Here is a 72089-nt window from a genome sequence, read left to right on the forward strand (position 1 = left end):
TGACCAGAATTATGATGCAGCTATCAATAGTGACTCGTTCCTATGCATATCGGCAATGGACAACCTGATGCATTGGTCCAGTTTTCTCTCGCCCCACTGGACTTCATTTGAGTGGCTATCTCTCAAAAACCAATCCTTCCATCCCACGGTAGGACTGGGCCAGGAACGAAAGGTATCCTTCCATAGATCTAGAGAAAAGTTCTCGGCTCTAAAGGGATTCTGTTTGTTTCTGCGTTGATTAAATCGGTGGGATCTGGGTTCCCTAACGGACCAAGACATTGAAGATGTGGTTGATCGGTGGGGATGACAATTTTATTGGACAAATCCTAATGGTTTTGAAGGTAAAAGAAGAACAAAGAAAGAAAAAGAAAAATGTTTAGTAAAGTAAATTGCGGATGAACAAGGATACGATAAAAGCACAGGAGGTGGAAAGAGGAACTAACCTCAGGAACGATGAAGTTGATGGCCATCTCCTCAAAAAAGGATGATCGAAGGCTTCGAGGTTGGTGAAGAAGGGGCTTTGTTGGAGTTCTTGGAGATCTCGAACAGCGCCGCCGCTAGGAATGTGGAGTTGGAACTGTGGAATGATGCGATGGAGGAGGATTACCTGAGAAGGAACTATTTATAGGACAAAATGGGCAAGGGTAAATCTGACTTATCACTTCGCCGTATCCATGAAATCCGAGGATACTCAGGAAGATATGGTAACTGTTCGCACGGTAATCAAGGGATTGCGCAGGTGATTTGACAGGAAGCGGTCGTAATTCGGAGATATTTTACTCTGCGAGATTTCCTGGTCGGTCCATCAGCAGCGCCTTGCAACGGTAATATTGCCGATGGGCGGATAAAGTGGAGATATCCGTTGGGGAGGATAAGACATATCACTGTACAGGGCATCCTGGTCAGTCCATCGGCAGCTCTCTGTATCGGTGACATTGCCGATGGGCGATTTAAGTGGAGATGTCCGTTTAGGAGGTTGAGGATTTCAAGGAATTTGCGGAAGGATTAGATCAGGATTGTTCAGATTGAGGTTGTCGGTTACCAAATTGGGAGAATTAATTGCGGAAAGGTATCATTTTTGCAGAGAATTTTGGAGCATTAATAATTTCATACTCCAAAATTGGGGGGCATGTGTTGACACCGTTTTTGGACACGTATCTAGGATCGGTAGAGTGTGGATCGGCAAGACAGAGTAATGGTTACTGGTCTGCAGAAGGGTTGCCGATGAGGACGGTTGCTGACGAGAAAACAGCTGAATATGGCTAAGTCCGTGGATGGTGATGTGTTTATGCCGATGGCCAGTATTAATCGTTGCCGATGGGGAGTCTGCCGATGACGTGGAAGGAAGACTTGGAGGTCGCCAATTGATCCGTGGTGGTGTCTCAGCCTGTCGCGGCAGGATAGGTTTGTGTTTTTCTTAGTTATTTAAATCGTTCTGTACACGGATTCTGTTTAAATATGGAATTCGAATTCTAGTCGTGTTTGGTTGTGGCTCTTTGAGTAGGGTATAAATATAGACCTTAGGGCCTTGTAATTAAAGAATCTATTAATCAATCAAACACAAGTTTCTACTCATATTCCAGCATCTACTTTTTCGACCACTTCGTCATATGTTCCTTTTTCATTACGTGTTCTTAGGAGTTCGTCGACTTAAGCTCGGCGTATTCTCAAGTTCCGCGTGAATACCTCTTGGCCGTGGTATCCGGGCGCATCGCTGTTGTCGGGACCAAAGTATTCGAGTTATCACCTTTGCCGATAGTAAGGTCAAATCGGCTGGCACGCCTTAACGTTTAAATCGGATATTAGCCCTTTGTGTTTGCAGATCAACTTTTGCATCAACAACTATGATTGCTTCGCCAAAGTTGAGGGGCGAATGAGTTACCGATTCATCTTCAGCCAATTCATAATCCTTAGCAATATCTTGTGGAAACTACTACGCAAAGAAATCCCATTGCAGACGCTTGTGCATATGAGAATTAAGCCACATATTGATAAACAACCAGGGGCCTCCCAAATTAATGATGGGTTCGTCCAGCAAACGTTTCTTGGCCACTTGATGGAGGAGATGATTGGCAGACCCCAGGATGTATCGACCAAGGGGGAATCGTGAACCATTGGCTAGTTGCTCCGTAGCTGCTAAATAAACAGAAGTCGGCCCAACCGATTGTTGGACATTCTTAACGTCACTACCAATTGCTCTTTTCAATTGCCTCAAGAACCATGTCCAATCAGCTTTTGTCTCCTTGTAAAAAATTCCATATGCCACTGGGTACATCCAATTGTGTCCATCAATTGCTGTTGCTGCAGCTAGCTGTCCATTATATTTACCTGTGAGGTGAGTAGAATCAACCCCAAGGTATGGCCTACAACCCGCAAGAAACCCATTCACACATGCTTTGATCGCCACAAACATTCTACTGAAATAAACTCGGCCATTCTTCTTATTCTTCTTGCAGTCAATCTCTACTACGCTTCCAGGACATGTAGCCTCTAACTCAGCTTTGAAACTCCACAACATTTTAAAACTTTCCTCCCAAGTGCCATGTAGGCCTTTTAGTGCAAGTTGCCTTCCTTCCCATACCTTATTGTATGACATTTTGATTGGAAACTTAGTTTCAAGCTGAACCTGCAATTTCTTTGCTCCCAAGTCTGGGGTGGCCTTAAGTACCTCCTTGGCCATGTCAGCAACCCAAGCTTTGCTGGCCTCCTTTCCCCTCACTTGGCTGGTGCTCGCACAAGTATGGCTAGAACCAATTGACACAACCTGAAAATAAACAGAAGATATTAGATCTGAATTTAGTGTACGTTCTAAAAGTAATACAGAGAAAAATAATACATGCTGTACGTTCTAAAATTATTGGTAGAACATGGACACAACAATCAGTATACCATGAAAGTGGGGCAACCAAGAAGTTTCTTTGCATGAACTTTCCATCCACACTCTGAATCTGCACATCTTGCCCTATATCTTGATTTATCACTATGCTCAACAAATGTTTGAAACTCTCTTTTTATGGCATATTGCTTAATCATCAGTACAAAGGCTTTTTTGTCAGTAAATGTCGAACCTTCCTTTATATCAGGGTTGTCTCTGTCATATGTAGTGAGTGCAACATATGGAGCATCTTGCATCATGGTGGCTTCATCACTTGGCACAATCTCAGGATCTGTAGCTTCAGTTACATTCTTGCTGCTTTCTATCTTTTTCTTTTCTTGCTGCACTTTCTCATTGTTTCCTACTTCAGGTACCTTCCTGAAATACCTCCACTCTTCATCCACTCCAACCGGATCATCTCCCTCATGGTCAACACCCGGCTCCATATATTGGTCACCTTCCTCCTCTTCCTCTACTCTAGAAGGACCAGCAGCTGTAACACCAAGTTGAGGTTCCATGGCCCATTCTAGACCATCCAATTCTGCACTCACATGCATCTCCTTGAACTTCTCTGTGACCTGAAGTTGTAGGTCATTCTCTTCATCTGTCACTTGTCCTTCATTCTCAATCAAAGCCATATCAGCATGCTCACATCTATCTACGGTCATGATAAACTCCACTGTTTTTGAGGCTCGCAGCAAAGTTAGAAGCTCTTGGTCCGTACCAAGGCGATTTGTTAGATTATTCTGACCCACAAACCAAAAGTTTGCCTCCTGATAACTAGCCCCACTAAAGTGCTTGAACACATCTTTCTCCATATCAATGATGCAGTACTCTTCTGCATCCACCCACCAGTCCAAGCATCTGCCCTTTTTGTACACAGATCGACCATCCTCAACAGTTGAGTAGGAAGAAACATCAATCACTACTCGACATGCATTGTTTGGATCGATCCTGAAATAGTAGCAGTGCAAAAAAAATTAGCACTGCTGCCAAATGTCCTTTCTCATACCAGGTGAAATCACGCACACAAATGAACCGGATAACACAGAAACAATCACAACTCGTAACTAATTTCAGCTGTACTATGAACCATGAACAAGTAGATAGCTAGGGTTTCATTCTTACCCGTCAGGGATCTCAGATGGATGCATTGTTCCACCACATGCGCACTAGAGGAGGAGAAGTCATAGCCGGCACCGCACGTAGTCGAAGAGGAGGAAGAGGAGGCGGAGGCAGAGGTGGAGGCGGCGGCCGGCGGAGGCGCTGCAATCTCGGCACGACGGATGGCGCGAGCGGTGTAGCCTCTGCTCAAGGAGCAGCCTGCAGCGGATGGCGCGGCCTCCACGCGGGGAGAGGCCTGCGCGCGGGGAGAGGCCCACGGTGGCTGGCACAGGAGACCTTCGGAGCTTGGCGGCCGGCGGAGTCAGAGAACGGCGAGGCGTGGCCTGCTCCCGTGCGTGCGGCTCCCAGGTGCCAAGTCCCTTTCATGTATGAGGATAAGGCAAGGGTAAAAATGTCACCAAATTTTTAGAGTTTATGCTAAATTAACGCTTGTGTGTGTGAAATTAACGGAGTGGTACTTTCAGTTCACGGTGACAACTTTCAGTGCTATTTTACGGGGCCGAAATCTTTCAATGGTATTTTACGGAAGTTGCAACCTTTCGATGCTACAGAACCAATTTTCCCTTCCTGATAACCCCCTGCAGAAATAAACAAACACCAAAACTCATGGAATTCTGTTAGATAAAACCCTAAGTCTAGGTATCAGTTGCATTTGGATGCTTTTCTTTGTTTATTTGATGATCAAATTTGATACTTAAGGACCGTCAACAAACTCCCCCAAGCTTACCTCTTGCTCGTCCCTGAGCAAGGATAGTCTCAGTGATGGATAAGAAGTTGTTGAAATGTCTTTAAAAGTTGACGGTACACATGCTTTAAAATAAGGTCTCATCTCTAAGTTAGAGTAAACTGTCAAGACTTAAAACTTACTCATTTTACATTTCACAATGGGACTTGTAACCGTCACTTCTGTCTTGAGCAGTTAAAAGATAGAACGGTCTAGTCAAGTGACATGTCTCTTATTCTTGATCAGCTATAGCTCTGGAGTTTTTTGCAGATTTTCAAATAAAACTCAGAGATTCCTTGTATGACTCTCTCAGATCTCTCTTTTGTGGTATTTCTGGATCCTTACCAAGGCAGTGATGGTATATGCCTTCTCTCAAAATATGTAGTATTTGTGGTATAAGGCATAGTGACATGGCCTTCTCTCTCATCCTACTCTAATAAGGCTTTGATATCTGGAGCTCATAGGTGGGAGATAAAGTATACATACTTACAAGACATTTATTGCATAGTCAAAAAATGGATCCAAAGAAACAAGTTAATAAGTCAAATCAAGATGTGCATGTGTGGCGAATGAATGGTGTATGGTGATGATGCTGATAACAATGGTGAAAGTCTAATTCTACTTGTTGCTCTTTTGAGAGGATACATACCTTTCTTGCATTTTTGAAACTTTTGAGGAGAATGAGATGCTCTATATTTTCTTTTTCTTTCCTCTCAGGTGGGTATCTTGTACCCCTAATTCTACTGTCAGACACTTGTCCATTTTTACCTCTCGTCTCACTTTTTCTTTTCTTTCGAGGTTCCGGGCACTTGCCCCTTTTTATTTCCTCGTATCCTTTTTCTTTTTTTTCTTTTTTTAAATTACTCATCTCCTAAAATAATATAGCAAGTGGTAGTAACCAAGATAACTTGAGCATTCATTTCATAGGGAAAAATAGAAATAGGAGAATGTTTTTGGCTATTCTCTCTCGGATTAGGAGTGGAATACTTTTGAGTGGTTCTGGAGATGGTAATGAGTGGATATATGTGGATGCGTACTTTCGGAGTAGAAGCAGCATGTGTGAGTGAACGTGCAAGTGAATCTTGATTTAACCACATGACAAGCTCCTAAGGATCTACACAGCTTGACCACACTCAATGCTCGTAAGCAGTAAAAAGTAAATGTGTGGCTCAAAGTCTAGCAAGCATGTATATATGGCTGTGGTAGGAATTTAAACTCTCATCATACAGAAACTCATCATGTGATATTTTAAAGATTTTTAAAGATAAAATTCTCCAAATTTCTAGCATCTCTAGGAACAGATAAACAGCAGCTCAACCTTTCCATATCATATCCGTTAACAACTTAGACTTCACATCAAGTTCTCTTCCCACAAGTTCAGGTTTAGAGCAAGCTTTAAATTATAGCAGTTATGTCTAAACTAGAGAAAGAACTTTAAATTTGAAAATTAGGTAGAGCAACTATTCATCATATCCATGCTAGAGTTTTATTATTAAGATTCAGTTTAGCATAGCCACTTTATTTATTTATTAAACACACTAAACAAAAGACATATATTTATATAGGCACAAAATCTTTATTTGGTTTTTCATGGTTATGTATATTTTTATTTTAATATAGTATAAGTATATAGATAGATAGAAATTCTTAGCGGGATAAATGGGGGTGCTCTCCCCCAAGCTGAATTTTGACGTAATTTCTTCTCATGTAACTAGCACGTGGCAGAGGTGTATCTGAAAGTCGGCAGTACCCTGACAGCGATTAGAATGTCCTCCGTCTGCTAGTCTTCTTGATCCTTAAATTCTGTGGAGCTCAAATAGACAACAAAGCTTTGTGGAATTGATTAAGTGTTAACATAAATATCTAGCATTTATCATGTTGAGCCTCCTCAATAAATATTACTCTCTATTTTTTTATATTTTCATTTTATAGAGCAGAAAAATATTTATTTTATTTTTATGCGACCACAGTGAATGTACTTATGGGTTTTATGCCACTCGTATACTCACATGGGGCTTACTATTTTTAACATTTTTATTTTCTTTTTGGGATAGTATGAACATGATTAACTAAGTAAACTATTTGAAATAGTTGAAAGGAAAAGGATAGCTACCAAGTTTACCTCTCGGCAAGGCGTTCGGTGTTTTTAAGTGCTCCGAACGGGACTCTCCGTTTTCTCAGTTGTCCTGGGATTTGTTGGATGGCGTAGTCGGTGCTTCTGGCGGCGCCTCCTCTTCGTGTATAGTTATCTTCTCTCTCCACACCTGACTCGGTGCTACGGTCTTCTCAGGATAGTTCTGTTCAAGTTGTATGTCTTCAGACCTTACCACTTCTCCTTCGTAGTCTGCTCATCCATCCTTGATGATTTGCCTCCTCTGGTTACGGTTGTGTCGTCTTCTTCTTATCCTGACCTGCTTAGAATCTTCAACTATATAGTTAGGGTCAGTAAAATAGCGGCGTACCTTCTCTGAGGGGAAGTGCATGTGGACTTCTCTGGTTCTAATGTAGATGATTGTTTTAATGGTGCTGAGGAACGGTCTCCCAAGGATGATGGGTAGATTGTACTCATCTTCTCCCATGTCAATAACCTGAAAGTCTGTATGGACAAAATGATCGTCTATTTTGATAAGGACATCAGTTGCTATACCTTCAACCTTTCGGAATGTCTGATCTGCCATCTGGAGCTGAATGTATGTCGGTTTTAGGGGCATGGTTCCGAACAAGAGCCGATAGGTGACTGTGGCCATTATGTTGACGCCCGATCCGATGTCGCAAAGTGTCTTGTAGAAGTTGTACCCATTGATGGAGCAGTGGATGCTTGGCATACCTGGGTCGTCCTTCTTGCTCAGAAACGGTGACTTAAGCCGATGATCTTGACCTCCATGAACTGCAGAGACCATCTTAGCTGACTTGGTCCACACTTGCTCGTTCCTGTCCTCCTGTTATTCCTCTTCCTTGGTTCATGTCAGGATTGCTCTGGGATTTGTGTAGTCTTGTTCTTAAAGGAAAACGTCTCCTTTCTCCCTTTGATGTAGAAACTGATCTTGGCAGCACTAGCGTAGATGACAGCTCCTGAGGAGTTCAGAAATGGCCTCCCTAAGACAATGTTATCCTAAACGCTAAACGTTAAACAATCGGTCACCCTTCGTTTAGCGTTTAAACTGTTTAGACGGTGTTTAAACGGATTAAAACGGTCTAAACGGTTTTTACACAATATTACAAAAATATGCATATTTTTTAATGTAAAATCAATCATTCTATCATTTATACATATTTATGCAACTAAAAAACCATATATTTTATTATGTATATATATTTATGCATGTTATAAGAATCAAATATACATATTTATGCATGTAACAATCAATTTTATATATTTATAAATATAATAAATTTAAGTATACAAATTGTTGATATAAAATTCAACTAGATTCACCTAGTGTTTGCTTAAACGGCCGTTTAAACAGCCGTTTAGCACGTTTAATACCCTTTACAACCGTCCCGTTTATGCCGTTTATACCGTTTTTACCCGTTTTTTGACCGTTTAAACGGTCAACCGTTTAATTTCTTGTTTACCCCAAAACAAAACAGTTTACCACTGTTTACCGTTTAATGACCGTTTAATCGGCCGTTTAGGCCGTTTAGGCGAACACTGCCCTAAGATGACGGGTGCCCTCTCATCATTACCGGTCTCTATCACCACGAAGTCTACTAGGGCGTACAAGGTACCAACTCAGACGCAGAGGTTCTTCAATATTCCCTTTGGGAAACTTAATGCCTGATCTGGAAACTGCAAACACATGGTTGTTTCTAATAAAGGATATGTAAAGAATTTTTCATAGAGTACCCTGGGCATAATGTTGACACTAGAGCCAAAGTCACAGAGTGCTTCTGGGAAGTCCACCATGCCGATGGAGATCGGGATGACAGGGCGTCCTGGATCGCCTCTCTTGACCGGCAGAAGGTCAGTAGTTACTTCAGTGATGGGGTTACTCCAGTAGTTACATGCATCAAACATGTCTACAAGATTTACAGATTCTAATCCTTCTAGTTTTGATGGTATACCGGGGTTAGTAGCAGGAACAGCAGCAGCTATTTGATTTAACTGAGATTCAATCATTTTATTAAAGCTAATTTGATTCTTGATGGCAGTAGAGAAATTATCCATTCTATTATTTATATTTTCTAGCATTTTATCATTAGATGCCAATTTCTTAGATAGGTTATCCATTAGCTTTCCTTGATTAGACACTAACTCTCTCAGAGGTGGAAAGTTATTATTATTGTAAGAATTGTTAGCTTGATAATTACCAGAGTAGTTAGGCCTTTGTTGATTCCAACCTTGATTTTGTTGAGGACGTTTGTAGTAGTAGTAGTTGTTGTTATTGTTGATGTAGTTCACATCCTCAAGCATCTCAGGGTAGTGATTGCCTGAGTGTCCGGTATCTCCACACTCCACACAAGTCATGTGACTGTCGTAGACGTGCATGACTTCTTTCTTGTCTCTAGCTCTATCATCGAGCTTCTTCATGAGTAGGTCTAGCTTAGCAGACAACATGTCTACCTCCTTGAGCTGATGCATACCTCCACCTCTCTTGCATGCCTGGGTCCTTTCTTCATTCTAGCCTTGGTTGGACGTCATCTTCTCCACAAGAGCTGTGGCTTGTGGTATGGTGAGTGATAGGAATGCTCCTCCAGCTGCAGCGTCCATGGTCTCTCGGGCACTATTGCGGAGCCCATGATAAAATGTCTGCATCAGTAACCAGCTCTCCATTCTATGATGGGGACATTCTAGGATGTAATCTTGGAAGCGCTCCCATGCTTCTGGAACAGATTCATCATGTTGTTGCTGAAAACTTATAATTTAACCATGGAGAACTTTGGTCTTGCCCATGGGAAAGAACTTAGCCAGAAAGTTCATGGAGTAGAGTGCCCACGTAATATTCTTCTCCTTTGTAGCGTAGAACCACTGCTTTGCTCTCCCAACTGTGAGAATGGGAAAAGGCGAAGTAGTATAGCATCTCTGGGGACTCCTGATATGGTGAAGGTGCTATCTCCAGGAAGTGTTGGAGATGAGCACTAGCATCTTCGTGTGCCTTCCCACAGAACTGGTTGGATTGCACCATGTTGATAAGTCCAGGCTTTAGCTCAAAGTTGACGTCGATCTCTGCAGCAGGTCCAGTACGGATGTTGTCCGTAGTGGGAGCTGAGAACTCACGGATCGATTTGTTCGCTATGGCATCGAATTCTGAAGACAAGTTCTGGGTGAAACTTCGGTGATCTTCTTGATTGGATGAAGCTTCATACTGAAGTGCTGATGATCTCTTCTTGAGCTTGGCTCTTGTTTTTCTGAATAATGCTTCGGGATTGTCAACAAAATTTCCTGGAAGATGTCTTCTATTCATACATTACCCTGCATAAAATAAAATAGAAAAATATCGGGATAAAACTGTATGAGAGAATTGATAATCTCCATCATATTAGTGATGCGAATGATGACTCGAAATTCCATATTCATTCCTGATTAGTAATCAACCTTCCCTGGCAACGGCGCTAAAAATGCTTGTTGGGCATTCTTAACGTCACTACCAAAAGCAGACTTAATTTTCTAATTCTAATAACGGCGCCAAAAATGTCAAACCTATCCCTCATGCCACTTAAGCCAAGTTGTCATCCCCGGCATGACATGTTAGACGCGGTATTGAAATATGCAATTGCTCTTCTAAATAAATAATAAATGAGATCTGCAAGCATACAGATTAATACCGATGTAGCATTTTAACCGGGAAGTATTCCAGGTATCGTTATTTATATTTTTACCACTGGGAAGGGATTTCTAATCATCAATACTGATTATGGAATGGAATATAGACTTGAGTATCTATCATTGCCAGTATAATTGAGAGCATTAATCTATCTCTTTCATACAGGGTGTTGACGGTTCTTAAGTATCAATTTTAATTATCATATAAACAAGAGAAAGGACCAATATGCAACCATCACCTAGAATTAGGGTTTGATCTGACAGAATTCCACGAGTTTTGTTGTTTATCTATTTCTGCAGGCGGTTATCAGGAAATAAGGAAGAAAGGCCCACATGTCAGGATTACATAGAGATATCAACGCACCGCGCAATTTTACATCATCTAGAAGACTCCAGAAGCCACGAGACCGAAGCGGAGGCCAAACTGGGCCAGGCCCAGGGCGCCCGCCCTGGTAGCCTGGGCGCCCGCCCCCCTGCTGGAGCCAAATCAGGACTCGTTCGCTCGGGATATTCCACCGACCTATGGGATCAAGAAAAACATAGTACCACCTCGGCTATTGACCCAAAAACGCATAGAAGAGGAGGACTATATAAGCGAGGCCCCCTGGCCCCTGGAGAAGACATGAAGAAATTATCATAGAGACTGAGGGGTGCCCTCGAAGGAAAACCTCTTCTCTAATTAATATTTCTTTTTAGGCTTAGCAATCAATGTAAGGTAGAAATAGATCTTCTAGTTTCTACTAGATTGAGAGAGATAGAGTGGAGGTGTAGAGTGGAGGAAGCCCGGCTTGTCGGTGTCTACTCCAAGCTTGTACCTGCGGGATCAAGTTCTCCTAACCCGAAGCTTGCTCCTAGGATTCTTCAGTAATTCGACTTCTAAATTCTAGTAAGTTCTTGTTTTATTGTTCTTATGGTTTATGAGTTTACTTTAATCTCTTCGCGTAGAGTTTAGAGTAATCATTGCTGGCGTAAACGTGGTGTTTAGGCTGGGGTACTCATAGATATTCCCTGACTAGCTAGACCGTGGTAGTAGTGAGGAACGTGACATTTCCGAGCTACCTTTGTAGATCACATCTCGTTAGCAGGAAGGATAGGGTTTATAGGTGCGGGTCGAACATCCTTTGTGTTGTCTAGATTCCGTTAGTCTCCGCATTAGAACAGTAGATCACCCTTACCAAGGTTAGAAGGAGACTACGGTTGCAGTCTTCTCTATTTATCACTCACATCGAAAGACATTCTTTGTGCCTAAAGGTTAGTAGTAATAGACCGGTTAGTCAGATGCACTCTTTCTCCTAGTGGTAAAAAAATAAATACGATACTCTAGATAATTTCCCGGGTGAAGTGCTCACCGGTATCCGTGCGCTTGCGGATCAATTCCTTATTGCGTTCCCAAATATCAACAAGCATTTCTGGCGCCGTTGCCGGGGAGAAAGACGGTTGCTGAGATAACCTGTGTCTTGCTATTAGCTTGTATCTATACTTTTATCTTTTCTTATCTTTTATTCTTTATTTATTTTTCTTTACTCTTATCTTATGGAAAATCAAAATTCTAAATCGATCCATGAGTCTGCAATCCCTTTAGCAACTAACCTTTTACCATGGGAATCATCACAGCCTATCTAAACATCCCAGTATAAGTTAAGTTCTAGGTTGATTGTCATGATTCAAAACTTATCTTTTTCGGGAAAGGAAGACGAAAACCCTTACCTTCATATTAGAGATTTTGAGCAAACTTGTGATTGTCTTCGCATTGAAGGCATTTCTGATAAGACTTTACGTTGGAAGCTTTTTCCTTTTTCTTTAAGGGGAGAAGCTAGACAATGGTACAGTCAGAAGGTAAGTCAACAACAAGGTGAATGGGGAGTTTTACGAGCCAACTTTTGTCTAGATTTCTATTCCCTTGACCGTATAGCCGACCTTAGACTCGAAGTCCTATCTTTTAAACAAAAAGATAATGAAACTTTGGGAAAATCCTGGAAACGTTTTTCTAATCTTTTAGAATCTGGTCCAAACCTTAATCTTGAAGACCCTGTTCTTTCATTTCATTTTTTCCGAGGTCTTCATAAAAATCACAAACAAATGCTACACACAATGTCTAGAGGTTCTTTCTTTCGCATCCCTGCTGATGAAGCTAGAGTGATCCTAGATAGAATCCTAGAAGCTGAGACGGATAATACCCTTCATGATGAAACCTACGAAGCCGAAGTAGACACTCTGCCAAATTCTTCATCTACTTTAGCTATCCCAAGTTCTGAGCCACAAGAGGAAGAAATTCCACTACCGGACTTCATGCTGGATATAGAATCCGATCTTTTTGCCGATTTTGGAAATATTTCAAACTACCATTCTATTGATAAACCCCAAAACGGCCAGTTTAGCATTTATTTACCAAGTGAATATCAATTGAGAGAGCTTATCTCAGTAATGAGTAGCGAATGGTTGGAGGAATCAGAGCTTTCTTCTGATGTGATCCGATTGGACACACCCTCTATAACTATACGCTGTGCTTATAATTCTGATCGATTTAATGCTCTCTATAATCCTGTTGTGGGGATCAACATTATGTCTGAATCCTTTGCACTTAAATTATTTAAAAATCTTATCTTAACCCCCACAACAAAGGTCATAAAGGAATCTTCGGGACGATTAGTCCCCAGTCTTGGAATTATTAATGTCCTACCTCTTACGGTAGAAGGCTCCATGGTTCATTCGAACTTCTATATCTTTGATACATGGGACTTTGACCTGTTAATAGGACAACCTTTTAGAAGACTCCTTTATGAAGGTCATACTGGAAAGCTACACATTTCTTTTGGAAAAACTTTTCAATTCCCAATGATAATTTCACACTCCTTAAATAATAAGGCCGAGCCATATCTTTTGCCTGATCCTATGGAGGAGGTAAAGGCTGCATCTCTGGAGCTTTTAGATGAACCAGACTTAGAAGACGAAACTCCTTTCTTCACAGAAGAAGAAGACGAACCTTCTGAGCCTGAACCCTTAGATGAGTTTGCAGAAACACCTAGACCTCCTATAGAGCTCAAGACTTTACCACCCGGTCTTACCTATGCTTTCCTAAACAATAATCCAGAGTTCCCTGTGATCATTAGCGATAAACTCACTCAGGATCAAACTCTGCGATTAATGACCATTCTTGAGAAACATCACTCAGTTTTTGGCTACTCACTTCAAGATCTTACAGGAATCAGTCCTATGATTTGTACCCATCGTATTCCAACAGATCCTTCTCTTACACCCTCTCGAGAACCCCAACGTAGACTTAACAACACTATGAGAGAGGTAGTTAAAAAGGAAGTTATAAAGTTGCTGCATGCAGGGATTATATATCCTGTGCCGCACAGTGAGTGGGTAAGCCCAGTGCAAGTTGTGCCTAAAAAGGGAGGCATGACGGTTATTATGAATGAAAAGAACGAGCTAATTCCGCAGCGCACCGTCACAGGATGGCGGATGTGCATAGATTATAGAAAACTAAACAAAGCCACGAGAAAGGATCACTTTCCTTTACATTTTATAGATGAGATGCTAGAGCGGTTAGCAAACCATTCGTTCTTCTGTTTCTTAGATGGATATTCAGGGTATCATCAAATCCCGATCCATCCCGATGATCAAAGCAAAACCACTTTTACATGCCCTTATGGAACTTATGCTTACCGTAGAATGTCTTTTGGGTTATGTAATGCACCAGCTTCTTTTCAAAGATGCATGATGTCTATATTTTCTGATATGATTGAAGAGATTATGGAAGTTTTCATGGATGACTTCTCTGTTTATGGAAAAACTTTTGATAGTTGTCTTGAAAACTTAGACAAGGTTTTGCAAAGATGTGAAGAAAAGCACTTAATCCTTAATTGGGAAAAATGTCATTTTATGGTTAGGGAAGGAATAGTGCTAGGACACTTAGTGTCTGAAAGAGGTATTGAGGTAGACAAAGCTAAAATTGAAGTAATTGAACAACTACCTCCACCTATGAATATAAAAGGAATTCGAAGCTTTCTTCGCCATGCTGGTTTTTATCGAAGATTCATAAAAGATTTTTCATTTATTGCTAGACCACTTACTCTTTTGCTAGCCAAGGATGCTCCTTTCGAATTTGATGATGCATGTCTAACATCTTTCAATTTATTAAAGAAAGCACTCATCTCTGCACCAATCATTCAACCCCCTGATTGGTCGTTGCCTTTTGAAATTATGTGTGATGCTAGTGATTATGCTGTGGGGGCAGTATTGGGACAAACTAAAGATAAGAAGCATCATGCAATTGCTTATGCCAGTAAAACTCTGACAGGAGCTCAACTTAATTATGCAACCACTGGAAAAGAGCTTCTAGCTGTTGTCTTTGCCATTGATAAATTTAGATCTTATTTAGTTGGAGCTAAAATAATTGTTTACACTGATCATGCTGCATTAAAATATTTGCTCACTAAAAAAGATGCTAAACCTCGCCTGATTAGATGGATCTTATTACTCCAAGAATTTGACTTAGAAATAAAAGATAAAAAAGGAGTAGAAAATTCTGTTGCTGATCACTTGTCTAGAATGTATTTTAAGAGTCCACAGGAAACCCCAATCAATGATTCACTCCGGGATGACATGCTCTACGGGATTAACAGGTCTGACCCCTGGTATGCAGATATTGTTAATTTTATGGTTTCAGGGTATGTACCACCAGGAGCAAACAAGAAGAAGCTTACTCAAGAAAGTCGTTCACATATATGGGATGAGCCATACCTCTTCCGAGTATGCTCTGATGGCTTACTCAGGAGATGTGTGACCACTGAGGAAGGATGGAAGATCATCGACAGATGTCATTCATCACCATATGGAGGTAACTATGGAGCATTCTGTACACATTCAAAGATCTGGCAGTGTGGATTCTATTGGCCTACAATGTATGAAGACACGAAGCAATATATCAGAAGATGTGGGCCATGTCAAAGACACGGAAAAATAAATACAAGGGATGCAATGCCACTCACCAACAACCTTCAGATTGAGCTCTTTGATGTCTTGGGAATAGACTACATGGGTCCATTTCCTCCATCAAAGAAGTGCGAGTACATCTTGGTGGCAGTTGACTATGTCTCCAAGTGGGTAGAGGCATTACCTTGCAAGCATGCCGACAACGTCAGTTCAAAGAGGATGTTCGAAGAAATTATATTTCCAAGATTTGGAGTCCCCAGAGTAGTGATAAGTGATGGAGGAGCACACTTCATCGACAAACGCTTCAAGCAATACCTATCAAGACATGGAATCCGTCACAACGTCGCTACCCCCTATCATCCTCAGACAAGTGGCCAAGCAGAGACTTCCAACAAACAAATCAAGAATATTCTTCAGAAGACAGTAAATGAAATGGGAACGGCGTGGAAAGACAAGTTACCCGATGCACTCTGGGCATACCGGACAACATACAAGACCCCAATTGGGATGTCTCCATACCAATTGGTGTACGGGAAGACTTGCCATCTACCTGTTGAACTAGAATTCAAAGCACACTGGGCCATAAAGAGGTGGAATATGGACCTAGATGTTGCTGGAGATTATAGAAGAATGCAACTATCAGAATTGGAAGAATGGCGAGAGAAGGCATATCACAATTCAAAGATCTACAAAGAAAGAGTCAAGAGGTGGCATGACAAGAGAATCAAGAAGAAGGAGTTCACACCCGGAGATAAGGTATTACTTTTTAATTCCAGGGTGAAGCTTTTCAGGCATGGAAAACTCCGGAGCAAATGGGAAGGACCATTCAAGGTAATCAATTCATCATCCCACGGAGCTATCACACTTCAAAATAGCGAAGGTACGTTATTCAAGGTAAATGGTCAACGTCTTAAATTATTTTTAGAGCCCAATGAAGAATTTGAAGAAATAGACGTAGTCCATTTTTACCTTCCCATGGAGAATTAGAGCCCGACACTTTTGGTCTGATGGTTTTGGGGCATATATATATTTTTCTAAATAATTTCGCATCTAGAAACGCGCTCGGAGAAGTGGGCCCACAGAAGGGCCAGAGAGAGGGCGGGCGCCCAGGTCAAGTGGGCGGGCGCCCTGCCCCTGTTCCCCCTCGGTCCCGACTTTCTCTGTTATGGAAAATGCACTTATGGTAATTCGAATAATCCCTCGGACGGAAAGTTTCCCACGCAAGTCGACGGGAGCAACCCGAACAACCCATAGAGGCATCCTTTTGACCCCTATATAAACAGACCCCTGACCTCAGTTTTCAAACACCAAGCCATCAAGCTTTCTCTCCTTCAATTAGAGCTTAATTAGCTCTACTTCAATTAAAATTTTATTAGTTCCTTGCTACTCCAATGGCCGACAAGTACCACGACGATTGGGAAGTCGTCCCCTTCAACCTCAACATGGAGCCAGTAGAAGACCCCGATGCCCGTGCTCTCGTCCCGGCCAACACAGAGCGTCAGCTAGAAGCCATACCATTACGCCAACGCAGCTCCGCCCAATCTTACCATGCTCAACCAGTTCTCACCGCGCCACCACAACCCCTACTCCTCAAAGGACCATCATCCAAGACGAAGACCACTATCAAGGTGCCAATCGGCACAAGGATCCTTCCACCTAGACCCAATGAGAGGGTCGTTGGAGTCAAGACCAACCGGAGCGGCGAGATCAGCAGCGTTCGCTACACTACGGAGGAGGAAAGGCCTTACTTTGAAGGGATTAGAGCAGCCAAAGTCCGTTTCATCCCTCCAAAGGCAGCCCCGAAGCACTCTCTCAATGCTTTTGAGACACCTCCCAAGCGTCGCAAGACTATAATGGATATTGATGAGGAAGTTCGCAGGCTAGATAGAATTATTATAGATCTCCAGTCCTCGATTAATTCCCTCACTAGGCAGCTCTCTAACCACAACACCGTTATACTAGGCCTTAGGCAGGATCTTGCCAGTGCCAACAAGAAGATCAAGGAATTAGAGCGCCGCTAAGTTATCTAGATTAGACCTTGAGGCAATACATCTTAGTTATCTATCTTTAAATTCGGTTTAAGTTTGCTATTATAAGTTTGCTATTATTATCAGTTTGTTATCAGTTTGCTATCAGTCTTTTGTAATAAATGCCTCAAGATCAATAAAGAGTATTATTATTATTAGTATTACTATTATTATTATGTTTTGTGTGTCTCTACTTTATTTTTGTGCAAGAAAGCAGAAAACAAGTATGGGGGAGATCCCTCAACATGCCAAACACACTCCGACTACATTACTCCACGATTCAGGTACACACTCTGCACACTTTACTTCATACATACATTTATTCTGGATTATGCAGATTACTGTTTCCGACATGATAAATTAAAAGGATTAAAATATTTCTAATCATGATTAATCTCAATCTGTGATATTTCCTGAAAACTCGCAATTAGTATAAAATCATTTTAAAACCCTGTGTTACTTAAGTCATTATGGAATATGTGATGGTAGAGTATGAGTTTCTTATTCTTGATATCATTGTTGCTTGGAGAATTTATTTCAAAATATTCAAATTCCTAGCTACCATCCTCAATGTTTTATATGCCTGATAAAACTGAAATATTAAATATGATTATAAAAGCTATCTGCTCTGTATTAAGTTTGTTCAAAATGAGTTAGACCCTTGTTGAGAGATTTATCATGCTCCCAAGATCAAGACACTATTTCAGTAAGATTCACTCTTCCGAAGTATTATTGCATTAGAGGCTTGGGCTATGCAAAAATAGAGATATTTCGAGGAAATAAAAAGGAGCAAGTGCTCGACAACCTCGCAGAAAAAATGGACAAGTGTCCGGCAGTAGAATTAGGGGTACCTCGGTATCCACTTAAAAAAAATGATAGCCCATGGTCCCTCTAATAAGCAATATGCCAGCAAGAGATGACAAAGTTTTTAATTTCCAAAGTCTTTGATCTAAGAGTATGACATTTCCCTCCTCGGACCCCGTTTTGATCAGGCAATAAATGCAAAGTAAGTATGCTTGAGAATTTTTTTGCAAAATAAAACAACCTCAGGGAGATATATATACAAAAAAAGATAATAAGTGATCTGAGAGAACCTATGAGGATAAAAAGGTATGCTAACTTTCTTTTAAAAATATACAAAAACTCCAAGTGACACGATTGAGAAGAAAGGATCTTTACTCTTAACCATATACTTCCTGACTATGGTACACAGTGGAATTTTTAACAACCTGCAATTATAAAGAGAATGTTTTAAATGTTTACCCCAGATATTGTTCTTAACCATCCTTTTCTCGAGGACGAGTAAAAGCCTAAGTATGGGGGTATTTATTGACGGTTCTTAAGTATCAATTTTAATTATCAAATAAACAAGAGAAAGGACCAATATGCAACCATCACCTAGAATTAGGGTTTGATCTGACAGAATTCCACGAGTTTTGTTGTTTATCTATTTCTGTAGGGGGTTATTAGGAAATAAGGAAGAAAGGCCCACATGTCAGGATTACATAGAGATATCATCGCACCGCGCAATTTTACATCATCTAGAAGACTCCAGAAGCCACGAGACCGAAGCGGAGGCCAAACTGGGCCAGGCCCAGGGCGCCCGCCCTGGTAGCCTGGGCGCCCGCCCCCCTGCTGGAGCCAAATCAGGACTCCTTCGCTCGGGATATTCCACCGACCTATGGGATCAAGAAAAACATAGTACCACCTCGGCTATTGACCCAAAAACGCATAGAAGGGGAGGACTATATAAGCGAGGCCCCCTGGCCCCTGGAGAAGACATGAAGAAATTATCATAGAGACTGAGGGGTGCCCTCGAAGGAAAACCTCTTCTCTAATTAATATTTCTTTTTAGGCTTAGCAATCAATGTAAGGTAGAAATAGATCATCTAGTTTCTACTAGATTGAGAGAGATAGAGTGGAGGTGTAGAGTGGAGGAAGCCCGGCCTGTCGGTGTCTACTCCAAGCTTGTACCTGCGGGATCAAGTTCTCCTAACCCGAAGCTTGCTCCTAGAATTCTTCAGTAATTCGACTTCTAAATTCTAGTAAGTTCTTGTTTTATTGTTCTTATGGTTTATGAGTTTACTTTAATCTCTTCGCGTAGAGTTTAGAGTAATCATTGCTGGCGTAAACGTGGTGTTTAGGCTGGGGTACTCATAGATATTCCCTGACTAGCTGGACCGTGGTAGTAGTGAGGAACGTGATATTTCCGAGCTACCTTTGTAGATCACATCTCGTTAGCAGGAAGGATAGGGTTTATAGGTGCGGGTCGAACATCCTTTGTGTTGTCTAGATTCCGTTAGCCTCCCCATTAGAACAGTAGATCACCCTTACCAAGGTTAGAAGGAGACTACGGTTGCAGTCTTCTCTATTTATCACTCACATCGAAAGACATTCTTTGTGCCTAAAGGTTAGTAGTAATAGACCGGTTAGTCAGATGCACTCTTTCTCCTAGTGGTAAAAAAATAAATACGATACTCTGGATAATTTCCCGGGTGAAGTGCTCACCGATATCCGTGCGCTTGCGGATCAATTCCTTATTGCGTTCCCAAATATCAACACAGGGATAAATGTCACATAAAAGATAGATAAAGTATGAATGGTGACAAAGATAATTAATCTGATCAACATAACTTAGCCACATATAAATATGATAAGCACCTCAATAGATATTCTAGCAAGTCATTAGCATGGAATTAGGACGAACTACAAGAATATTTCCTAAGTTATTCTTAACTATAAAATCTAGCATATCATAGTTAGTGCAATTATACTTGGCAATCATTGCGAGACAGGACTACGCCCATGCATAGTGATATTATCAAGGAATATGAGAAACATAGCAATCACTCCCCTGTAATAATGTTGCTCTGCCAGCCCTATACACGAGAGGGGGGCTATATAAGAATCAATGGAGCTGTCACTACCATGAACTACCCCGCGATCTGGCATATAGGGTACAATCGCAGATAAATACGGTATAGGCACCATGCCTACACAATACTTATCATTTACCCACTGTACACATGGATAAATGCTATATGATCCTAACATGTATATAATTCCAATCTAACTAAGCCAAGCATATAACTATGATAGACTAAGAACAATATAATTGTGAATATAAACAAGTAGAGCAAAGTCATAATCAATATATTGAAGTAGAACAAAGTCATATTCATAATATTGAAGAACAAAGATGAACAATTGAAGAATAGTAGAGGAATTACCAAGAATCATCTTGACAGATCCGGAAACCAATCGAAGATTGACTCCTTCTAGTTCTAATCCTATGCTATGGTAAACTAGAGATCTAATTGATGTGGTGGCTCTAGGGCTTGATCAGAGGCTTCTTCTTCCAAGATGAATAATGAATTAGGGTTTAGAGGTCCTCTCCTCCAGGGGCCAGGGGGTCTGCTTATATAGTCCTTCTAAGTGAATATGGGCCGTCGGATCAAACCGACATTAATCGCACAGTTTTCCTTGATCCTTTAGGTCGGTGGAGCATGATCCGTGAAGTTGGCTCTAATTGGCTCCGAGGCTAGGGTGGGCGCCCAAGGGGGGAGGGCGGGCGCCCTGCCCCTGAGCCCGTTCGGTCTCCCGTTTGTTCCCGTGGCTTCTGGACTCTTCTAGATGTAGGATAATTGCGCGGCACGCTAATATCTCTATGTAAACCCGACATGTGGGCTTTTCCTCTGTATTTCCTGATAACCCCTTCCAGAAATAGACAAACATCAAAACTCGTGGAATTCTATTAGATAAAACCCTAAGTCTGGGTATCGGTTGCATTTGGATCCTTTTCTTTGTTTATTTGATGATTAAATTTGATACTTAAGGACCGTAAACACCGATCGACCGCAAAAGATAAACTTATCCAGCCACATGTTCAAGAAAATGGCATGCTCTCTTTGACCAACTGATCCGGTTTGCCGATACTTCTGGATATATCCTAACCAACCGCCGATGTTACGGGTGTCTACTCTATGCTCGGGTTTCCGATTGAAAAGACTACCATCATCGGCAGTCGATATATCTAGAACTATAAGCATAAGAACATCGGCAAGTGTGGGGGAAGCCGGGCCGTGACCAAACATGAAAGCATTGAAGGTATCTGACCAAAAGTATGCAGCTGCTATCATCATCGACTCATTTTTCTCCATATCGGCAATGGAGAGTCTAATGCACTGGTCTAGTTTACGTTCTCCCTAATACACCTCGTTAGCCCCACTGACTCTCAGGAACCAGTCCTTCCATCCCTTAGTGGTTTTGGGCCAGGATCGGAAGGTGTCATTCCACAAATCTAAGGAGAAGTTTTCAGCTCTCAAAGGAATTCTGTTGGTTTCTGTGTTTATTTTGTCAGTAGGATTTGGATTGCCTATCGGACCCAAGCACTGGATGTGAGGTTGTTCAGTAGGGATAACTATTTTGTCACTCAGTTCCTAGGTTTGGATAATCAAAAGGACAGAAGAAAACGAAAAGAAAATACTGAGTATATGAACTTGCAAGAATATAGGAAGTTACAATAAGAAAAGGAGAGAATGGAAACGGGATTCACCTCGGGCACATTGAAGTTGATGGCCATTTCTTCCAAGATGAGGGGGAGACCGAAGGCTTGAAGGTTTTGGCTTGGGGGTTCTGCTACAGAAGAACTTCTTGTTGTTGGAGCTCTGGAGTTTCTCGTCGAAGTCACCGTCGGAAGATATGAGATTGGGGATGGAGAATGGCTAGGTAGAAGATGAGTACTCAGGAAGGAAGTATTTATAGGTTAAGATGAGTGGGGGTATTTTTGACTTATCTCTTTGCCGCATCCGTGAAATTCGAGGTTGTTTAGATGGATATGGTAACTGTTCGCATGACAATCAAGGGATTGTGCAGGTGATTTGATGGCAAGTAATCATGATCTTGAAGATATTTCACTATGCGCAATATTTTAGTAAGTCATCAGCAATGCGTCTTTACATTGATGTTTTGCCGATGGGCGGTTGTCCCTATGATTTGGTATTAATCAGAGTACGGGTGGTTGGAAGATCTGTGATGATGCGAGGATCAAGGCTGAGTTTGTTTGGATTTGGTAATAGATTTTTACCAGAAGGAAAGTAATTATAAAAAGGACATCATTATCTAGAGTAAATTTTGAAGCAATAATGATTTCATACTCCAAAACTGGGGGGCATGTGTTGACACCATTTTTAGGTATGAGGCGAGATGGTTAAGGAGAGCTGATCGATAATGGGGAAGTTGCAGTGTCAGATCGACAGAAGGGTGTCGAGGCTCGATTTGAATGATCCGATGATGGGATGATAGTTAGTGGAAGGATTCTGCTAGCCTATTGTTGCCGATGAGACTTATGGTTGCCGATGCCGATGAGACGGGAGCCGATGAAGACTTGAAACCAAAGCCGATGAAGACATGAAGGAGGAACCAATGAGGGTTTAGGGCTTTATTTCTTTTTCCATAATTTGCTAGATATGCCTTATATGTAAGAGTCTTGTTTACTCTAGTTGAATCTTAGTCATGTTTGATTGTAACTATTAGGGGCTAGGGTATAAATATAAACCCAGCGGCAATGTAATAGAGAATCAATCAATATCAAAACACAAGTTTTACATCTACTTTTACATCTACTTTTTGATGACTTCATTAACTTGTGTACTTTTTTCTATTTACGAGTTCTCAAGGATTCGGCGAGTCATACTTGACGATTTCTCGTGTTCCGCATGAGTACCTCTTGGCCGTGACATCCGGGCGCATCGCTGTTGTCAAGACCAAAGTATTCAAGTTATCACTTTTGTCGATTGCTATGTCAAATCGGCTCGCATGCCTTGATATCGAAATTGGGTATTAGCCCTTTGTGTTTGCAAATTTATTTTTGCATCAACACTTGTCTTCTAGTAAGTCTTCCTTCTAGTTGCCTTTCACCTAAGTACTTCCAGTATTTACTTTCTGTCTTAGTTTATTTTAAGTATACAACCGGCCTACTAGCACATTGCTTTGCCTTGTGTGAAGTGCTCGAAACCTTAGCTGGGTCTAGAGTAGTAGAATTAGTGTAGACATGGTGTCTACACTAAGTCCACCCTTGTGGACTTCTTGTCGCACCTGAAGAACGCCAGCAGCAAAGCGTGATAGGCCTCTGCTGGACATTAGGAGTTCTCTTTGGTGTGTTGTTAGGCTAGTTGCAAATAATAGTTGGACTGCATGGTAGCCACCTAGGGAAGTGTTTCGCCACACCCTTTTCACTTATTGGCTACAGTAGGAAGGGAGTTAACTCTCAGTATACTTGGGATAGCTTAGCCAGAAGCCAAATACTAGAAATACCTCTCCACCCAATTCTAAGCCCTTGGATCATCATCTGACGACTCAATTTTTCTATTTAATCCACTTCTCATTCCCCGTGGAAAATACGATACCTAGAATACTCCTAGTGAAGTGCTACATTGATCATCTTCCGCTTGCGGTAAAACCGTTTGCCACTTCTGGTGTCACACTAGCATTTTTAGTGTTGTGCCAAAGACTGACAATCCTAGGTAGTGATGCTAAGAAGAGTCAACAGCGTGTCGCAGGTTCGAACCTCCTTGCTGGAGGATTTTTTAAGTTTTTTGCCAAATAAAAAAGGACGAGGTGGAAGCCTGTCGGTGACTACCTAAATTTGCATAGTTGGGCCTGGGCTTCGTGTCAGCACCAACCTAGGTTTGCGTCTGCTGGCTTGGTTCAGAAAAAAAGAGGAACTGGGTCGGGCTAGATGCTACCTGGTGTCGACCGTGGGGCCGAATCGCCTCGTCATCGAGGTGGACCCGACAATGGGACCGCTACACAAAGTCGTCGTCAAGCTGGATGCGCCACATCATTGACGTGGGACAGCTATGCCACGTCATCAATGTGGGATCCGAGAGTGGGACGGTTGCGCCAAGTCATCACTAGGCTGGGTGCGCCACGTCATCGATGTGGGACCTAGTTGTGGGACCACGGTGCCATGTGAATATCTAATATTGAATTACCATCTTTATTAGTTTATAAAAAAGAATATGTAATCTCAATTCACAAAGCAGCAAGTACTCCAGTGGTGAGCTATTTTTTTAAAAAGGCAAAAAAAATGGAGGAGAATGGCGCCATGTCTAACAATCAATGACGATTTATTGTTTTAATTATATGACGATTATTTTGGTTTCGTCATTATTTTTCATGCCAAAGCTCTATCACTTATGACTAATGATGGACGAGTACTATTTTATCATAGACACAAACCTTCAATGACAAAAATTATGAACGTCACTAGTGAATCGTCATTGATGAACACATTTCTACTAGTGCTTCTTGTTCTCTATGTTTGTTACAACATTTGTTGTCATCCATAAATCCTCAAAGAATTAGGTGACCCTAGTCTGTCCACTTGTTCATGAATTGCTTGCCATTCTTATAATTAGCACATGGGAACAACATAGATGTCTTATCTCCATTCCATATGTCCTCCTCTGCAACAGCTCTGAAATTATTAAGTCCTTCCAAGTACTCATCAGAAGTATGATTCTTAACGTACATCTAGTAGCGTCGATCCTCCATCGACTATAAAAAAGATTAAAAATGGAAGAATATAAGCAACATATATCTTAGTAGACTATTAGTTTCACATTACAATCATTCGTCACAATTTCATACAAGCTCACCGCATTGCTCACAGAGAGAAGAGCGCACACTAGAGAATAGGAGGTCGAAGACGAGAGCAGGGAGGAGAGCTAAGCACGCCATAGGCGATCACCTGTAGCTACTCAAGAGATGGCAAAGCATAGTTAGAGCACAAGATCGATCACACTGTAGAGAGGAAAAGTTAATTAGTTAGCTAGACTCGATCACAAGCTTACCTAGCTACATACAGCAGCAAAGCACGCCTAACCACACCAGCGCGCCCCTCTTTACTATGTTGTAGTATACCTAGCCCCTTTGGTCTGTCGCCTGCCATAGCAGAGCGCGCCAATACCCTCGCTCTTCTCATGCAAGAGGCCAGCTAAAGCACCCACGATACTATAGATGTGTATACGGTACGCACGTCCGTAGACTTTTCTATAGCTATCCACGGTCTCGAGAATCAGGACATGTGTCTGTACTATCTACTGCATATACAGATTCAAAATGCACATGTGAAGCTATATCCTAGACGAGTTGTGTCAACACGCGTCTGTCTGCAATAAGTGATGTTACTACCGACGCGTATACCATAGACGCGCTTGTAGATTTTGACCCTGCTATCCTAGACTTGGAAAACAACACACGCATATGTAATAATAGCTTATTACAGACGCGTGTTGATATCATTGGACTGACGACCCGCACCGGCTAGTTACTACAGAGCTGTAGACGCACATACGTGGTGACATATTTATATCAGGTGTGAATTTAACGCTCTTTTACATAGTACTAGTTCAGTTATCACTGAGCTTGCCGAGTGTCTCTTCTCACCATGCCGAGAATGAGCCAACGTGTTGCCACGCACGAACCCAGCACTAGACTAAGTTGTATTGCCCGTCTCTAAATCTCGCTCTCTTATCTCTGCTTCAATAAGTCGAATGCTATGAATGAGCCAGAAATCGAGCCTAGGGACTTAGAGGGTGGTTAGATAGACTAAACTTTAGGCTATATTTTAAAGGCCAAAGATAAACTCTAAATATAAATTAATCATATGCTAATAATAACAAATTGGGCTAAATGATGAGTAGAACTTATTAGAATTTTTTTAGTGAATCTATGTTTAGTCTTTATCCAACAATAGACTAAACTTTAGTCTAAGCTTATCTACCAAATTTGTCAATCATTCAACAATATTTTTCTCTCGGAATAAATCAGCAAACAGTACTTTCTGTCATGGTTTTTCTACCAAACGAATAGGATTTAAGCTGTATTGCCCCTCATCTCAAACCTATCTTTCACCACCCACAGCCACAGCTCCGCCTTTGTCTCCTCTCCTTGCTGCTCCCCTTCCTTGAGTAGTCTCCAGCTCATACTCGATGGCGTACACAGTTATATTATTGACCCATAGTAGAATAAGCCAAGAAGACTTATCGGAGCAGTGTTACAGGAACTTTTGAAAATGAAAGAAACATGCAAGAAAATCCAAAAATCGCAAAATAAATTTTTTCAGACTTCCTTGAGCAGATCTAAACAGGAAAAATAGGAAATCAACTATTTCTTTAGTTTATTTCTTGTCTTATTGTTTCTTTGATTTTGGATTGTTCTATTGATGTTAAATTGAGTTGATCTAAAGAATTATTATATTTACATTGATACTACTATACATGATCTCATGTGTATCAAAGAAACAATAAAACACTTCTAGAGCACCAGTTTTCCACAAGTGTGCACTAGTTTTTCACATGCAAAGGGGGACCTACGACTCCGAAAAAACATATCCAGAGCAGTAGCTCCAACTAGATCCACGATGAAGTTAGGCTCTCGGAAACATGCTTAAGAGAGCTCTAGCTCTAATTTGGACACATGTATAATTAGGGGCCAAAATTATTACATATGAGTCCATATTGCTATGGAGTATGTTGGCGAAAGAGGCAGTAATCTGGGGGCATGGTGGACTGAGCTTGTGGCCATTAGGGCCAGTCCATGCTAGTTTGGGCCCTAAACATTTAGGCCCACACTGGCCACACTCCCAGAGATGGGCCTCGTGATGTGTTTCAAGGAAAAAGTCAATTTTACGACCCTGAAATATTCTCGAAGTTTAGTTTTTCTTTCTGGACTCAAAATCAGCCAAACGCCTCCCTTAACTTTTAAAACCATTTGTTTTATCTATAGAGTTGGTCATAGGTGGCTTTCAAAGGTAGGTTTGTCTTTTCCTTTTTATTTATTTTTGCTATATATTTGAAAAAATATAGTAAATCGCAGAAAAATCATAAAATGAATAATACAATTTTATTGGACTCCACATCAATAGATATAAAAAATAAACATATAATATGGTATGCTTTAGTATAATTTTTTTTGTTGTATCTTTAGATCTATGCTTTTCTATACTTAATGCAAAGTTGCACTTTCTATGGTCCAATTGTAGTGTTTTTTATGGTGGTCTAACTATTATATGCTTTAACTCGTTTCTATTTTTACACACATTTTACTATTTTCAAAAATATTTAGTAAGCATAAAACTAAATAAATCTATAACTCAGCTATACATGATCCAACGAGCATGGACTTATTAATAATCATATAATAATTAGCCAACCATAAATATTTCACCATAATTGACTAAAGAAATTGTAGATCTAAACTAGAGCCTAGGGACTTAGAGGGTGGTTAGATATACTAAACTTTAGGCTATATTTTAAAGGCCAAAGATAAACTCTAAATATAAAATAATCATAGGCTAATAATAACAAATAGGGCTAAATGATGAGTAGAACTTATTATAACTTTTTTAGTGAATCTATGTTTAGTCTTTATCCAACAATAGACTAAACTTTAGTCTAAGCTTATCTGCTAAATTTGTCAATCATTCAACAGTATTTTTCTCTCGGAATAAATCAGTAAACAGTACTTTCTGTCATTGTTTTTCTACCAAATGAATAGGATTTAAGCTGTGTTGCCCCTCAACTCAAACCTATCTTTCACCACCCACAGCCATAGCTCCGCCTTTGTCTCCCCTCCTTGCTGCTCCCCTTCCTTGAGTAGTCTCCAGCTCATACTTGATGTCGTACACAGTTATATTATTGACCCATAGTAGAATAAGCCAAGACTTACGGAGCAATGTTACACGAACTTTTGAAAATGAAAGAAACATGCAAGAAAATCCAAAAATCGCAAAATAAATTTTGTCAGACTTCCTTGAGCAGATCTAATCAGGAAAAATAGGAAATCAACTATTTCTTTAGTTTATTTCTTGTGTTATTGTTTCTTTGATTTTGGATTGTTCTACTTATGTTAAATTGAGTTGATCTAAAGAATTATTATGTTTACATTGATACTACTATACATGATCTCATGTGTATCAAAGAAACAATAAAACACTTCTAGAGCACCGGTTTTCCACAAGTGTGCACTAGTTTTTCACATGGAAAGGGGGACCTACGACTCCGAAAAAACATATCCAGAGCAGTAGCTCCACCTAGATCCACTATGAAGTTAGGCTCTCGGAAACATGCTTAGGAGAGCTCTAGCTCTAATTTGGACACATGTATAATTAGGGGCCAAAATTATTACATATGAGTCCATATTGCTATGGATTATGTTGGCGAAAGAGGCAGTAATCTAGGGGCATGGTGGACTGAGCTTATGGCCATTAGGGCCAGTCCATGCTAGTTTGGGCCCTAAACATTTAGGCCCACACTGGCCACACTCCCAGAGATGGGCCTCGTGATGTGTTTCAAGGAAAAAGTCAATTTTACCATCCTGAAATATTCTCGAAGTTTAGTTTTCTTCCTGGACTCAAAATCAGCCAAACGCCTCCCTTAACTTTTAAAACCATTTGTTTTATCTATAGAGTTGGTCATAGGTGGCTTTCAAAGGTAGGTTTGTCTTTTCCTTTTTATTTATTTTTGCTATATATTTGAAAAAATATAGTAAATCGTAGAAAAATCATACAATGAATAATACAATTTTATTGGACTCCACATCAATAGATATAAAAAATAAACATATAATATGGTATGCTTTAGTATAATTTTTTTTGTTGTATCTTTAGATCTATGCTTTTCTATACTTAATGCAAAGTTGCACTTTCTATGGTCCAATTGTAGTGTTTTTTATGGTGGTCTAACTATTATATGCTTTAACTCGTTTCTATTTTTACACACATTTTACTATTTTCAAAATATTTAGTAAGCATAAAACTAAATAAATCTATAACTCAGCTATACATGATCCAATGAGCATGGACTTATTAATAATCATATAATAATTAGCCAACCATAAATATTTCACCATAATTGACTATAGAAATTGTAGCTCTAAACTAATTATAGAAAAGAATCAAGAAAAATTTTCTACTAAAGCATACTACACACTGTATAGATCTACTCATGTGGAGTCCAATAAAATTGGATTTTCTATTTTATAAATATTGTATTTATTATGATTTAAAAAAAATAGCCAAAATAAATAAAAAGGGCAAAACTGCCTTTGAAAACCACTTATAACCGGGTTAGGGATGTAAAATAAATGACTTTAAAAGTTGAGAGAGGAGATTTGCTAGGTTTTTGGGTTTAGGGAGGAAAACTAAACTTTGAGGATAGTTTAGTTGGGGCCACTTATCAAGCAAGCCTCTCTGGATCTGGACCTTCAGACTGTACCAGCTCTTCTACTTTTCAGCCCAAGCCCAATGGCCATCATATGTTATGCTAAGTACTTTGCTAGCTTAGATAACAGTTTTCCAAGGTGTTGATGCAAAAATAAATCTACAAACACAAAGGGCTAATACCCAATTTCGATATTAAGGCGTGCCAGCCGATTTGACCTAGCAATCGACAAAGGTGATAACTTGTATACTTTGGTCCCGACAACAGCGATGCTCCCGGATGTCACGGCCAAGAGGTACTCACACAGAACTCAAGAATTCGTCGAGTATTACTCGTTGAATCCCTAAGAACTCGTAAACAGAAGAAAATATGCGAGTTGACGAAGTCGTCGAAAAAGTAGATGTAAAATTTGTGTATGATATTGATTGATATATCTCTTACATTGTTGCTAGGTCTATATTTATACCCTGACCCAAAGAGTTACAACCGTATACGACTAGGATCTATTTCTAGACAAAACAGGACTCTTACATAAGGCATGCTCTAATAAATATAGAAAATAACACATATCTATTCTTGTATCTGCTTCAATTACGATGAAACCTCCACCGGCTCCTGCTTCATCGGCATACCCCCTGTAGTCTCCTTCTTAGCAACTTTCACGTTCTTCTCCATCAACATCGGCAACCAAGTGCTCTCTATCGGCACCGTCGATCAATCGACAATAACTAGCAATTAGTGTCTCCATCCATAGGCCAGCAGCATCCTCCCACCAATTACCATTCCATCATTGGCATCATTCAAATCGGCTCTTGTTACCCTTCTGTTGATCTAGCACAACAACTTCCTATTACCGATGAGACCCCTTTAACCATCTAGACTCATACTCAAAAATGGTGTCAACACATAGCCCCCAATTTTGGAATATTAAATCATTAATGCTCCAAATTTTACTTTAGATGATGACGATCTTTTCATAATTACTTTCCTTCTAATAAAAACTTATTACCAAATCCAAACAACCTCAACCTTGATCTTCGCGTCTGAGTAAATATCTCAAATCTTCTAACCACCCGCACCAGATCAAAGGGAAAACTGTCCATCGGCAAAACTCTAGTGTTAGGACGGATTGCCGATGACTTATTAAAATATTGTGCACAATGAAATATCTTCAAAATCATGATTACTTGCCATCAAATCACCTGCACAATCCCTTGATTATCATGCGAATAGTTAACATATCCATCTGAACAACCTCGAATTTCACGGATGCGGCAAAGAGATAAGTCAAAAATACCCCCACTCATCTCAACCTATAAATACTTCCTTCCTCAGTACTCATCTTCTACCTCGTCATTTTTTCCATCTCTAGTCCCATCTTCACCAGTGGCGACCTCGAAGAAAAGCCCAAAAACCCCAACGAGAAGCCCCTCTGCAGCAAGACTCTCAACCCACATTCTTCAAGTTCCTGATCTTCTCTTCATCTTGGAGGAAATGGCCATCAGTTTCAACGTACCTGAGGTTAATCCACTTCTATCTCTTCTCTTTCTTACTGTAGTTCTTCACATTCTTGTAAGTTCATATGCTTAGCACTTTTTTCTCTTTTTCTTCTATCTTTTTTATCCCCAAACTTAGGAACTAAGAGAGAAAATAGTTATCCCCACCGAACAACCTCACCTCCAATGCTTGGGTTCGATGGGTGATCCAGATCCCACTGACATACTAAACGCCAAAACCAATAGGATTCAGTTCAGGGCTGAAAATTTTTCTCTAGATCTGTGGAAAAATACTTTCTGATCTTGGCGAAAACCCACTAAGGGGTGGAAGGACTGGTGGTAGGCTACCGATATGAATTGGTACTAGGGTGGCCCAATCTTCACGACAGTAGATCAAAAGAACAAGGATAACTTGCTGCGAACAGCAGGTAACTAGCTTTAGACTTGATAAAGGTTGGATGCGACCAAGCGACGGGGAAAGAGGCACCGAAACCACGAAGACTTCGACTCGATCTCCGAACGACCGCAAAACCACAATCCAAATATAATCCACACAATACGGCGTAGCCAAACGGAATCCATAGAGCACGAAGTAGGGGAACCTAGAGGATTCACTTCACAAGTCCAAGAAGAACAAGGAAGAACAAAGGTTGAGTAAGGCACTCAGCAGCGCGACTGTAATATCATGTAGTTTATCAAAATGATCAAAGGTTGCCAATAGCTTAGAGGTAGGGGATATTTATACTAGGAACAACTCTCCTAGATAGGTATGAAAATGAAACAGAGTTTCTTAGGGAAGGCAATGTGAAAGGTCCCCTCGGAATGGATTCCCGAACTGGCTTTGCGTGACTGTTGGCCTCCAGAGCAGTTTCCAATAAACTGACCATAACTTTTTATTGGGAAGTCTAAATGACGAACCGTTTCTTGGGTGTGAAACTAGACTCCAAGAGCTTTCCAGCAATATATGCCATTCACCATGAAACATTGTATATTGGTATAGTTTTGCACGGAATGTTGTACCAACATTCTGTCATGATAGACTGTTGACCTTCTGAGCAATCTTGACTAATCCAAGCATAACTCTCGATTGCAACGTCAAAATGAGATGAGACTTGAGGCATTGGAAAGCAGACTCGACAAGCTTTCAAATAAGTCCTCATGGACCTTCATAGCTTTTGTGAGTAAAAGGTTATGAAGATTTCTTTGCACTGGTCCATTCTTGACTCTACTGGTTCGTTTTGCTAGTCTGTCTTCAGGGTCCGATTCATCCTTCTCTTCTTCTATATACCTGAGTACAATCAAGGTACAATACTTAGGTAGTATATAATTCTTATTAATATTAAAATGAATCTCACAAAGTAGTGTGTGAACCTCTTGTTGTAGCTTCTTTGCATGACTACGTGTAACCGGTGCATCGATGACTTGGGCTGGTGTCGGTGTAGGTAAAACTTGAGTGGTTGTTGCTTGACTTGGAGCTTGTGACATCTTGCTTGCTGGCATGGTCATATCAACTGGTTTCTAAGAGTTAGTGGGGCTAATGAGGTGTACTGGAGAGAGCGCAAAATAGACCAGTGTATCAGACTCTCCATTGTCGATATGGAGAAAAACGAATCAATGATGATAGTATCCTCATACTTCTGGTCAGATACCTTCAATGCTTCTATGTTTGGTCAAGGCCCGGCTTCCCCTACACTTGCCAATGTTCTTATGCTTACTGGCTTAGACATCTCAACTGCTGATGATAGTGACATTTTTAATCAAAAACCTGAGCATAGGGTAGACAGCCGTAACATCGGCGGTAGGTCAGGATATATCTAGAGGTATCGACAAACCGGATCGGTTAGCCAAAGAGCACAAGCCATTTTCCTGAACATGTGGTTGGACAAGTTTATCTTTTGTGGCCGATTGGTAGGGCCAACTTGCGTTTACCTATCGGCAGCCGAGCGACTAGCCAATGGCCACTGATTCCCTATTGGCCGATATCTCTTAAGCTCTACCTATCATCTTCTTCATCAAGTAGATGCTTCTACTGGGTGAACCCATCGGCAACTTGGGAGGCCCCTAGTGGTTCATCAACATGTGGCTCAATGCCCATATGCACAAATGCCTGCAATGGGATTTCTTCGCATAGCGATTCCCATAGGACATTGCTGAGGACCATGAACTAGCAGAGGATGAATCGGCAACGCGCTCGCCCCTCAACTATGGTGAAGCCATCATAGTCCTTCCTGGGACCGATGCAAATGAGAACCAGATTGGCCGATTCTTCCAAACGTTCTACAACGGTCTTTCCAGGGATCATCGGGCTTGGATGCCTTATGAAGGTGAAGAATCTAGGTTCCCTCTCCTCTTCCATCTTGCCGGTGATACACTCAACAAGGATAATGACCTGATGATGGCAATTATTAACCCAAGGGCAATCCCAGTGAACAACTTTGGCAGTGGAAAGAATACCAACACAACTTATGAATTCTACAACCCATCTGCTTTATCCCGCCAGTTAGCTTTTGGTCAGCTGCCCATCAAACTTTGTTATGCCGATGTGGTCAAGCCAAGGGAGACAATAACCAGCAGTCTTGAATGGATCAGGGTAGCTCAACTTCATCCAGATGCCGATACAGATGTTGATCTATCGGCTTGGGTCCCAGCTTCCTTCATTACTGAATATTACAAGCTGTGGTGGGAAGAATGGAAGGAACAACTGTTCACGATATCGGTTCATATGTACCGGAACATGATTCACCCTGAGCACAAAATTCCCGATGATGTTGTAAGTTCTCTTCCGATACTCAATAACTTCTTTACTTCTAACTTCATTGGTAACTCACTTTTTTATTTTGACAGGTCGATGACCCAGCACCATCAGTAAGCAGAAGTGGGCGGTCGTACGACCTCCATCTAGTATCTCTAGTTTCTCTGGTCAGCCACAACGCCCCAAGTCTAGCAACCCTGATGCACCGAGGTGTTCATTTTAACAGGATGACCACCAAGTGATCAAAGGCCACTCCATCAGTTGCTGCCGCTACTCTGGCGGAAGCTTTAAGGTAAGAATCCTCAATTAATTCCTGTTATTCCAATTTTGATCTATATTTATGTTATCCTTTTAGGGTGCATTGATCATGACCAGAACGTCATCGGTAACTTTGTTTCGCACCAAACACTTTCATTCCCTAATGAATTTCAGAGATATTCCTCTGCTCTTATATTTGACTCACAAAATTCTTAAATCTTGTAGCAGCAAACTGGCGAATCGGCAAGAGCCCAAGGTACTCAATCATCGGGTGCCGATGCCCCCCTGTCGACAACCAGCCAAGCTCCTCCTAACAGAAAAACCCCCAAAAGCACCAAGACTCAGCCAAAATGACAGAAAACAGAACCAACCTCTCTGCCTCGTCCGGCACCCTAGATTCAAGTAGACCCAGCCGATGTACCTGAACAAACCATCGATCCATCTGATCAAGGCACGTCATTGGCCATTGCCCCTAAGCAAACAATCACTGCTCCCTCCCAAGGTAAAATATCAATCCTTAGGTCACTATCGATGAACTTCTTACAAGAACATCATTTTTAATATCTAATCGATTTTGCAGCTGAAGATATTCCATTGGCAGATCCAGCCGATCAGGGTATAACCCAAGCCATATCGCTCAGCCAAAGGCAGGAGATTGCCTTAAAGCAAGTAAGTCATCCAATCTTATCAACTCTGCATCATTCATTCCTGACTTTGTTTGACTCACTTTCTTCTCTGCTTTCCGGAACAAGATTCCCCTGATAGCTTGTTTTCTTTCGCCATCGACATCTCTGATGATGAAGGTGAAGAAGCAAGTTCTTGTTTAGCGCTGGGAATCGCATCGGTGGAAATCATGTCCAAATTAGAGGATCTGTTGGCTCTACTACATCAAGACACAACTCAGCTAGTAGATGATTCTGACATGGCCATGGCTATCTTCAAAACTCTTCGTGGTCAAATCTCTGCCGATGCCGAAGAGATGCTCCTCCAAGCTGCCAATTTGGAGAGTTGTCAGCTTCAGTACCAAAAAGCCATTCAACGCCTTGCCGACAAAGCTGCCCATGCCCAACTCAAAGAGGAAATGTTGCAGGTAAAGCACGCTGCCGATGAGAAGCATAAGAGCATTGGCACTTTGCAGTCCTTAGGTGTTGAATTGAAGCAGAAAATTTCCAATCTATCGGCAAAGAGAGAAGCTCTGCTCGCTGAACTTAAACAAGTCGAGGAAGCATTGACCCAGGACAAGCAGGAAGAAAGCCAACTGCCTGATGTGCTCAGAAATCTTCAGCAGGAAAGGGATGCCCAAGCTTGTAAGGCGCTGCAGATGATGAAGAAGCTGAAACCAGTAGAAGGCTCAGCCGATGAAGATACCCGAGAGATAGAAGAAGCCAATCAGATTCGCTTGCATGCGATATCGGCCATTCAAGCCTTGCTAAATGTGTAAACTTCTTTATCGGCAACACGTTTCATCGGTTCTTTTGAAAACACTAGTATTTGATCCAGCCGATAGGATTGTTATCGGCACTTAAACTTTTTACGCATCGACCTAGATACTAGGGTAGTATCTTTTTAAATATTTTCCATTTAATGCCCTAGGAAATTCAACTCCTTTGAGAGTCTCTAGAATATATGCATTGCCAGGAGTAGATCGACTTATCCAATAAGGACCTTCCCAATTAGGAGACCATTTTCAGAATTTTGAACTTTTAGTCCCAATTGGTAGAATTAACTTCCAAACTAAATCACCATCAATGAACTCCTTAACCTTTACCATTTTATCATACCATCTAGCTACTGTCTTCTTATTTTCTTCTATATTTACCAAAGCCTTCAAACGATGACTTGTCAAATCCTCCAACTCATCTTTCATTAGAGTAACATAATCATCGGCAGCTAATTGGTCTTGAGAAAATATCCGCCTAGAGCTAGTTTTGATCTCCCAACGTAGCACAGCATCGTGCCCATATACCAACTGGTAAGGCAACACTTTAGTTGCACCATGACATGCCATCCGATACGACCACAAGGCTTCATTTAACACCGTATGCCATCATTTAGGGTTTTCTTCAATCTTTCGCTTGATGAGCTTAATAATCCCTTTGTTAGAAGCCTCGGCCTGCCCATTAGCTTGAGCATAGTAAGGAGAAGAATTCAACACCTTAATTCTCATACTGATTGCAAATTCATCAAATTCTCCCGATGTACGCATAGTACCCTGATCGGTAGTGATTGTTTGAGGAATACCAAATCGGTAAAAAATATGTTCCTTAACAAAATAAATCATGTTAGCCGATGTCACCTTCTTTAAAGGAACAGCTTCAACCCATTTAGTAAAATAATCAGTAGTGACAAGAATAAACTTATGTCCCTTGCTCAATGGTGGAAAAATCTGACCGATGAGATCAATAGCCCACCCTCGCAACGACCAAGGCTTAATAATAGGATTCATAGCCGATGCAGGTGCTCTCTGAATATTACCAAACTATTGACATCCTTGGCATCCTTTGAAATATTTAAAATAATCTTCAAGAATAGTCAGCCAATAATACCCATTTCGTCTAATCATCCATTTCATTTTGAAAGCTGATTGATGTGCTCCACATAGCCCCTCATGAATTTCACCCATCAAACTTTTGGACTCATCATCACTAAGACATCTGAGCAAAATTCCATCCACAGTACGATAATATAATTCATCATCAAGGAGTACATACTTAGTGGCTTGAAATCTAACACGCCTTTCAACTTTCTTAGATGGATCTTTTAAGTAATCAATGATTTCCCTTCTCCAGTCATCGACATTGATTGCCAATAAAAATACCTCCAAGATAGGTTGATATCTCGAAGCATGTTGAGCCAACCGATTAGCTTCTTCATTATGTAATCAGGGAACATGTTCCAAAGGGAAATCCTTGAATTCCTTTAACAATTGCAAACATCTTTCATAATATGACACTAAAATCTCACTTCGGCATTCATAAACTCTAGCCAATTGGTTTATAACAAGCATAGAATCATCAAAGATTTCGACAGCATCGGCACGAACCTCCCTTAATAACTCTAATCTTTTGACCAGAGCTTGGTACTCAGCCTGATTGTTTGTCAATGTAGCAACAATCAGCAAAGAAAATTCATAATTCTTTCCTCGGGGAGAGATCAACACTATACTGATACCTACCCCTTGATCACAGGTAGATCCATCAAAGAAAAGCGTCTAAGGAGCAACCTCCAAAGAATCTACTGAACTGCAATGTTGTGTAACAAAATTAGCCATAATCTGCCCCTTGACTGCCTTAGCCGATTCATAATGTAAGTCAAATTTTGACAATGCCAGTATCCATTTACCGATTCTACCGCTCATAATCTGCATCGATAACATGTATCTAACTATGTCATCTTTGCATATGACAGTACATTCGGCTGATAGCAAATAATTTCTTAATATAGTACAAGAAAAGTATAAATATAAGCATAATTTCTCAATAGCCGAATATCTCATCTTAGCATCCACCAATCTTCTACTTAAGTAATAAATCAAACGTTCTTTCCCTTCCAATTCTTGAATGAGAGCTGAACCGATAACTGCATCATCGGTTGATAAGTATAATCTGAAGGGTTTCCCATGCTAAGGTGGAACTAATACTGGGGGCTTTGTCAAATAATTCTTAATTTCATCTAAAGCCAGCTATTGCTCTTTTCCCCATACAAATTCTTGATCGGCCTTCAATTTAAGCAAAGGACTGAAAGCTCAGATCTTACCCGATAAATTGGATATAAATCGTCTGATAAAATTAATCTTGCCAATCAAGGATTGAAGTTCAGTTTTATCGGCAGGAGCAACTACCTTGTTGTAACACCCAAAAATTTTATTTATTTAAAATAGATGAATTGAATTTAAATGAATCTATTTTGTGAGCATTTTCAATATAGGAAAATAAATAAAATTGGAGAAATTAAAATTAAATAGAAGTTTAGGCTAATATTTTGTTGCATACATGCTGGTGCACTTCTTTTATGTGATGAGTGGTTTTGAAGAAAGGAATTTGAATTCAAAAATTCATTTGGAAAAGAGTTTGAAAATTTTGTTTGGAAAATAAAAAGGAAAAAGCCTTTCTCTCTCCCCCTTCCTTCTTTTCGGCCATTTTGGCCCAAACCCCGCGCCCCTTTGTGGGCCGAGGCCCAGCTGGCTGGCTCCCTTCCCCCTCTTTCTCTCTGGCGGTTGACGGGTGGGGCCCACTCGTCAAATCCACCCCCTTCCTCCAACCGCCCGCCCCCGAATCTCCCTCTCTCAGCTAAACCGCCCAGGCCGAAGCCCCCGCTCCCACGTTCTCCCCTCCCCGCGCCTCGGTCTTTAAGTTGGAGAGCCCCCGCGCGCCTAAGCTTTTTCCCCCTCCCCATTTTCTTCTCTCTGCTCCTCTCGGCTTGCGCAGAAACCGTCGCAGAGCGCCGCCGCGACCCTCCGCATGAAGCCGCCGTCCTGAGCCCCCTCCGCCTCCAATCTTCGCGCTGGTGAGCTCCATTCCTTCCCCGCATCCTTCTCGGTCAAGTCCCGTGCGGTTTTGTGCCTTCTCGCACCATTGTTGCGAGCTCCGCGGATTCCGACATGGCAACGTGGCGGCCCGCGCAGTGCGGGCGTTTCTCCGGCCGCGCAAGGGCTAGGATTGGACTCGCCATCGTTCTCTCTCTCTCCCGGTGTGTTTAGTTCGCGAAACCGAGCTCCGTAGCGCTCTCCAGGACTTCGCCGGCAAGCTCAGGCTGGCCGTCAATGGCGGCGCCGCCGCGCCCTCCCTCCCCTCCGGCCGGCACGCCCTCTTCTCTCTCCCTCTGTTTTCTTTCTTTTAATCTCGCGCGTCCATTTCCAATCGGACGGCCGAGGAGAGCCCATGCCCCTTCGGGGGCGATCTTGTTAAAGAGCCCCTCAAAAATCTTGATTCTGCGCGCGCAGTCCTCGGCCAGAGAGATTTTCTAGGATTTAATTTATTTATTTAAATTCGTTTAAACTATGCCTTATTTACAGAATTGCCACCGCTTTGTTTCAGCTATAAAATCGTCGTTTGAACTCCGAATCGATCCGTTCAAGTTGCGTTAGTTTCGTAATTTTGTAAGCTTCATGTTGGTAGCACTGTTGTTTAGGTTTACCACTGTTAGATTTCCTAGTTAATTACAAGTCCGTAGATTGCTGTTGAAATCCCGTTAAAAGCGTAACTTTCGCGTCGTAAGTCCATTTTTCTTGAATTTGGCGTTGACGTGATCGTAGCAGCACGTAGATGATTTTGGGAAACTTTTATTCAACTTATTTACTGCTGGTATACTGTTCTAACTTTAGGAATTGTTCTCTTGCATGTTTGTCTTAGTATGCGTGATGATTGTGATGTATTGATCGAGCCCAGACGGTGAGGAGTATTTCGGGAGTCCGGAGCTCTTTGGGGACCAGCAGGACTAGCAAGACCAGCAGGAGTACGTGAACCAAGGAAAGAATAGCATGGGCCTACCTTGTTGTCCTACTCATTTTTAAGCATTTCACCCTACATGTGTATAATATTGCAAACCATAAGGACATCCTAGCTGTTGATGACAATTACCTTGTTCCCGAGGGTTTTTATTGCATATGGGTAGAAGTGCTAGTGCTCTAACTCCAATTATATATGATCTGAAATCAGTGATGGAACCATGGTTAATTGATTAAACATGATTATGATAAATGGAACATAGGGCTATGGTACAAATGACCGTTGGTCATGTTGTCCTAGACCCTCCGTAAGGACTTATCTGTTGGCAAAAGTTGAGACTTACAGTGCAACCGAGAGAGTCACATGGCTCTGACTTTAGCTCAGTAATAGGATCTTTTCTAACTCGTTAGAGGTTACCAGAAAGGGCGCAAGAGGGGCTTGCCACTTTGGGTGTAGTGCTGCCCCTGTTTCTATGAGTATATCCGCGATGGAAATGTGCCATAGAAAAGGGCGGTTTTCTACATCTGCCTGCCGAGGAAATCTCGCGGCCCTAAATGGTTAGAATAGGCCTATGGAAGGCTTCATAGTGTACCCTGCCCGCTCACCTTGGTAGTGTTTGGGGGTCGACGGACCCCGAGCATGTGGGCAACACGACTCACGGTGAAAGTGCACAACCTCTGCAGAGTGTATAACTGTTATAACAGTCGTGCTCACGGTCACGAGCGGCCCGAAAAACTCACAGAATAACTGGTTACTGATGGCTTTATGGTACATGATGAGGTATAATTATGCTTTAATGGGACTTAACGACTTACTATGGTTCTAATAACTGATCATATGGGATATTTGGGACCTTAAGCCTAAACTAATAATAATTAATGATAAAATACTGACCTACTAAAAAGCTGATGCAGTAAACCTAGTCTAGCCTGTTTGAGCCCCATAAATCCTCATGCTATGCTTGTGGAGTACGAGATGTACTCACACTTGTATATTTCTTTTCTTTGGATAAAAATCCCGGATGGGTCACAGATGGTGGTAGTTATGAGGACTACCCGGAGGACTATTAGGCTTGTGCTTCACCAGTCGACCTTCCCTGTGTGAGGGCCATGAGATAGTTATCTTAGATTATCTTATTTATGTATATTTCCGCTGTTGTACCAGACTTTGTGATGTAATAACTACGTTTGTTGTAAACACTGTGATGATGGTATTTAATTTGTGACTTATGTGTGTGATTGATCTCTGGGCGCACATAAGTTTATGCATTCAATTTCTTCCTTGAAATTGGGTGTGACACTTGTTGATTGCATCAATGGATCTCCTACTAATTTCAATCCCTCTTTGATGCACCATGAAACTAGAAACGGGCCTGCCGATACCCAAATGCACATTTATTAGGATTCATCTTTGTCGACGAAAGCTGGTCGGCAGTCTACCTTGGGGTATACCCACGGTAGTAGTTTGTCGGTAGACGATGCGCAAACTACGAACTCGATGGTGACGCAAGACACGGACAAGCTTTTTATCCAGGTTCGGCCGCGGGTTGGCGTAATACCTACGTCCTGCGTCTGGTTGTATTGATTTGTGTTGAGAGAATAATGATGTCCTAGGGGGGTCCCTTGCCTCTCCTTATATAGTCCGGAGGGCAGGGTTACAGATCTAGAAACTAATCCTAGTCGATTACAATTGCCATAGATAGTTCGATATCCATTTCTATTCTAACCGACTAGAATCCTGCTTGATCTCAACATCTTGTTTCCTTGCGCGAAACTCCGAGTTGTCGGATCAAGCTTCGAACTTGTCTCGTAATGGGCCAAACCTACTGGCCCAAGTCTAGCCATAAGGGTATAGGGGTTTATACCCCCACAGCTAGTCCCCGAGCACCATGTATTGTGAAGTAACTCGCCGTCTTGAGCTTCTTCGATCAGTGAAACTTTGACACCTTCAATAGGCAGGAGAGTCGCCCAAACAGTTGCCACGGTATTTTGACTGACTCAAAAGACAGTTGATCATTATTAACGTCGAAGAAGCAAGTTGTTCGAAGAATGCATGGTGCTTGAAAGAGCATCTAGGCCCCTAGTGATTTCGGTGGTTAATGACATTGTTGATTACTATGACTAACGTGTGTTTTGCAGAGGCAAAGTCATAGGTAAGGTCATGGTAAATAGGTACTCGATGGACAGGGACGTATATGCCTACTTAATAGTGGAAATCGTTTCAGTTTTCAAAGGATGGATGGACATCGTCAAGACTAGACTAGGTCTAAGTGCCATATGGTGAAGAAGGGCACTTAGAGTAGTTTCGGACTTTGTTTTCCTTTGACCGTACTATTAAGAGGGGCTTTGATCCAGTAGCTTGACTTAGGCAAGGCTTTAGGTTTAGGTGTGGTGCACACTTGGTAAACCTAGCTCTAGGCAGCTCAGAGATAGTCCTTAGATCGAGAGGATCAAACTTCATTCTAGAGCGATCGCGTTTCGACGAAGTTAGGGTGCCCAAGGGGGCACCGGACGCTGCACCGGACGCTCTGTGAGTGCGTCCGGTGAGGTCCTTAGCCGTTGGAACAGTGCTGTGCTTAGGGTTAGGCACCGGACGCTGGCACCGGACTCACCGGACAGCGTCCGGTCCCTTACCCAGGGAGGTTGCAAACCTGCCCTGAGCACCGGACGCTCAGGGTAGCGTCCGGTCCCATGCGCAGGGAGCATGTAAGTTTCCCCGGAGCACTGGACGGTGCACCGGACGCTGGAAGTTAGCGTCCGGTGACCTGTCAGAAGCAAGTACAGTTAGCCGTTATGGAGCACCGGACGCTCGGTGCAGTGCGTCCGGTGCAACATAATGTGCGTCCTGTGACCCCGTTTTCAGTGGAAAACGGTTGGCTGACCTTTGGACTTCGTGAGTAGTATTTATACTCCTCCATCTCGTCCATGAGAGTTCTCTTGCCCATTTGAACATCAGAGAAACTTGTTGTGGAGCAAGAGAGTAGCAAGAGCCTAGAGAGGATTGAGATTTGAGTGATTTCTTGAGAGAATCCTTCTCTGGTGAGTTCCAAGAGTCAAGTGCGCATCCACCACTCTCTAGAGCCTTGTTTGGGTCAAGTGAGAGTTCTTTGCTTGTTACTCTTGGTGATCGCCATCACCTAGACGGTTCGGTGGTGATTGGAGGCACGAAGACCGCCCAGAGTTCTTGTGGGTGGCTCGTGTCAAGCTTGTGAGCGGTTTTGGGCGATTCACCGCGACGGAGTGTCGAAGAATCAGCCCGTAGAGAGCACTTGGTCCTTGCGCGGACCAAGGGGGAGCAAGACCCTTGCGCGGGTGCTCCAACGAGGACTAGTGGAGAGTGGCGACTCTCCGATACCTCGGCAAAACATCGCCGAGCACTTTCTTCCACTACTCCTTTACTTTCTAGCATTTATTTTGTGCTTTTACATTCTTAGAATTGCCATGCTAGAATAGGATTGTAACTAGGGTGCAAAACTTTTTATCCGGTAGCTCTCTAGGTCACACTAGGCACAAGGGGTTGAATTTGAGCTTATAGGTTGCTTAAATTTTTAGAGAAGCCCAATTCACCCCCCTCTTGGGCATCTTGATCCTTTCAATTGGTATCGGAGCCTAGTGCTCATTATTTAGGCTTCACCGCCTATAGAAAAGATGTCTAACGGGGATGGACCGCCACCCATGTTCGATGGGGATGACTTCCCGTATTGGAAAATACGGATGGAATCATACCTTGAGGCATGCGATATAAAGTGCCTAAAAGCCGCGACTGAAGGGTTTACCCCACCGGAAAGAGCCACCGCTCTTACTCCACAAGAGCAAGAAAACGAGAAGTGGAATGCGAAGGCCAAAAACCACATCTTTAGAGGCCTTTGCAAAGAGGTGTTCAACCGCGTTCGGAGCCACAAAACCGCCAATGAAATTTGGAAGGAACTTTGTGCGCTCCATGAGGGATCAAAGAGTCAACGCGAGGAACGCTATCACCTAGTGATGAACAAGCTTAATACATTTGAGATGCTTCCTAAAGAAAATGCTAATGAAATGTATTCTCGCTTGAATGTCATTGTAGAGGAGCTAAATGGACTTGGGCTCACTCAAATGAGTGCGGCGGATGTAGCAAGGAAAATACTATGTGTGCTTCCCATTTAGAAATATGGGCACATAGTAACGGTGCTTCATCAAGGCGAGCTCTCCACCGCTACACCAACCGCCATATTGGGGAAGATCAATGCTCATGAGATGTACTTGCACATGAACCCCCAAGATGGCTCCTCGTCGGCCAAGAATGAAAAGAAAGACTTGGCTCTCAAAGCTTCCCACAAGGGCAAAGCCAAGAAGATTGAAGTTGAGTCATCAACTTCAAGTGATGATGATGCATCTATTGCTCTCATGGTGAGAAGAACCACAAAGATGTTGAAGAAGCTCAACAAGAATGGAGTCAACTTAGACTCCAAGAAGAAGAAATTCTTCACAAGTAGCAAGAGAAAGCCCATCTCCGAGATGGATTGCTACAATTGTGGTGAGCTTGGCCATCTTGCTCATCAATGTCCAAAGCCCAAGAAGGACAAATACAAGAAGAAGAACAAAGAGCAAGATGATTCAAGTGATGATGAGAAGAATGACAAGAAGCAATACAAGAAGAAAGGTGGCAAGAAGAAGGAGCAGTACAAGAAGAAAAATGGCAAGGCTTACATTGTTGGTGATTGGCTCACCGACATTGAGAGCTCAAGTGGTGACTCCTCCGGCAATGAAAGTGATGATGAGAAGGTTGCCGCTATTGCCATCGATGCTCCATCACCATCATCTTCACCACCGTCTACATCCTCTACACACCTATGTCTTATGGCCAAAGGTGACCGGAAGGTACAAAGTGAGGATGAGAGTAGTGAAAGTGATAGTGAATATGAATCACCTTCTTATGATGAACTTGTAAAATTGCTAAATAAGTACACAAAAGTCATAAGAAAATCTAGAAGTGAAAATGAAAAGCTTGAACTTGAAAATGAAACACTTCTAGCAAAGCTTAAGTCTAGTGATGAGCTTAGAGACCAAAATGAGATCATGACCACTAAGCTCAAGGAGCTCAAACTCTCTCTAAAAGAGCTCAAAGAAAAACATGATAAACTTGAGAGTGTTCATGATGAGCTTATCACTAGATATAGAGCAATGAAAGAAGAACTAACAACTCTAAAAGCAAACTATGACAACCTTGAGATTGCTTATGAACTTGCAATTGATGAAACACATGTTGCTACTAACAATGTTGCTAAGCTTGATGTAGCCACATCTTGTGATGACTTACTTGTGGAGAGCACAAGCAAATGTGTTGATTGCAAGGGCAAGAAAGTGGTAGTGGCCGAGAGCTATGAGGACACCATCAAGCTCAAGGATGAAATAGTCATGCTCAAGAAAGAGTTGCAAGACCAAGCCACGCACAAGACCATTGTGATTGAGTCACTTGATCAAGACAAGAAGCTTGCATATGAGAACAAGTTACTCAAGGAAGAAAATCAATATCTCAAGCTTGGTTTGATGTATGACAAGCAAGAAGAAGATGAGACATTCATCTTGGATGAGTTAGCTAGCAACAATGACCCAATCATCAAGAAGCTGACTCAAGAGAACAACAAGCTCAAGAAAGAGAAGGAACACCTAACCATGGGGTTAGCAAAGTTCACAAAAGGGAAGGACCTTCAAAGTGAGCTTTTCATGAACACCGTCATGAAGATGGACAAGAGTGGAATTGGCTACAAGGCTCATCAAACAAAGCTCATCAAGTCACTAGCCACTCATGATCAACCAAGCAAGCTAAAGCCAAAGAGATGCTTTGAGTGTGGTCAAGAAGGACACTTTGCTCATGAGTGTAAGGCACCACTACCACCACCCTTGCCCAAGCATGCAAGACCATTTGCCTTCAATGCTCACTACATTGTAAGGAAAGACAAGAGTGGCAAGGTCAAGGTTAGCTTCATGGGGCCGCCCAACAAGCAAAGGCCAAAGAAGATTTGGGTGCCAAAGCAACTAGTAGAGAAGGTCAAGGGCCCTAAGCAAATATGGGTCCCTAAGTCTCAAGCTTGATCTCTTATGTGTAGGTGAACTACAAGACCGGTGGATCACATTGGGTAATTCATAGTGGTTGCACTCAACATATGACCGGAGATCCCCGGATGTTCACCTCTCTTGATGAAGATGTTGACAACCAAGAGAAGATCACATTTGGTGACAATTCTAAAGGCAAGGTCAAGGGACTAGGAAAGGTTACTATATCAAATGACAACTCCATCACCAATGTGCTCTATGTGCAATCATTGAGTTTCAATTTGCTCTCGGTTGGACAACGTTGTGATCTTGGATTTGAATGCCTATTCAAGAAGAAGGAAGTAATTGTGACCAAGGAAGATGACAATGAAGTGATATTCAAAGGCTTCCGTCACAACAACCTATATGTAGTTGATTTCTCATCCGATGAAGTTGATGTCAAAACTTGCTTATTCACCAAGACTTCACTTGGGTGGTTGTGGCATAGAAGGTTAGCACATGTTGGAATGGGCACACTCAAGAAGTTGATGAAGAAAGAATTGATTAGAGGCTTGAAGGATGTGACATTTGAAAAAGACAAGCTTTGTAGTGCATGTCAAGCCGGCAAGCAAGTTGCAAATACTCATCCAACCAAGGCCTATCTCTCTACTTCAAGAGTGCTTGAGCTACTTCACATGGATTTATTTGGACCAACCACATATGCTAGTCTTGGAGGCAACAAATATTGCTTGGTCATAGTTGATGATTTCTCCCGGTACACTTGGACATTCTTTTTGCAAGACAAGGCCGAAGTTGCATCAATATTCAAGAAGTTTGCAAAGAATGCCCAAAATCAATTTGATGTCAAGATCAAGAAGATTAGAAGTGACAATGGCAAAGAGTTTGACAACACCAACATTGAAGAGTATTGTGATGAAGTGGGAATCAAGCTTGAGTTCTCCTCAACATACACACCACAACAAAATGGGGTTGTAGAAAGAAAGAACCAGACATTGATCACCTTGGCAAGAACAATGCTAGATGAGTATAATACTTCGGAGAAAATGTGGGCCGAGGCAATCAACACCGCATGCTATGCTTCAAACCGGCTCTTTCCTCACAAGTTCCTAGAGAAGACACCATATGAGTTGCTCAATGGGAAGAAGCCCGATGTCTCATTCTTTAGAGTGTTTGGATGCAAATGCTACATCTACAAGAAGTGCCAACACTTGGAAAAGTTCCAAAGAAGATGTGACATTGGCTACTTGGTTGGCTATTCATCAAAGTCCAAGGCATATAGAGTCTTTAACCATGCCACAAACATGGTTGAAGAAACATTTGATGTTGAATTTGATGAAACTAATGGCTTCCAAGGAGCAAGTGATAATCCTGATGATGTAGGTGGTGAACCATTGAGGGATGCCATGAAGAACATGCCCGTGGGAGACATCAAGCCAAAAGAAGATGATGATGATGTGCAAGTCATTAAGCCACCATCCACCACACATGGTCCACAAGATGAAGACAAGGATGTGAGAGATGCTCATGAAGACACTCAAGTCACTCATGAGCAAACGGTGGCACAAGCACAAGATGTTGATGCTCCCCAACCAACCCCTTAAGTGGCACCAAGAAGAACATCACATCTCCTCCAAGATCGCTCTCAAGATCTCATCATCGGGAGTCCATCACGTGGTGTAACTACTCGTTCGAGACATGCTTTATTTATTGAACATCACGCTTTTGTGTCTCTTGAAGATGAACCAAAGACCATAGAGGAAGCTCTTCGTGATGCGGATTGGATCATGGCCATGGAAGAGGAGTTGAACAACTTCTCTCGCAATCAAGTATGGACACTTGAAGAGCGACCCAAAGATGCAAGAGTGATTGGAACAAAGTGGGTCTTCCGGAACAAGAAGGATGATCAAGGAAAAGTGGTGCGCAACAAGGCAAGACTTGTGGCAAAAGGCTTTTCACAAGTGGAAGGTCTTGACTTCGGTGAAACCTTTGCAACGGTGGCAAGACTTGAAGCAATCCGTATCCTACTTGCATATGCATCTAGTCATGATATCAAGTTATTTCAAATGGATGTGAAAAGTCCCTTTTTGAATGGATATATTAATGAGCTTGTCTATGTTGAGCAAACCCCCGGTTTTGAAGACCCTAGGTACCCCAAGCATGTCTACCGGTTGTCCAAGGCTCTCTACGGTCTCAAGCAAGCTCCTAGAGCTTGGTATGAGAGGCTTAGGGACTTCCTCATTGAGAAGGGCTTCAAGATTGGGAAAGTTGACACAACACTCTTCACCAAGAAATGAATGGGGAAATCTTCATTTGCCAAGTTTATGTTGATGATGTTATTTTTGGCTCTACTAATGAAGATTTTTGCAAGGAATTTGGTGATTTGATGTCCAAGGAGTTTGAGATGTCCATGATTGGCGAGCTATCCTTCTTCCTAGGATTTCAAGTCAAGCAAATGAAGGAAGGAGTTTTCATCTCTCAAGAGAAGTACACTCAAGATCTTCTCAAGAGATTCAAGATGATGGATTGCAAGCCAATCAAGACTCCCATGGCATCAAATGGGCATCTCGACTTGGATGAGGGAGGTAACCCAATTGACAAGACTCTCTATTGCTCCATGATAGGAAGTCTCCTCTACCTCACCGCATCTAGGCCCGATATAATGTTTAGTGTGTGTATGTGTGCTACATATCAAGCAATGCCTATGGAATCTCACTTGATTTCTGTCAAGAGAATTCTTAGGTATCTAAAATACACACCTTGCCTAGGTTTGTGGTATCCCAAAGGTGCAAGATTCCAACTTGTAGGCTATTCCGATTCGGATTATGCCGGGTGCCGGATTGATAGAAAAAAGCACATCCGGAGGGTGCCACTTCCTAGGTAGATCACTTCTCTCTTGGATGTCAAAGAAACAAAATAGTGTTGCCTTGTCAACAGCCGAGGCGGAATATATTGCCGCCGGTGCTTGTTGTGCACAAATACTCTACATGAAACAAACTTTGCTAGACTATGAAGTAGTACTATACAAAGTACCTTTGTTGTGTGACAACGAAAGTGCCGTAAAACTTGCAAACAACCCGGTTCAACACACCCGCACAAAACATATTGACATCCGCCACCACTTCCTTAGGGATCATGTTGCTAAAGGTGACATATCACTAGAGAATGTGGGAACGGAAAATCAATTGGCAGATATCTTCACAAAACCCCTAGATGAAGCTAGGTTTTGTATGTTGAGAAATGAACTTAATGTGCTTGATCTCTCTAACTTCACTAAAAAATAAAAGTTGTGTGTTGAATCTTGTAAATAACTTTTGCTTTGCATATCATGCATACTAAAACTAAAATACAACTTGCATGTAGGGCTTGTCTAACATGGTTAAGATAACCCCCTTGTGTGTGTGAAAAAGCTTAACCATGGATCAAACTTGACAAGCATTAGCTTACTTTCAAGTATTGCATTACAACTCATATCATATGCATGCTTGTTAATTGACCGTTTCCTTTCGATTATTTTATGAGCATCTGCTGTGTTCGTCCATAGATAGGGGGAGCATTCAAAGCTCATTATGATTCAATCCCCTATCTTTATGGCCATATGATGCTCCTTGGCAATTTCACGAATTATTTTCATAAAAACTACTAAGCCTATGGCTAAATATTTGTGAAAATTTGAGGGTTTGAGAGAAGTCACTCATACCAGTTCCATTTGGTGTTTATTTGAGTGTCTTTGAAGATGGAACTTGGTTGGGTCAAAGTCGGACGTAGTGCTAAGTTCAAAAGTGCTCAGAGGAGCACCGGACGCTGCACCGGACGCTGTCTCGGTGCGTCCGGTGCGCTGTGAGTGCCAAACTGCACTCACCGGATGCAGGAACAGTGTCCCTGCAGCGTCCGGTGAGTTGCGCCGATGCTCACCTGGTGTGACCTGAAGCACTGGACGCTAAAGCCAGCGTCCGGTGGCCATCGTCCGGTGCGATGCATTTTTGCATACCTCTCTGCGCATGAGTCCGGTGGTCACCGGACGTGTCCGGTGCCACATTAAGAGCGTCCGGTGACCCGCGGCGGGCGCATATAACCCGCGCCTGGGGAGGTATCGCGGCCAGTTTCTTTTTCCCACCGCGTTCTCCGCCCGAGCCCGTGCCCTAGGCCCGTCGCTGACTCGCCACCGCCGCCGCTCCCTCTGGTCTCCGGCGACCTCGGTCGTTCCCTCGGCGCACAGATCCGCCTCGCGAGTTCCTCTCTTCCCTCTCCTCGCGCAGAATCTTCTCTCCTGCGAAGTGGTTAGGTTTTGGGCGAGTTCCTAATCTCCTGCCCTCGAGGTGTTCGATTCAATGCTTGAATGGATTAGATTGTTGTTTCCGATGACGATTTGATTCGTTTCATATCTGCAGCACCTTGAGGATTGGGTTCTCGTTCTCCGGCAGATCTCGATCGCTTTTTTGAATCCAGAACGCGTCCCGTCGCCCGATTGTAAGCCGTTCTCGACCATTCCTTATCTATTCTTGCGATCCATAGGGTTTTCTCACCTATAGTCGTTATGATTTCTTATATATACCCTATCTTGTCTATTCTCTGGAGCACGTTTGTCAGTTGGGCTTTGTCGGTAGTTCGTTCAGTCGCCTGCTCTCACAATGGCTCGTACCAAGAACGTCAGTGGTCCGGCAGCTGGCTCAGGAGGTTCCCGAGGGGGTGATGGTGGAGGTGATCCTCCCCGTCGCCTGTCAGCAGCAGAGAAGGGCAAGGGAAAGAAGTTGGCTACCAAGAAGCGCAAGGCCAGCGACAGAGAGGCAGAGGTGGCTGAGGCAGTGGCAACAGCAGCAGAGGCAGCAGAGAGAGGTGGTCGTGAAGGTGCTTTGAGGATAGGAGCAGATCTCACGCCACGTCAGAGGCGTGTAGTACTTGAGGCCGAGGCTCGACATGGATCCCCTCCAGGCACCGTTATGAATGGAGGTCAACGGGTCAGACTAGTGGTCAGAGATCCAGCGCAGGAGGATCCAGATATAGAGGTAGAAGCCCAGGCAGAGGATCCAGCACATGAGCAGGAGCAGCCCCTCAGGAGGTCGACTCGTGCACGTACCCAACCCACTCCTCGGACTGGTATGTCGAGCCAGTCTACCTCCACTGCTCGTGCCACTCTAGCTTCACGACAGAGGCCAGTCATGATCCACAGAGATCTCACCTTAGTGTCAGCCAGAGAGATCCAGCAGCTGGGGTTCGTACCGTTTCCCACTTGGTTTCTAGCTGCTAGGGATCCCAGAGCTGGTGCCAGGTTCTACACAGTCGTCCAGGAGGACATCTACGAGGCACTTGTCGCTCTCAGTCTCAGTTCAGGGAGCACCGAGTGATTGACCTGGAGATACTCGGGAACATGGTTGGAGCAGACATTCGTCAGTACTTTACCTACCTCCACGGCCTCCCAGAGTTGCTAGCTCTTCCTGGTACATACTGTGAGCAGTGGGTTCGAGAGTTCTACGCGTCAGTGTGGGTGTCTCCAGACCGTAGCTATATTCACTACGCTCTGGCAGGCACAGACTACAGAGTGACAGCACAGAGGGCTAGAGAGGTGCTTGGGCTGCGAGCTTACTCCACCAGGATTCACCAGCTGTGCTACGAGAACGTTGAGCCTGCTCGTCGTCCTCATGGTGGTGAGATACCACCGGTTGACTTCGTGGCTCCTTGTTTCCGTCCACCTTTTGGAGAGGGCTCCAGCAGGACAGTGGGAGACTTGACACGACCAGCTAGGATCCTCGACTTTGTGTGGAGGAAGACTCTTCTCCCCAGGACAGGTTACAGAGATGGATTCACTCGTATACAGCAGTGGCTAGTTGCTCACCTCATCTCCCAGACGGAGTTCGACTTGTGGGATTTGATCGTCTCAGAGATTGAGGACACTATCTCAGAGAGCTTCAGGGGACGGCGTCAGTTGCCGTATGCACATTGGATTACCTTGCTTATTCTCCGTGCCAGGCCTCTACCCCTGCCAGCTCACTTGCAAAGGGAGTTGACAGAGTCAGACACCGTCTTCCCCCACTACGACCCCAGGCAGATGTTGCGAGCGCACCACGACCTTAGAGCTACACCTCCTCCGCGTGCACCACATGGACAGGTGCCCCCACCTTCTCCTAGGGGCACTCGCAATACAGCAGCTGTACCAGAGACAGAGGAGCAGCAGGACATAGCCATTGGGGTTTTCGCAGATGCAGAGGCTGAGGGAGAGTTTGATTTTGCTTCAGACAGCTCGGATGATGATTATCAGCCGCCAGTGTCAGACCTCCCTCCTAGAGCACATGACCACGAGGCAGGGGGCTCTTCTAGTGCTTCAGACCCAGCTTTACTTGCTATTTTAGAGGGTATGAGGGTGTTGACGGTCCTTAAGTACTAAAATTAACAATCAAATAAACATGAAAAAGGATCAATATAAAACAAACATCTAGAATTAGGGTTTTATCTGCAGAATTCCACGAGCTTTGGTGTTTATCTATTTCTGTAGGGGTTTATCATAAAATAGGGAGAGAAGGCCCACATGTCATGTTTACAACGAGATAATTACGTGCCGCGCAATTTTCCTCAATCTAGAAGGATCCAGAAGCCATGGGAACGAACGGGACGCGAATCGGGCTCGGGAGCTGGGCGGCCGCCCACCCCCCTTGGGCGCCTGCCCTGGCCAAGAGGCCAATCAGGACTCTGCTTCGGGGCAAGACTCCACCGACCTAAAGGATCAATCTAAACCATACAATCTATGTCGGTTTGATCCAATGGCTCACGTTCACTTGAGGGGACTATAAAACCAGACCCCCTGGCCCCTGGAGGAGGAGAGGAGAAATCATTATTCAGAGGTAGCCATAAAAGTTAGGGTTTAGATCTCTCCCGTAGAGAATTAGAATTAGCTACTCCCTAATCCTTCAAGTTTAGAGGTTGATTAGATAGCAATTAGAGAAGTAGAGCACTACGCTCTGGATTCGGATCTTCGGTAATAAAGATTGGTATTATTCATATCTTTCTCTAACTCTATTGTTCTAATTGCATTATGTCTCTAATTATTATGTTCTTAGTTTGCTCTAGTTCTATATTTGATATAGTTCTAATTGATAATGAGTTTATGTATAAGTTTGCAAAGCGTTTAGCTCTTGACGCGAGGGAGTTAGGTGATAGATTACATGTGAGCGTGGTGCTTAGATGTTATTTATCTGCAAATGTATCCTATTGGCCGAGTCGTGTGGTAGTTCGCGATAGTGACAGCTTCGTTGATTCTTATATAGTCCACCCTCCGTTGATAGGACAGGCAGAACCGGTATTGTGGAGTAAGTCATGCGATGTTCTGATTTACTTTATCAATGTTCCTTATACATGAATGAAGAGTCTTTTATGCTATATATGATCTTGTAGATAACTAGAGTAGATTATGACTTAGTAGTTAGTAGATAACTTAGAATCCATTCTCTAGCTAATCCGACATCACCTACATATATGAGGAGTAGTCTATTTTCTAATCGTTGTGTTATCTACCCATGAACTTATACTTTATTATCATTATCTTTATGGTTTACCCCCTGCTAAAGTAAGTGACTGTGTGACGAGTTTCTCATTAGTAATCATGTTCTTGCAAGTTTATCTCTAGTCTATGCCTTGATAGATTTTGCCCATTGATTTAATTCCATCTTCTTGAGATCCCCTAAGCAAAATTATAAATAACGATACCTGGAATACTTATCCTGGTGAAATGCTACAATGAGGTGTTTTATCTGTGCGCTTGCGGATAAAATAGATTATTTTCTAGAGAGCCTTTACATTTATAAATACCTTTGTACACTCTGGCGCCATGCTAGGGATGACAACCTAGTATCTAAGTGGTGTTAGCTAGTGTCAACAAGCATTTCTGGCGCCGTTGCCGGGGATACTTATAGGAATTATAGGAATTATATGAGTCTCAGGATTAAGTCATTAAAGGGAATAAAAGGGTAATATTAAGGAAAGCCAGAAAATCAATCAAGGTTATTCATATAAAACATTAGACTAGACTATAGAGAAATAATTGCATAAAACAGCTACTAAGTGAGAAATCATAACAAGGCACCTCTGCTTTGGCAGGTTCACCCTGTTGTTTTTCTATGTTTATATTTTTATACAGGGTATAACAGGATTGACTTTGGGTACATTCAACTCTTCATCATCAGAACCAAAGCAATCAAGAGAAGAAGAAGCTAGCTACCAATTGCTGAAGCTATGGCACAAAAGACCTTGCAAGAATTCTCTGCCCCAAGTCTTGACAACGTTCCAACCGGTCCAAGATTTGCAGTAGAAGAAGGAATACCTGAGTTTGAGCTCAAGTCAAGCCTCATCAATTTGGTACAAGCTACACAATTCAGTGGAAAGGCACATGAAGATGCCAGTGCACACTTGCAGAATTTCTTAGAGATTGGAAGCACAATCCACATCAACGGAGTTGACAAAGACGTCATACTGCTTCGCCTTTTTCCATTCTCACTAGAAAGAAAAGCGAGGAAGTGGTTCTACACTCATCAAGATAATATCAACAACTGGACGAACTTGTCAGATGCCTTTCTATCAAAGTTTTTCCCTATAGGCAAAACAACTGCCTTAAGAGGAAATATTGTCAGTTTCCAACAGCAGAAGACAGAAGCCATTTCAGAAGCATGGGAGCGTTTTCAAGGATACATATCAGATTGTCCTCACCATGGAATGGCTACATGGTTACTTATGCAGACCTTCTACCATGGATTAACACAGAAGGCTCGTGAGTGCCTAGATGCATCTGCAAAAGGATCATTCTTGGAGCTTACAACTGGAAAAGCAGAGATACTTTTGGATAAGATAGCAGAAAACCAAAGCTGGTTCCAACATAAAGCTCATCAAACTGAAGAAATACCAGAAGAAGTAAATGCATTATCAACTAAGATGGAAAATTTGCTCCATTGGATTGACCAGAGGGCTAAGTTCAAAGAAGATCAAAGGGCCATTGAGACAGCATACAAATATCAGCCAACTTCGAGTCAACCCAATAGCAAAGGTATGAATTCAGGTAATATTTTCAAGCAACTTTCATTAAAAGAGATAATTGCTCAACAAACCAAAATTAATGATGAAGTTAAACAAAGGCTAGATACAAATGAATCATATCTAAAAGATATATACAATAAAATGGATTTTCTACTAACTACCTTTGATGAGCAAAACACTCTTAATAAAAGGGTAGAGCTTAAATTAATAAAGTTAGCTGCTGCACTGCCTGTTGCTACTAACCTTGAGCAGGTAAAGAATATAACTACTAGAGGAGGCAAAGCTACCAGAGATCCACCATACCCGAAAGAGAAACAAAGAACTTCAGCACCAGTGCAACCAGCAGTGATAGAAGAAGAAAGCCCAGTTGAAGCAGAAGATCTGCTCCAACAACTAAGAACTGGAGAAATGAGGAAAGATTTTTACGACACCAACTATTTGCCATTTCCTAGAAGAAACAGAGGATTGCAGTCGGATGAGCAGTTTGGTAAGTTTGTAGAGGTCATTCAGAAATTATATGTCAACATACCTCTGCTCGATGCCATACAGGTACCTACATATGCAAAGTACATCAGAGATATTCTTAACAAGAAGAGACCACTGCCCACCACTGAGGTTATCAAGCTGACAGAAGAATGTAGTGCGGCCATCCTCAATAAGCCACCAAAGAAGAAGGAAGATCCCGGATGTCAAACTATCGATTGCTCGATCGGAAACCAACACTTCAACAATGCACTTTGTGATCTCGGAGCAAGTGTCAGTGTGATGCCAGCATCAGTCTACAAAAAGCTTGAGCATGCGACCCTAGAACCAACATCAATGTGCTTGCAATTAGCGGATCAATCGGTTCGACACCCGTTGGGCATCGACGAGAACATTCCAGTCAAGATCAGAGATTTCCTCGTGCCAGTAGACTTCGTAGTACTGGACATGAGTCCTGACTCAAAAGTGTCTATCATCCTTGGAAGGCCATTTCTGAGCACTGCCAATGCCCACATTGATGTCGGAAAAGGAGAAATCAAGTTCAACATAAACGGTCAAGAAGAACACTTCACATTCAAACCCAGACCAGAGAGAGACTCTACAGTGAAGGAAGTTCATGAAGAACCACTGGAAACACCATCTCCAGAGGAAGGAAACTCAGAAGATTAAAAGATTTGGAGGTGATAGGTTACCGATATGGATCGGTACGCGGGTGTCCCGATCTTCACGATAGTAGATCAAAAGAACAAGGATAACTTGCTGCGAACAGCGGATAACTAGCTTTATACCTGACAAAGGTTGGATGCGACCAAGCGACGGGGAGAGAGGCACCGAAACCACGAAGACTTCGACTCGATCTCCAAACGACCGCAGAACCACAATCCGGAACTAATCCACACAATACGGCGCAGCCGAACGGAAGCCGTAGAGCACGAAGTAGGGGAACCCAGAGGATTCACTTCACAAGTCCAAGAAGAACAAGGAAGAACAAAGGTGGAGTAAGGCACTCAGCAGCGCGGCTGCAATATCATGTAGTTTATCAAATGATCAAAGGTTGCTAATAGCTTAGAGGTAGGGGATATTTATACTAGGAACAACCCTCCTAGATAGGTATGAAAACGAAATAGAGTTTCTAAGGGAAGGCAATGTGAAAGGCCCCCTCGGAATGGACTCCCGAACTGGCTTCGCGTGACTGTTGGACTCCACAGCAGTTTCCAATAAACTGGCCATAACTTCTTATTGGGAAGTCCAAATGACGAACCGTTTCTTGGGTGTGAAACTAGACTCCAAGAGCTTTCCAGCAATGTTTGCCATGCACCACGAAACGTTGTAGATTGGTACAGTTTTGCACGGCAAGTAGTACCAACATTCTGTCATGACAGACTGTTGACCTTCTGAGCAGTCTGTACTAATTCTGGTCTGCAGGCAATACGGAGTATCCAAACTGGTCGCCACTAGATTCATTGGAAAGTAGACTCGACACGCTTTCCAACAAGTCCTCATGGGCCTTCATAGCTTCTGTGATTAAAAAGTTATGAAGATTTCTTTGTACTGGTCCGTTTTTGACTTCCACTGGTCCGTTTTTGACGTGTCTTCTAGGACTTGCACTGGTTCGTTCTTCAGGGTCCGATTCATCCTTCTCTTCTTCTATATACCTGAGTACAATCAAGGTAGAACACTTAGGTAGTATATAATTCTCATTAATGTTAAAATGAATCTCACAAAGTAGCGCGTGGACCTCTTGTTGTAGCTTCTTTGCACGACTACGTGTAACCGGTCCATCGATGACTTGGGTTGGTGTCGGTGTAGGTAAAACTTGAGTGGTTGTAGCTTGACTTGGAGCTTGTGACATCTTGCTTGCTGGCATGGTCATATCATCCTCCCCCCTTCAAAAAGAGTCGTCCTCGACTCTTCCAATCCAAAGAATGGAGAAAGGTCGGAGACATTGAAACTTGTACTCACACCATAAGTACTTGGAAGATCAATTTCATAAGCATTGTCATTGATCTTGCGAAGCACTTTGAATGGACCATCAGCTCGGGGTTGCAGCTTGCTCTTGCGTTGTTCAGGAAAGCGATCCTTGCGCAGGTGTACCCAAACCAAGTCTCCCGGTTTAAATAACATCTTCTTACGACCCTTGTTGGCGTGCTTCTCATATAACTTGGTCATCTTCTCAATGTTTGCTTTAGCTTGATCATGAAGCTTCTTGACAAATTCTGCTCGCTTGCTTGCATCAAAGTTCACACGTTCCTGCATAGGCAAAGGCAAAAGATCGATGGGAGCAGTAGGTTTGAACCCATAGACAATCTCAAATGGACAAAATTTTGTGGTCGAATGTACTGCCCTGTTGTATGCAAACTCCACATGAGGCAAGCTTTCTTCCCACAATTTCAGATTCTTCTTAGGATAGCTCGCAGCAATGTTGATAATGTGCGGTTCACAACTTCAGTTTGTCCATCCGTTTGAGGATGACACGTTGTGGAGAACAGCAGCCTTGTCCCCAGTTTTCCCCACAAGGTTTTCCAAAAGTAACTCAAAAACTTGGTGTCACGATCAGACACGATGGTACGTGGCACTCCATGTAGACGCACAATTTCTCTGAAAAACAATTCAGCAATGTGTGAAGCATCATCGCTCTTATGACAGGGAATAAAGTGTGCCATTTTGCTAAATCTATCAACCACAACAAATATGGAATCCTTTCCCCTCTTGGTTCGTGGTAAACCAAGGACAAAGTCCATAGAAATGTCCTCCCAAGGGACACTAGGGATAGGTAGAGGAGTGTATAAACCATGAGGATTCAAACGGGACTTAGCTTTATGGCAGGTTTCACAGCGAAGAACATGCCTCTCCACATCTCTTCTCATCTTAGGCCAAAAGAAATGGTCAATCAGCACTTGTTCTGTTTTCTTTGCACCAAAATGGCCCATAAGTCCTCCTGCATGAGCTTCCTGCACTAGCAAAATGCGAACAGAGCAATCTGGAATGCAAAGTTTATTAGCTCGAAATAAGAAACCCGCATGCAAATGGAATTTTTCCCATCCCTTGCTGCCACAACACTTGGAATATGGTTCAGCAAAATATGAATCCTTAACATATATTTCTTTTATACTTTCTAATCCAAGAATTTTAGTATCAAGTCGTGAAAGCAAAGTATGACGTCGAGACAAAGCATCAGCTACAATGTTATCTTTTCCTTTCTTGTACATGACAACATAAGGAAAGGACTCAATGAACTCACTCCATTTTGCATGTCTTCGGTTCAGTTTTAGTTGGCCTTTAAGATGTTTCAAAGATTCATGGTCTGAATGTATCACAAATTCTTTAGGCAAAAGGTAGTGTTGCCAAGTTTCCAAGCTTCTAACAAGAGCATTTAATTCTTTATCATAAACTGAGTAATTCAGAGTTGGACCACTTAGCTTTTCACTGAAGTATGCAATCGGCCTCCTTTCTTGCATGAGAACGCCACCAATTCCTATACCACTTGCATCACATTCAATTTCAAAAGTCTTACCGAAATCTGGAAGTGCAAGAAGTGGGGCTGTTGTCAACTTCATCTTCAGTTCTTCAAATGCCTTCTCTTGTGCTTCTCCCCAATTAAAAGGCACTCCTTTCTTTGTCAACTCATTGATTGGAGCAGCAATGGTGCTGAAATCTTTCACAAATCGCCGGTAGAAACCAGCAAGTCCAAGGAAGCTACGCACTTGACTCGCATTCTGTGGAGGCATCCACTCACGAACAGCTTTGATCTTATCCTCATCCACCTCCACACCATGTCCTGAAACAACAAAACCAAGAAAGACTACCTTGTCGGTGCAAAATGTGCACTTGTCAAGGTTAGCATACAATTTTTGCTCACGTAGGACAGCAAGCACAATTTGGATATGCTCAACATGTTCATCAAGAGACTTGCTGTAAATTAATATATCATCAAAGTAAACCACAACAAACTTGCCAATGAAAGATCTAAGCACATGATTCATCAATCTCATAAAGGTACTTGGTGCATTAGTCAATCCAAAGGGCATTACCAACCATTCATACAACCCAAACTTGGTTTTAAAAGCTGTCTTCCACTCATCTCCTTCTCTCATTCTTATTTGGTGATAGCCACTTCTCAAGTCAATTTTAGTGAAAATTGTTGCACCACTAAGTTCATCAAGCATATCATCAAGTCTAGGAATGGGATGCCTATATCTTACTGTGATGTTATTAATAGCTCTACAGTCAACACACATTCTCCATGAACCATCTTTTTTTGGAACTAAAAGAACAGGGACTGCACAAGGTGAAAGACTTTCCTGCACATACCCTTTTCTCATCAATTCTTCCACTTGTTGCTGAATTTCTCTTGTTTCCTCCAGATTGGTGCGGTATGCAGCTCGGTTTGGAAGTGAAGCACCGGGAACAAGGTCAATTTGATGTTCTATTCCTCTCTTGGGTGGCAGTCCTGGTGGTACCTCCTCTGGAAAGACATCCTCATATTCCTGTAACACATTAAAAATAACACTTGGCAAAGTAGAGGATAAGTCGTTAGGGTAAAGAAAATTTTCCTTGTACAGGAGTACAAGGAATGTGGCATTGGGTTCACTCAATTCTTTTAAATCCCCTTTCCTAGCCATCATAACTAATCCCTCTTTTCCCTTTGTCTTGGTCATTTGTGGCTGTGGGGTTTTATTTGGCTTTGGAAACACTCCCTCACTATTTTTGTGGGTCACTCGCAAGTGGTTCTCGCTCTCTCATTGTTTTCTTTTTAGATCATCATTCAAAATCTCCTCCGGTGTCAAAGGGAGCAAAGAAATTCGCTCTCCTTTGTACATGAAAACCAGCTTGTTGGTTCTTCCAAAGATCTGAACATCACGATCATATAACCATGGTCTACCTAGCAGCAGCTGGCATGCTTGCATAGGCACCACATCACACTCCACATGATCATTATACCTCCCAATAGAGAAAGGAACTGTCACAACATGGCTCACACGCAGCGCACCACAATCATTCAGCCACTGCATCTTGTATGGATTAGGATGACGCCTTTGTTTTAGCTCCATTCTATCAACCAATTCTTGGCTAGCAATATTGTTGCAGCTGTCATTGTCAACAATAATTCTACACAACTTCTCTTTGATCATGCCTCGAGTGTGGAAAAGATTGTGTCGCTGCCCATTCTCTTCCTTTGCAGCAGTAACACTAAGCACACGAAGAGAAATAAAGCAGTTGTTATCACCTTCATCGGGTTGGATCTCATTATCATGGTTCTCATGATCCTCATCATATCTTGGACCTTCTTCCTCTCGATCACTTTCAGATTCCCATTCACCATTCTCATTCACAATCATGGTCCTCCTACTAGGACATTGTGCAGCAATATGTCCACGACCATGGCACTTGTGGCACACAATTTCTCTACTACGTGCAGAGGAAGTAGTAGCTGAGGAAACAACAGTTGGGGCTGCTACACTTATAGTAGGTCGCTGCTGATATACAGGGGATGATGCTGTAGAAACCACCATCTTTGAGGGAGCATTAGATGAAGAGGGCCGAGCTGCAGCACCTTGGGACCGTCCCCCACCAAAAGAAGTGCTGGACTGCTGCTTGCGCCATGGGGCTGCAATAGAATGACTTGCATAAGATTTTCCACGTGTCTCTTGCTGAATTTTTCTTTCAGTACGCATAGCTTGATTAACAAGGTCTTGCAAAGTATGGTATGGAAACATCTCAACAAAACCAGCAATTTCCTCATTGAGACCACCCAAAAATCTTGCCATTTTTGACTCTGGATCCTCTCTAATTCCAGTCCGCACTAACAGCAGCTCCATCTCCTTATAGTACTCATCAACCGATCTTTTTCCTTGCTTCAACATTTGTAACCTATTGCGAAGGTCACGCTGATAGCTTGATGGTACAAATCGCCTTCTCATCACTTGTTTCATCTCTTCCCATGTGTTGATATGTTCACGGCCCAACACAAGTTGATTCTCTTGTATCTGATTCCACCAAGTCAGAGCATAACCAGAGAACTCCACTGAAGCAAGATTGACACACCTCTGATCAGAGAGATTATGCACTCTAAAAATTTGATCACACTGCTCAGCCCACTCAAGATATGCATCTGCATCCTCTCTTTCAGTGAATTTTGGGATACTCAACTTGACACGAGCAATGCTGTCCGGTTCTTCCCTATTACGACGTCCATGATGATGCTCTCTATCTCCATGATCAGCATGCCGCCGATGATAATGGTGCCGCCTATGCAGCCCATCATTTGCAAAGGGATTCTCATCAGACCCCTCTTCGTGACCAAAGTTATCAAATTCTTCATCATCAAAATGAACTCGATGGCCACGACCACGTCCATGAGCTCGTCCTCCATTTTGGCCATGATGACCAGCCCGCCTACCACCACCACGACCATCTCTGAAACGGTCATGTCCTCCATTAGAATTTTCAGCACTAGATTCATCAGATTGATGCCGAGGACCCCTCTGCCCATCCGCAGGTATGCGTGCATCAAGCATTCTCTCCATGGCCTGCAAGAGTGAGTCTGCCATTTGGCGCAACTCAGCCCGTGCAACAGGGGGTTCTTCTCCATGACGATTACCATGAATACTTGAGTTGGATCCTGTCATGTTAGCACTTAAGGTAAACTATAGTGGAATGGGTAAATTTGTGGAATCACACAACCTCACGTCTTACTTACCAATGCTCTTTCCTGTTCTCAAGGACAGTGAATTGTGCTAGTGTAGCGGCTCAACAGAAGTGATTCCGAGGTCGCAAGGATTACGAGTCGAATGTCCTAGTTTCAGTTTTAGGTGGAGCTATAGGTGGCTAAACAAGGGAGGCTACGGTACTGAAATCAAGTGACTTGATGTGCTCAAATGATATAATGTTGCTGGTATATAAATCACCAAGAATCTGAATATGTAAACTGAGTTTTTCAGTGAGCAAACCGCAATACAACCCCTTTCTTCTTCTTATACTTTTTTTTGTTCTTTCTCTTTTCTTTCTCTGATTTTTTTTTCTGATTTTTTTTGAACTCTTTTTTTTATACTAACAGGGGTGCGGATAACAAATAAAACACAACACAATATATGTAAAGAGGGTGACTAGCAACTTGATGAACACAAAAAAACACAAGATAACAGTACCGACAAAGGTCTATAGGATTTTTGTGGCTTTTCAGTGGACTATAGGTGATGAACAAAACAGTAGCAAACGATAGATAACTAAAGGTAGATATGTGGATGATTGTGAGACCTACCGTGACAACGAAAGCTTTGATACCAGTTGATAGGTTACCGATATGGATCGGTACGAGGGTGTCCCGATCTTCACGACAGTAGATCAAAAGAACAAGGATAACTTGCTGCGAACATCGGATAACTAGCTTTATACCTGACAAAGGTTGGATGCGACCAAGCGACGGAGAGAGAGGCACCGAAACCACGAAGACTTCGACTCGATCTCCAAACGACCGCAGAACCACAATCCGGAACTAATCCACACAATACGGCGCAGCCGAACGGAAGCCGTAGAGCACGAAATAGGGGAACCCAGAGGATTCACTTCACAAGTCCAAGAAGAACAAGGAAGAACAAAGGTGGAGTAAGGCACTCAGCATATCATGTAGTTTATCAAAGGATCAAAGGTTGCTAATAGCTTAGAGGTAGGGGATATTTATACTAGGAACAACCCTCCTAGATAGGTATGAAAACGAAATAGAGTTTCTAAGGGAAGGCAATGTGAAAGGCCCCCTCGGAATGGACTCCCGAACTGGCTTCGCGTGACTGTTGGACTCCAGAGCAGTTTCCAATAAACTGGCCATAACTTCTTATTGGGAAGTCCAAATGACGAACCGTTTCTTGGGTGCGAAACTAGACTCCAAGAGCTTTCCAGCAATGTATACCATGCACCACGAAACGTTGTAGATTGGTACAGTTTTGCACGGCAAGTAGTACCAACATTCTGTCACGACAGACTGTTGACCTTTTGAGCAGTCTGTACTAATTCTGGTCTGCAGGCAATACGGAGTATCCAAACTGGTCGCCACTAGATTCATTGGAAATTAGACTCGACACGCTTTCCAACAAGTCCTCATGGGCCTTCATAGCTTCTGTGATTAAAAAGTTATGAAGATTTCTTTGTACTGGTCCGTTTTTGACTTCCACTGGTCCGTTTTTGACGTGTCTTCTAGGACTTGCACTGGTTCGTTCTTCAGGGTCCGATTCATCCTTCTCTTCTTCTATATACCTGAGTACAATCAAGGTAGAACACTTAGGTAGTATATAATTCTCATTAATGTTGAAATGAATCTCACAAAGTAGCGCGTGGACCTCTTGTTGTAGCTTCTTTGCACGACTACGTGTAACCGGTCCATCGATGACTTGGGCTGGTGTCGGTGTAGGTAAAACTTGAGTGGTTGTAGCTTGACTTGGAGCTTGTGACATCTTGCTTGCTGGCATGGTCATATCAGGAGGTCCAGCTTGGGGGACCTAAAAATCCCAAACCCTCACCGGGAGGTAAATCGGTAATTATCCGCATTATTAATTTTCTCATATTTAACTTCTTGCATAATTAATTCTTGCATTAGTCATAGACTAATTATAATAATCAAAAAGCCCCATATAAATAATATTTGTGGTGTGTAACAACCCATATTTATTAATTATTGTGGAGGCACAAAAAAATATTTTCTATTATCATTTTCAATTAGTTTCAATTCTCATAGATTTTCCTGCATTATATTTATTTATATTGAAACTCTAGAAGCATGACCCACACTCTTTGGGTCCCTCATGTCATACACTTCACCTCACATACATCCCATCACATAATTTCATCCACCAATATGTTTCCACTCACCTGACATCTTTCCACCGTCCAACCACCACCAACACAATATTATTCTGCGTGAGATCAAAGCAAGGAAGCAAGTGGAGAAGGCACACCCAGGATGGACACCAGGGGTGGGCGCCCGCCCTGCCTCCTGCTCAGCCTATAAAAGGCCACCTCCAGCTCCCCTTCTCTTCACACAAACACTTCAGAAAACCACACAAATCTCAGTTTCCCGAGAAGAAGTTCTTGTAGTGAAGAGAAGAGAGTAGAGAGAAAGAGGAGAGTGGAAAGGAAGGTTGGAGTTCTTTTGAGAAAGTGATTGTCACCTAGCAAATAGTGATCCCGCTGTCCAAGCGGAAGTAAAAGTTGTTTAGGGGGAAGCTCTACTAAAATAGAAACTTGTCTTGAACGATTAACCCCCGGACTACTGACACTCCGGACAACTGACCACTAACATTTATTCTCACATTTTCCACCAGTTGTGTTTTTGCCAACTTTTGTTTGCAGGATGTTTAAGAAGGTGAAGAATGCAGGGAAGGCTCTCAAGAACATTGGAACAAGGAGTTCATCCCGACACTCCTCATAGCCATCAGAGATGAACGTCAACCCGACACCCACACAAGCTCCATCATCTTCATCAGGCCAGCAAGTCAAGGTCCTTCTCAAGATAGGAGACCTTGGACTGAAGACCCGAAGAGAGAAGGAAGTCTATCAGCAACTGAAGAACAAAGATTTCATTCACACCCCTACTATCGATCCAATCCTACTACGAGAAACAGGTATGGACACTGAATTTGACTTAATTTTTCAAATGATGGGTTGGATAAATTTTTGGAATATAACCGAACTGGGTTCTCGTCTTCTCACCCTCGAATTTCTTTGCACCTTACAATACTATGAGGGGGGAATTGTTTTTCGGATGTTCAAACAGGAAATTATGTTATCCTGGAGAGAGCTGAGCGACCATCTTGGTTTCTCTTCAAGATGCATCCTGAACATTGACTCCGATTTACCCAACTTTGAGAGACACCAGTTTTGGAGAGAAATATCTAGAGATAATTTTTACAGTCAAGCCCGAACCAGTGACATGGAACACCCCACTCTTAGGATGTTTCACAAATGGCTTGGGTACAATCTTTTCTATCGTGACGATATTAGGAAAGTAAGAGTAGGAGATTTACAGCTTTTATATGCTGCTATTAGTAAAGTACCTACTTCACCTATTAGTTTCACATTGGCTTAGTAGACCTAGTCTTCAGGGACCAGTAGGATGTACTTCACTTATCACTCGTCTAGCCACTAATCTTCACTTACTAGAAAATTCATCATTGGACTTCATAGAAGAATTAAGAATTTATCATGGCTATGACACATTTAGACAAGCTCAGATGTTAAAGAAAGAGGGAAATATAATGTATATGCTGTATGATGATAAAGGCAAGATTCGGTTACCTAACCCGAACCTTGGCCTCTACTCTGTGCAAAACTTTTTGATTGAGATTGCAGCAACACCAGTGAACCAGAGAACTCCACAGCGAGTGGCATCTGAAAGGATAACCACTCACCGAGAACGCACTTGGTATGGAGCTGACCCTGGACCAGAAGAAGCAGCGCACCTGCATTATTGCGATTACAATCCACGAGTCCTTCGAGACCCATGGGCTCGGCATGCGCAACCACAAGAGCCAACAGAGGAGACATGGCCGGAGAGCCAAGATCACCAGTGGACAAACCCGCCTTTTCATATGGGCAGGTACTCCACTGATCCATATGGAGCTTCAGGATCCAGACCTCCGCCCCAATTTGATGCAGGACGATACTCCGACGCCTCCTACGCTTTCACGAATGACTACTATCAAGAGGCCGGTGCTTTCTTCACTCGTACCGACAACACCCTCCTCGACATCCAGAACACGCAAGCAGAACATGGAAGACTCCTGGAAGAGCAACAAAAATGGAACCAGGACCATGCCGCTGCAGTACAAGAGCTGAGACAAGATACAACAACAATGAACAACAACATCACAACCATGATGCGGTTCTGGAACATCGGGTAAGACCGACGTCAACATCCAGCTTGGGGGAGTTCCTCCCTAAATTTATCAAGTAAGTTTTTATTTGCTCTTCTTATTTATTCTTTTCTATTCTAGTATTTAATTTATCTTAAAAGGAAAAACTTAGAAAACCAAATAAATATTTTCTTGCTTTAATTCACTGCACTTTAATAAACATGAAAACAAAATAAAAAGAGTGTGTAGATAAGTGTGCTTTATTTTTCTGCTAAGTTTAATCTCTAAAAAAAATAATAAAAAGACCCAAAAAAAAGATGCATGATGGAAATGATGAACAAGTTGCTCTGTTTGCTTACTTACAAGTACCTAGCTTTTATATTAGAATTCTTCTAGGAATTACTAAAACTAAAATTACTATCTTTGGAAAGCATAAAACTAAAGTCTAGGTAAGAGAAAGGCATGATATAAAGTTGAGCTACTGTTTATCTTCTTCCTACTACACTAAGTTCTGGAGATTTATTTTAAAAACTTATAAATCACATGATGAGTTCCTAGCATAACAAAACCACCTACCACAGCCATACTTGCTATAACATCTTTTACTATATTCACATTGAGTTTGATCGAGCTGTGTAGACCCTTAGGAGCTTTTCATGTGGTTAAATTAAGATATTCACTTGCACACATCTACCACAACATTCATCACCAATCATTAAAATTGCTAAAAATATTTTCACTCACTGTCCCGAATATTGTTATTCTCTCTCTCTCAAAAGATTCAATGCAGAAGAGGCATGGGTTATGCAAAAATATGCGAGGAAATAAAAAGGGGCAAGTGCCCGGAACCTCGAAAAAGAAAGAAAAAGAGTGAGACGAGAGGTAAAAATGGACAAGTGTCCGAAGTAGAATTAGGGGTACAAAAATGCCCACTCGAGGAAAAAAATGGACAAGTGTCCGACAGTAGAATTAGGGGTATCTACTACCCACCTGAAAAAAAAGAAGAGAAAAAAGATAGCCCATGTTCTCCCAAAGCAAAGATTAAAGAAGAGGAGAGATAGCAATATGAGGAGCAATGAGAACCAAATTTTATTAACACTTATGCATTCTCACCATCATTATCATTTACTCCATCACACATGCACATCTTGATTTAATTATATGCTGAGTTCCTTTGGATCCATGGCTCGATTAGACAACATATGTATGAGCTGTTTTCCACTCCTATAAGCTCCACTTAAATATTCCATTAGCTATAGGTAAGTGACATTATGGTAAGGATGCACAAATACCACATATAGAGAGACTTGAGAGAATCATTGCTGGGAACTCTGAGTTTTATTTTAAAAACTTATAAAAAACTCTAGAACAAAGGTGAAGTATAGACAGGAGGGATAGTGCTTGACTTAACTATTTTGTCTTTCGATTACTTAAGACTTAAGTGCAGGTGCTAAACTCCATAAAACTTCACTATAATCTGGAAGAATTTTTATGTAAAAGCATGTGTGCCTGTCAGGAAAGAAAACATCGAAGCAACTTCTGATCCGTCTGAGTTTAGCTGTTTGCTCAGGGACGAGCAAAGGGTAAACTTGGGGGAGTTTGTTGACGGTCCTTAAGTACTAAAATTAATAATCAAATAAACATGAAAAAGGATCAATATAAAACAAACATCTAGAATTAGGGTTTTATCTGACAGAATTCCACGAGCTTTGGTGTTTATCTATTTCTGCAGGGGTTTATCATAAAATAGGGAGAGAAGGCCCACATGTCATGTTTACAACGAGATAATTACGTGCCGCGCAATTTTCCTCAATCTAGAAGGATCCAGAAGCCACGGGAACGAACGGGACGCGAATCGGGCTCGGGAGCTGGGCGGCCGCCCACCCCCCTTGGGCGCCCGCCCTGGCCAAGAGGCCAATCAGGACTCTGCTTCGGGGCAAGACTCCACCGACCTAAAGGATCAATCTAAACCATACAATCTATGTCGGTTTGATCCAATGGCTCACGTTCACTTGAGGGGACTATAAAACCAGACCCCCTGGCCCCTGGAGGAGGAGAGGAGAAATCATTATTCAGAGGTAGCCATCAAAGTTAGGGTTTAGATCTCTCTCCCGCAGAGAATTAGAATTAGCTACTCCCTAATCCTTCAAGTTTAGAGGTTGATTAGATAGCAATTAGAGAAGTAGAGCACTACGCTCTGGATTCGGATCTTCGGTAATAAAGATTGGTATTATTCATATCTTTCTCTAATTCTATTGTTCTAATTGCATTATGTCTCTAATTATTATGTTCCTAGTTTGCTCTAGTTCTATATTTGATATAGTTCTAATTGATAATGAGTTTATGTATAAGTTTGCAAAGCGCTTAGCTCTTGACGCGAGGGAGTTAGGTGATAGATTACATGTGAGCGTGGTGCTTAGATGTTATTTATCTGCAAATGTATCCTATTGGCCGAGTCGTGTGGTAGTTCGCGATAGTGACAGCTTCGTTGATTCTTATATAGTCCACCCTCCGTTGATAGGACAGGCAGAACCGGTATTGTGGAGTAAGTCATGCGATGTTCTGATTTACTTTATCAATGTTCCTTATACATGAATGAAGAGTCTTTTATGCTATATATGATCTTGTAGATAACTAGAGTAGATTATGACTTAGTAGTTAGTAGATAACTTAGAATCCATTCTCTAGCTAATCCGACATCACCTACATATATGAGGAGTAGTCTATTTTCTAATCGATGTGTTATCTACCCATGAACTTATATTTTATTATCATTATCTTTATGGTTTACCCCCTGCTAAAGTAAGTGACTGTGTGACGAGTTTCTCATTAGTAATCATGTTCTTGCAAGTTTATCTCTAGTCTATGCCTTGATAGATTTTGCCCATTAATTTAATTCCATCTTCTTGAGATCCCCTAAGCAAAATTATAAATAACGATACCTGGAATACTTATCCTGGTGAAATGCTACAATGAGGTGTTTTATCTGTGCGCTTGCGGATAGAATAGATTATTTTCTAGAGAGCCTTTACATTTATAAATACCTTTGTACACTCTGGCGCCATGCTAGGGATGACAACCTAGTATCTAAGTGGTGTTAGCTAGTGTCAACAGAGGGCAGATCAGCGTCGTGCAGCTGAGGAGCAGGTGAGGAGAGACAGGGACCAGGCTGCCATCAATGCAGCCGTGCAGGCTAGGCAGGATGAGCTCCAGTGTCAGTTTCTCACCTTCCAGGAGCAAGACAGCGATGATGGCCGCTCTCATGGCCACCTCAGGGATTCAGATTCCACAGATACAGCTTCTAGGCACTTCAACTGTCAGGCCACCCACTCCCGCGCCTCAGACTTAGAGCCTGTCTCAGCAGCCCCTCCAGCTACCCGCTCAGAGTCAGCCGTTCTCAACGCCTCAGCACCAGGTTTCCCAGGGTGCTATCTCCTCTGGCTTTGAGCAGGTACCTCAGTTTACGCCTCTCCGCTCTGGTTTCACACCGCAGTCAGCGTCAGCATCTCAGCTTGTGTTGGATACATCGACAGACCTGCACCTTAGCTTCACCTACAGTGCTCTGACTGGTGACCCTATGCCTCCTCCTCTACAGGTTCCAGCTGCCTTTACGGCACCAGTCACCACTACTGAGCGTCTGTCGTCGTCTGTAGCGTCGTTCGAGCAGCTTGCACCGTCTTCCACCGTGCCAGAGACGATAGCTATAGCGACCGAGTCCGTGCCAGCTTCGTCAGTAGGACTTGAGCAGCTAGCACAGCCTGTGACAGCTCCCGCACCTACAGAGCAGACCCGGACCGCTTCGCCAGCTCGTACAGCTTCAGAGGGTCACTCCACTTCCTCCGCCTCGACGGCCGACAGTTCAGACGATGCAGCTCGCTTTGAGGCCGTGCCGAGGGACTCCACTGCTTCACCTCCTCCACCGACTTCTTAGGTTTTTGGGGCTTGATGCCAAAGGGGGAGAGAGTGCGAGTATGAGAGTTAGGAGTTAGGGGGAGCTAGAGAGCATGAGAGGCTAGAGAGGGTTTTTATGAGGGCTTTTATTCTTTGAGATACTCTTTTATGTGTGCTACTCCATCATGCATCATGTTTATGTTTATGCATTGCACTTGTGTGAGATACTATGGTTGTGAGACATGACGTGTGCTTATTTGTGTTATCTTAATGTCATGTGTTTTGGCTCATATTACCTTTGCTTCCGCATTTTACTCCGATGTACTTATGAGCCTTAAATTTATTATCCTGTTGTATACAACTCACATATTTGGATGCAGGGTATTGGACTTGGTGGATATAAGCATGACTAATCCCTTTGCTCTTATTGTAACATGCTTATTGAAACCAAGTCATTTGAAAACCTCAACTCCTTTCATACTCGTGGTTGTCATCAATCACCAAAAATGGGGAGATTGAAAGAGCATCTAGGCCCCTAGTGGTTTCGGTGATTAATGACATTGTTGATTACTATGACTAACGTGTGATTTGCAGAGGCAAAGTCATAGGTAAGGTCATGGTAAATAGGTACTCGATGGACAGGGACGTATATGCCTACTTAATAGTGGAAATCATTTCAGTTTTCAAAGGATGGATGGACATCGTCAAGACTAGACTAGGTCTAAGTGCCATATGGTGAAGAAGGGCACTTAGAGTAGTTTAGGACTTTGTTTTCCTTTGACCATACTATTAAGAGGGGCTTTGATCTAGTAGCTTGACTTAGGCAAGGCTTTAGGTTTAGGTGTGTTGCACACTTGGTAAACCTAGCTCTAGGCAGCTCAGAGATAGTCCTTAGATCGAGAGGATCAAACTTTGTTCTGGAGCGATCACGTTTCGACGAAGTTAGGGTGCCCAAGGGGGCACCGGACGCTCTGTGAGTGCGTCCGGTGAGGTCCTTAGCCGTTGGAACAGTGCCGTGCTTAGGGTTAGGCACCGGACGCTGGCACCGGACTCACCGGGCAGTGTCCGGTCCCTTACCCAGGGAGGTTGCAAACCTGCCCTGACCACCGGACGCTAGCACCAGACGCTCCGGGTAGCGTCCGGTCCCGTGCGCAGGGAGCATGTAAGTTTTCCCGGAGCACCGAACGGTGCACCAGACGCTGGAAGTTAGCGTCCGGTGACCTGTCAGAAGCAAGTACAGTTAGCCATTATGGAGCACCGGACGCTCGGTGCAGTGCGTCCGGTGCAACATAATGTGCGTCCGATGACCCCGTTTTCAGTGGAAAACGGTTGGCTGACCTTTGGACTTCGTGAGTAGTATTTATACTCCTCCACCTCGTCCATGAGAGTTCTCTTGCCCATTTGAACATCAGAGAAACTCTTTGTGGAGCAGGAGAGTAGCAAGAGCCTAGAGAGGATTGAGATTTGAGTGATTTCTTGAGAGAATCCTTCTCTAGTGAGTTCCAAGAGTCAAGTGTGCATCCACCACTCTCTAGACCCTTGTTTGGGTCAAGTGAGAGTTCTTTGCTTGTTACTCTTGGTGATTGCCATCACCTAGACGGTTCGGTGGTGATTGGAGGCACGAAGACCGCCCGGAGTTCTTGTGGGTGGCTCGTGTCAAGCTTGTGAGCGGTTTTGGGCGATTCACCACGACGGAGTGTCGAAGAATCAGCCCGTAGAGAGCACTTGGTCCTTGCACGGACCAAGGGGGAGCATGACCCTTGCGCGGGTGCTCCAACGAGGACTAGTGGAGAGTGGCGACTCTCCGATACCTCGGCAAAACATCGCCGAGCACTTTCTTCCACTACTCCTTTACTTTCTAGCATTTATTTTGTGCTTTTACATTCTTAGAATTGCCATGCTAGAATAGGATTGGAACTAGGGTGCAAAACTTTTTATCCGGTAGCTCTCTAGGTCACACTAGGCACAAGGGGTTGAATTGGAGCTTATAGGTTGCTTCAATTTTTAGAGAAGCCCAATTCATCCCCCCCTCTTGGGCATCTTGATCCTTTCAGTGCTCTTAATCAAAAAAGATTTCTTTCCTGGTGAAGTGTGCCCACTTTGCTTTGCTGAAAAGTATAGCCTTTCAAAAAGCAAGCATATTCACCGCAAGGTGAAGTGTGCCCACTTAGTCCCCGAGTCTAGCAGT

General features: G+C 42.6%; 1 protein-coding gene across 1 annotated transcript; it reads left to right on the forward strand.

The window, feature by feature from the left end:
• On the forward strand, positions 14377 to 38667 carry LOC110437576 (uncharacterized protein K02A2.6-like). The gene is made up of 6 exons (XM_021466048.1): positions 14377 to 14779; positions 15164 to 15290; positions 15426 to 16251; positions 33323 to 33949; positions 34024 to 34098; positions 38617 to 38667. Exons 1-6 carry the CDS (start codon positions 14377 to 14379, stop codon positions 38665 to 38667), a joined length of 2109 nt encoding a protein of 702 aa, XP_021321723.1.

The sequence above is a fragment of the Sorghum bicolor genome, chromosome 8 (genome assembly GCF_000003195.3).
Source record: "Sorghum bicolor cultivar BTx623 chromosome 8, Sorghum_bicolor_NCBIv3, whole genome shotgun sequence".
Taxonomy (NCBI): Eukaryota; Viridiplantae; Streptophyta; class Magnoliopsida; order Poales; family Poaceae; genus Sorghum; species Sorghum bicolor.

What these genes read in the sequence shown, in the direction of transcription:
- LOC110437576 (XM_021466048.1), top strand. Translation starts at nt 14,377, where the DNA reads ATGGTTAGGGAAGGAATAGTGCTAGGACACTTAGTGTCTGAAAGAGGT. An exon ending in TCCGGAGCAAATGGGAAGGA is followed by an intron (nt 16,252 to 33,322) that starts CCATTCAAGGTA and finishes CGATTCCCATAG; the next exon opens with GACATTGCTGAGGACCATGA. An exon ending in TAGTATCTCTAGTTTCTCTG is followed by an intron (nt 34,099 to 38,616) that starts GTCAGCCACAAC and finishes CGGCTTGCGCAG; the next exon opens with AAACCGTCGCAGAGCGCCGC.